This window comes from Silurus meridionalis, chromosome 6 (genome assembly GCF_014805685.1).
Source record: "Silurus meridionalis isolate SWU-2019-XX chromosome 6, ASM1480568v1, whole genome shotgun sequence".
Taxonomy (NCBI): Eukaryota; Metazoa; Chordata; class Actinopteri; order Siluriformes; family Siluridae; genus Silurus; species Silurus meridionalis.
Genome location: NC_060889.1, coordinates 28,697,473 through 28,769,561, shown reverse-complemented (window position 1 = coordinate 28,769,561; position 72,089 = coordinate 28,697,473). Strand labels below are relative to the sequence as shown.

Sequence of the window (72,089 nt, the reverse complement as noted above, 5' to 3'; positions counted from 1 at the left end):
ATGAACTGCTTTTTTCTGTTTGTGCAAAGCTAATGAGAATATCTCATTTCTGCTTGACCAACTGTTTATGACTCCAATTTCAAAAAAGGTTGGGACACTGTGGAAAATGTAAATAAAAACAGAATGCAATAATACGCAAATCGCAAACATATTTGTTTAAACCGAGGAAATGTACTATTTTAATAGAAAAAAAGATCAATTTCAATTTGATAGCTGACACAACAGTACATACTGTAATATCATCAAAAGGTTTTAAGAGTCTGGAGAAATCTCTAAGCGCGAAAATAATTAATCGATGCTCACGATGCTTTTAACCATTTGATATGTTTTTGGTTTGATTGTAAATAGAATACGGATTTATGAGATTTGCAAATCATTGCATTCTGTTTTATTTACGTTTTACACAGTGTCCCAAGAATTTTGGAATTGACTTTAATTGAATTTATACATGCCACACTACCCCACATTAATGAGATAATTGTATTAGAAGACAATTCCTGTACCGAGATGTTTCTCTGAACAAAAACCAAATTAGTAATAAAAAGGTTTAAACAATGGTTGGCATTTTATAAGTAAGTCTAAATGAACCTGGATTTGTTAAATCAAATCAAATCAATCAAATCAAATTTTATTTGCAGTGAAATGCTTTATACGACTGACCGGCATGAGGGAATAGGGTAGGGGAAGAAATAAAACAAGGGAAAAAGAAGGCAGATAAATAAAACCAATAAACTATGTAAAAAATATATATATATATATATATATATATATATATATATATATATATATATATATATATATATATATATGAAATATATATGACACAGGTATGCTTATGATACAGTAAACAGTAATCACATAAGGTGGTTGATGTGATTGTCTTTAAAGTGAACGTGTGCGGTATGGTGTGGTATAAAGTGCACTGTGCCGTGCAAGTCCACAGTTAAAGTGGCTGTCCAGGGTTTAAAGTGTTGTAGTGCGAGAAAAAAAAGAAAAAGAAAAATATATGCAGAAGTGTGAGGATGAAGAGAGAGTGACCAGCTTTTAGATCCAGTTTTTAGATCCTGGGTGTCTCTATTTAAGCTGTCTCTGTTAAAGCCTTTCTGTTCAATTTTTTATTCTAACAGTTTAAATAATCATGAGAGGTTGTAGATTAATTATATTATTCAACCCCTGTATTTTATACTTGTTCTTCTTGAACTCTTACCTGTTGAGTCCCACATCAAACTAAATCCTTCTCATAACAGTTATGGATATACAGATGGTCCCTGAGTTACAATGGTTCGACTTATGATTTTTCAAATTTACGATGGCGATAGTGATACGACAAAATTGTACAAATATTAAACATTTCCCACAACAGGCACAGGCAGCAGCGTACGATGTACAATATGTTGGATGCACAGCTGGGATGAGCGTAACTCTCGCCCAGTGAGATGCCCCACTCTCGCTAGCGTTTGATGGAGTAAAGTTGTCTCAGTGTGAGTGTGTATTTCTTTCTGTTTCAGAAACAGATTTAAACAGCAATTTTAGTAATAAAAGCTTCCAAGTCCAAGTCTTCCAAGTGCCCAAGTATGTCTCCTGCAGCTAGTGAAAAAATAAGAGGAAACCCATCAGTTTATAGCAGAAAATTATCTCCATCATAAGTAGAGGAATACCTGTACATATCCACCTAAACAGTCATGCTGAAGTACACACAATGTCCTAATCACACAAACACATCACTGAGCACATTAAGCACATTATAAACATATTTAAACCCCATCTCTCACTCTAATAAAGCAGGGCTTCACAAGGAGTGGACTCGAATCCATCCTGTCTCTCTAATGATGTACAGAAGTGGCTTGAGTATTGTCTGACAATCAGCAGAATAAAAAAGAGAAGTGGGAAGTGGTGGAGATAGACTTCTATTTCAGTGAACACAGACAGAGACACAGCCATCTGAACAGTTTCTGTTCTTTCATTTGTCATAGTAAAGTTTTTAAATTAAAATAGTGCAATGGTGCATGTTAAAGCCATGCGATTTTGTGTGTTCTTACAGACAGTCAAAAGCTCCCGAATAAGACAAAAACACAGGAAAACACAGGAAAAATTATATGACATGCATTTACGTCCATAATTGCAAAAGGCTAAAAAACGCTAATCCTGCATCTTAACATTTTCCAACAATGGCAGTAATATTCTGCACTTAAGAGAGCAGTGGAAAACAACAACAGACAGGACATACCACCCATACCCAACAGTGTGTTTTGTGCCTGTTTGTAAATATTATAGCATGCAAAATACTTCACTACAGATTGCCCTGAAGATAAGCGGTATGTACAGGGTCCTTCAGCTAGCTGGGGTGAAATGGCTTGTCCATGCACCTCCTACCAATTTTTGATTGACTTGATATGGAAAACTATCGTAGGAAACATTTCTGTTAAAAGTCGCTGGTTATACAAACTAACATCAGGTAAAGCTTAACAGACAGGATCACTGCAGTTGTCAATCTTTTTTTTGCATTCATTAAGCGTTCAGCATTGGGAATACCTACTTCCCAAATTCTGAGAGTTGCTGACAGTATGTGTCATTCTGAGAGATGCTGACTTCAGGGTGTTTAGTGCTGGGTTGCATAACAGAGGCTCTTCCTACACACCATTTGTTTTCCATGATAACTTGTCCATTCATTTTACATATCAGTAAAAAGGGGTTCATCTTGCCAGGTCAAGATGTCCATTTTTCCTTTCTCCTTATAAGGACACAAGCCCCTGTTTGTGCTATCTAAAGTCTGAGGAATACTAGGTCTTGAGGTCCTACCTGCTATATATAATATTGGTGCTCTTTAACAGTGTTGGCCAGACCACAGAAACAACAATAAATAAAATAAAAATAAAGACTGCTGAATATTTTATATTAAATCTTATGGAGGTTCAATTATCACTATTTTGTGCCACAGGGATGAGGCATCAGGTTTTTGTAAAGACAAAGACTCTCTCCCAGTTAGATAATTGGGATTGCAACCAAAATCATTTAGACAACTGAGCTCACACCTCCTCTACAAGACTATTATAAATGTGTCTTTTGTACCTTTCAGGGACTAGGTATTCAAAACTAAACCTACAACCACTCTAATTCCCCGCACAGTAAGGGTCCTACACTGAACCACCCCATTCTGTCTGAATGTTTTGTGGAGAACTATTTTAGATCAAATAATGAAGGGAGAGATCTAGAGTTGTCAGCACTTTGTTCACTTGTCATGGGAGTGGTTATGCAATGGAGTTGTCCTGAGATTGAACCACTTTGTCTGATTTGCAGTTTTATACATATACTCCGACTACTAATAATTTTTATCCAGCAAGCCAGTAATAATCCAAAAAGGAATTGCAGATCTACATTTAAAGACTTGTCTTGATGTAGTGCCAGAAAACCTTAACTTTGCATGATATTGTATCTCTAACTATAAAAAAAAAAAACGACTCCTTTCCCAATCTCATAAACACTTTTTCATGTGTCCCAAAAAATCTTGCAATTGAAACTAGTTTTTGCCATTGAAACTCTTGTTGAAATGCCAGTAATACATCTTAAGGTAGGGACACACCAAACCAATGCCGAAGAACTAGCTCGAAGGACTGTGGTGCGTCAGGCTAAAAAAGTTGCACTAGAACACATCGAACAGATTACAACTCTCCCTAACCCAAAAGTGACAGTAGTTTGAATTTGACATCCAAACAGGGAAGATTGTTAAACAAAGCTTGTTTAAGGTTTGGAAATTTGCTCTGATTTTGAAATCAAATCTTTTTGCAGATGAAGCTTATTAAACATAAGTTGGGGTTAGGCGTGTTGTGTAATCTACAGTATGTACGTATATTGTGCTTTACGTTTTACACGTGTTCATTCGCTAAGCTGAATAGCCATTCAGAGTTCTCTTTCTCAACAACAAGCTCCGCTACCAATTTGACATGCAGAATCGGCCGAAAAACATTTGACACCATCTGAATATTGCCTATGGTGGAACACATGAAAAAAACTAAACACGAACGACTCTCAAAAACCACCTGACATTGCCCCAACAGCTGACAGTTGGCTGATGGTCGACTGGGCGGTAGGTTCCTGTCATTAGTATGCAGTTAATTATAATCCATTTGTGATAATAAAATGGCCTAGCCGGGGATGGCTAACTTTCGAATACCCTGAGAATGCGAGGTGATGTCAAGCAGGTCTTCAACTGTTCAAAAGCTTGTTGGTATTGTGGTGATCAGTAAAAGCCTGTCCCTTTTTCACTACATTTACATTTGCGGCATTTAGCAGACGCCCTTCTCTGTTGCTTTGTGCTTTGAGTATCTAGCAATGAATAAATCTACACTGGTACACTAGATTACAAATTTAGGATAAATCAGACTACAACTCTTGATTTTTACAAAGCAAACTTGGAAAGTGCTAATTTAAGTGTTTCAGGAAGAGGTAGGTCTAAAGATAGCCAGGGACTCCGCTGTTCGGTGCCAGAACAGATAAAAAACATCCCTAAGCAGGACTCAACCCAGGGATCTCCACACTGTGAAGCATGAGCGCTACCACTGCCTCTCTATGCAATGCCCCAAAAATGTGTGAAGCACTAAAGTTGTGTAATCCTAAGGACAGGATCCATGGATACCCACCAGTAGCCACTGTTTAGGTTGACAAATATGGGTGCCCCAGAGAGTGATTTGAGGATCTCAGTAAGGTTTGGGAGGGGACAACCCTGAATCTGAGGCTTTTTTGTGGACTGGAACTATATTTTTACCCAGACAGAGAAGATTACTAACCATATTTCAGAATCTACTTAAACTGCTCTCTCACAACAGCTTGTTTGACCGTGGTTAAGTGCTAAGGTTGATGTTTGAACTGATAACAATTACAATAGATGATATTCCTCACACCTCCAACATTATACCAGTGGCCTTTCAAGAAGGCTGTTTGTGATGGGTCCTTTAGGCACCATGGCAGCAGTTGTGTGGCCGAGCGCCACCTTGTGAAAGGAAGGCAGAACTGGGAAAAACAGTGAGGGTCACACACCTGCACATGATTTGTATTTAAGTGTACTATCTTGCATTTACATTTACGGCATGTGGCAGACACAGTTATTCAGAGCGTCTTACAATTCTCATTTATACAACTGAGCAGTTGAGGGTGGTGGCAGTGGGATCAGAACTCTCAACCTTTTGACCAGAAATCCAATGTTTTAACAACTCGGCTAACACCTTCCAGTGAGCACTGAAATGCAATCAACTGCAGTGAGCAGTGAAAGGATAAAGGGGCATGGAATCAGAGCATTTCAGAGCAGAGATAGAAAGAGCATTCATGATAAAACTGCAAAAGACGAAGTCAGAAATAAAGAAGTAAGAAGCAAGAAATGAAATGAAAAGGACTGCCTCCTGCTGCCTCAATCCCCCCCTCAAAAGTTTTTGCACTAGTGTAGAGATGTTCGAGATTCAGAGAAGAAGGAATGGTAGACAGATGACAAGTTTCACTTCTTACAGAATAATTTTTCGCTTTTCTGCAATTTATTGCACATACATACACATGCGCCCAGACATATGCACATGCCGTGTACAGTTTTCTCTCTCACTGCTCTACTTTCATGTTCCTTTTATCCTCTTGTAATGTCTGGCACAGGTAATTTAGGTTTCAGGTCCCAGGCATTCCTTTTAACCCTTGACATCTGAATTTCAATCAAAGGATGAGCACCAAGGCTTACACTTTAATTGGGAGTTTGTATACCACAGTGTCATACCCACACCCCGGAAGACACGAAGCAGGACAAACTCTGACCTCTCCAGCTGACTTTAAAGCAGCAGTCAACTGATAACACAAGCCAGTCTCTATACCTTACACAGTACACACACACACACACACACACACACACACACACACACACACACACACACACACACCACACTGAAAGCCAGATAACCCCCTAGCCTCTCTGGTTGACTTAACAGGGACCCTCAAACCCATATAACAATTCACTCTCGAAACTCTGCCCTAGTACGTCTGTTTGTGACACACACACAGACACGCGTCTTCTTGGCCGGGGAGACCCAGAATTAATAAAAATAAATAATAAAAGATTATACTGTCTGTTCGGCATACGAACAGACCAAATAAGTGTAACGTTAATTCCATTACCGTCAATTTAACTTAATTTAAATATTTATGAGTGACTATAACCCGTTATAATTACTTATAAATATTACCTTTTTTTTGCGAGCTAAATTCACTACACTCTCATTCATTAATGGAAATCATGTGCAGGTGTTTGATCCTTACAACTCACTTCCCTCTTTTCACAAGCTGGTACTAAGCCACGCACCAACTCTCATACCTGCACATGCTTTAAGGACATTTTATAGTCATTTTAAAGTTGTAGCTGTTCTCCAGATGATTGTTAGTTATCACGAGTTTCTCTTTTGAGCGGCTTCAGAGCCAGCATGTAAAGTAAGGTTTTATGCTTTTAGGTATCCTTATGGCCATTTCATGCAAGGGGTCTGTGTCATCAGAGTCTTAAAAAAAGTAAAATGTTAGTTTGAAATGGTCACTTTTGACGGCTGGAACAAAGAGTCATTAGAGAAGTAAGAGAAAGTGGTGGAGTGGTAGTAGGTGGTGGGCCAGTAGGTGGTGGACCAGTTCCTGTGTCTTCAGCTCAAAGTAATTTCTGTCAAGCAGGTGGTACATTGATTGATTTCTGTGAGCAAGCTTTTCAGAAATCCATTGACCTCCAGCTGTAGCTGTTCCAAAAAGAAGAGTATCTTTGACACAAAAGATGCATCAGCTTTTTGGAGTTCCTTATAAAACAACCTGTTCAGCAGCAAGTTTAACTATGAGTCTCTTCTGAAAAGAAGCTGTTTTCTTCAGCTTCTTTTCACTAGGCCACTGTAGATGAGAGCCATATGCTTTCTGATTAGAATGAACTAGAAGGTGCATTAGTTGTGCTGTATCTAAATCTAAATCTAAAATGCATTACCTAGAAATGAATACTGGTTTGAATTAGCATTGTGTTTATCATCTTGTTCAAATATTTGGATAATTAAGACCATAATAAACAGGGAAAACTTGCACAGGCTTCATTGGATTAAAAAAATAGAATAAATTGAATGAACTTCATTCACTTCATTTACATGCTCCTTCATGCTGCACTAACAATTCATCAGAAAGCCAAAGGGTAATTTTACATAAAAATGATAGTGAAGTGTGTGTTTTAGCAGAATTAGTGAATGCTAATAAAGTGTGGGCAAAAGTTGAATGAATATAGGTCAGCTGCAGACAAAAACTCTTTGACCTCCTATCTCTACTGCTTATGCTTTATCTTCAACACTCTTTACTGCACACACACTGGTTTTTAAATTGGACCCTGCACATTTACCACATTTGTCCTTTTTTTTTTACCTTTCAGTCATTACTCACATCCCCTTTTGCTGAACACATATGGAAACCACAACTTTCAACATGTCTCCGTTTTCAGCCCTTAACCCTCTCAATGCCCTTGTGTGTATACAAGACTAGTGAGAATTATGTGCAATGTTACTGTAGATTATTAACCATTATCTCAGCAAGTCCGACTAATACTATCGTAATTTAAAGTCTTTATTAAAGACTGTTTACAGGAAACACTACCAGAGTCTGACCACACCAGATAAGCACGTTACAGCTTATCACAAACACAATATCTATCACTAGATTATCTAAACCCTGTGTATTCAATTGGCTCTACTTGTAGTTTTACCTGTTGAGCTCCCATAGTTAAATGGTAGTATTTACACATTAAATTAAACCCTTCATATAATAAATATAGATATGCTGCTCCACCTGAGCAGTCATGCTCAAGTCTACACAATGCCTTAATCACACTTCAAACTGCAAATAACAGTTGTTTTACCCTAACACTCATTTTAATTAAGACACAAAGACAACATTTACTCACAAAGCATCACTGCAAGTGGACTGAGCTTCATCTTGTCCTTCTAATAAGTGACAGAACAGTGGTGTGCTTTAAAGCCTTACCACTTCCTGTATACCCACAGAGCATGCTCTCTCTCTCTCTCTCTCTCTCTCTCTCTCTCACACAGTGTTACTGCCCACAGGAAACATCACAGCAGCAAAGCATATTACGACTCATCACAACCATGACTTCCATAAACCATATTTCCAAAAATATGAACATCATTTGATAATTTTCTTCTGGCAGTTAAATTGATCATGTGCAATTATCATAGAACAGCACATGACAACAGGACACAAAAATTCTTAGATTTCAACAATGCAAACTTTCTTACACTTATTAGATTAATGCAACCCCCTTACTCTTCTTGTACTCTTACCTAACAAACTGAGCTCCATCCTGTTCCTCTAATGATTTAACAGAAGTCTTTTGTCTCCTCTTTAGCCACCTCTGAGTGCTCATCAACTGTAACTCAACCCCAGCAAAACTAAATTGCTGGCCTCCTGTACATAAGACCCCTTAAGTGGTGGCACAGGACCCATGGGTTCTCACTAAATTGGAATCCCCTCCATATGTTTGTGGGGTGTCTGTGTGTGTGGGGGGGTGGGTGAGAGACTGGCTTGCGTTATTATTTTAATGCTGCATTAAAGTCGACTAGAGAGGTCAGGAATTAACCTGTTTTGTATCTTTGGTGCAGGGGTACAACACTGTGATACGAAACCCCCCAATAGAGGTATAACCCATGGTGCTTGTCCTTTGAGTGAACTGCAAATGTTAAAGGTTAAAACCTGGGACATGAAATCTAAAAAACACTAGCCAGACCCTACATATTCCCCCTTTTGGCGGGTGGAGTTCCTAATGAAGGGGAACATCATCAGCCAACAGCTATGAAGGTCGGCTGGTAGGTGGATCATGGTGGTCAGAAGGCAGGTAGATCATGGTGGTCTGGAAGCAGGTGGATCATGGTGGCCTAATGGCACTAGCTTCTAGCTTCTCTCAGCCCTTGGGTTCTCAGGCTGAGGGTTGAGCTTAGTAAAGTTTAGCATTGTCTTTGATTAAGTCCCACATCTCTGATGTTTTCGCTTGAAGGCACGGAGAAGAGCAGCAGTGCACCGGTTCATTGACCTTTTTACTCCATTGATTCTTTCAAACAGGAATAGGGTAAGGCCAAGGTTCAGTGCATACCTGATGGCTGTGGAGATGGAAAGCGCTGTCTAGGTGGTGGTCCAGGACAGGTAAAAGGGAAGTTGGTTGGTATTAGCAGTTGAAACTTGGAGGGCCGATTGGGGTGATGTTGATTGTTTAACACGGAGAGCCTTTTGTAGTTTTCTTTTTCCTCCTGCACCTCTCTGCCATTACCAGGTCCAGCTGACTGTGAACACATGCTGGGTCCTTCTGAGCCTCCTCAGCTTGGTTCCTTAGTGCTGATGATTCCTGTCCAAGGTTGGAGATGCTTGCTTTATCCCTCTTTGTAGCATTCAGGTTATCACAAAGCCATTCTGGGCTCAGATTCTGTAGGTCAATAGGAGCCTTGGGCAGAAGGGTACCAGTCATGGCATTCAACCAGATCTAGTTAATCCCAGTGGGCATCAGGACTGGATGGTCAGGACATGCTGGTCTCAAAGAGACAAAGACAGCACAAAAGGCCAATTCAAGTTCTACATTCATATTCTATGCCCAGTTTGACCTGATGGGTTCAGACAGCTAGCAGGGGATAGATCAGGCTGGCGGCATGATAACCTAATGGATCACCTAAAGATTTGGCTACCTTGAGTTGCTAAGCTTTCCTTGATAATTCCCAAGTTAGGTCTCACCCTCACACCAAAACCAAATAAAATGAGGACAAACAGATCAACTACTCACAACACGAATGTGATAGAGCAGGACGAGGCCTGTAACTGCTGTTACAGGTTTGGATGGATTTTTACATAAAAGGAAGCTCTGTCGGAGCTAGTTTGTGGGTTATTTGTCTTGTTTAAATGGCGGAAGCAGGCAAAAAAATGCATTGAAGGTTGAGGGTAAACCTAATGCTGTTTTGGGGTTTTGCCTGATGTTGACAATGCACAGAGACTGGACTTGTAGTACTCAGGGCATAGGTGTTTACATCCAGTCTCAGTCAGTGCCAGGGAAAAACCTGGATGGGTGGCTTCACTCGCGGTCATGCACGGCGGAGGCAACCTTCCTTCCCTGACCAAGTAAAGGAGAAGTGCTACAAAGGTTAACCCTAAATAGCCAAACACCTAATTGTAAATGTAATTTTACCCTCTGTTTAAAATGTATTTAAAATAAGTGAGAGGAGGAGGAGGGAAGAAAATAAGTGAGAGGATAGAGAAGAGAAAAATAAAAATAAATAAACAAATGAATAATCAAAATAGATAACAAAAGTAAAAATGAAAAAACCAGTTTATCAAAACAAAAACAAAAATTTAAGTAAAATAAAAAAACTAATAATATTAATAATAATAATAATAATGAGGATGATATTAAATTAAAATAATAATAATAAAAATTAAAACAAATGCAAACACACAAATACCAGGAGGCAGAGAGAGAGAGAGAGAGAGAGAGAGAGAGAGAGAGTGCCGACCTAGCTAAGGAGTTTACACACACTGAAGTTAGTCGTTAGAGGGAGGAAGTTTGCAAAAGTGCTACACTTAAACAGCCTGTCCCCTAGTGTTTATCTGAAAGTGTTGCGCCCTAAATTACTTCGATAGTGGTTGTGATTGATAATGTTTGGTGTAGGATTATTCTCGACCCTATGTATCGTGTGATGCTGTCTGAAACAGATTTTAAGGTTTGTGTCATTAGGCAGGATTTCTTTGCTGTTCCTACAGATAGATACCTCAGATAAGGTCTTTAGAAGACAGTACAAGGAACATCGCTCAAATCAATCTTTATCAAAATGAGAGACAATTTCTTAATTCCAAAAGATCCTTAGAGTTTGTGCCCTTAATGGCACAAAGTATGCTTTATATATTATAAGCTTTTATTAATTCTATAAATCTCCCTGGCCAAGAAAGACACGACCCCCATTACTTTATACTGTACAAATAATAGAGCATGTAGTGGGATCCAAAATATTGCAGGAACTTAATGTGAGCGGCATTTAAAAACAATCAATTATAACAAATACGGCATTTGATGATTGAGTCAAAAACAACATGGAACTAACTACACAAACATACAAAAAGGAAGAAAAAAAAGAAAAAGAAAAGAAACTAAAAGTATAGGTAAAAGGAAAAGAGAAGGAAAAAGAAGAAAGTGAGAGAAAGAAAGAAAATGAATGGCAAGCTTAACTTCAAAATAAACACAACCTAAACAAGAATCTTTAAGAAATTCAAATTCACCTTAAAAATAAGGGGCTCAAGTTTAATTACGCGTTTAGACTGGTTGGTAAAAAGATTACTTGCATTGGTTACTTTGTTGAACAAGAGACTGGATGCGGTAGACAATGGAAATTCTTGAAGAGTCCATTAGGAGAAAGTTAGAAGTTCTTCCATGTTCTCCTGAAGATCAGAGAAGGAGAAGTTCTTAAAGGTAAAGCTTGCCGGAAGATCCGCATCAAAGGGTTTGAGTCCCGTCTCGGAGAAGAGGTTCTAAGCGATGATTGGTGGGGTTCAGGACATTTTAAAGGTCCCTGAGCCACACCCATCTTTGGTGGAATGGCCAATGCCAGGCATCAACTTTTCGGAGGGAGAAACTTTCTTTGTTCGTGCATTTGTGGGGTGTGTGTGTGTGTGTGTGTGTGCCACACTCACACTTTGTGTCCTCCGGGGTGGTTGGTTTGTACTGTGTATAGGGTATAGAGACTGGCTTGCGTTATCATTTGAATGCTGCCCCCCCCAATAGGGGTGTAAACCATGGTGCTTGTCCTGTGAGTAAACTGCAAATGTTAAAGGTTAAAAGGAATACCTGAGACATGAAATCTATAAGACACTAGCCAGACCTTACAGCGGAATTGCATTTGTTTAGCTGATTTTCCTGGTCTCTCGTAGATACGGCATTGTTTTTATGATTTTTTTTGTTGGAATAATGGAATTTATTAATAAAATTATAATTATTAAATATAAAATGAAGTAAAAATGTTAATACTTTACAGTACATGTCCTCACTATAAATGTGATACAGTGAACTGTATTTCTACAAATTTACACAAAATTCATCTCGCTATATTCTTGCAAATGTTTTCAGGGTGTGTTTAAAGTGTGTGTGAGGATGATTTACAGCTTAAACAATAAAAGAAAAAGCATTTTTGCGGTGGCGTCCGTTTATCGTGTTTTTTTGTTTATCGCGGGTGGTTTTGGAATGTAACCACCGCGATAAACGGGGGATTACTGTAGAGGCACAAGTCAAAACCAGAACTGAACGTTTCCCCTCTTTTCTCTAAAATAGAATCCCCATTCATGATGTTATCGATGTGGAGGTGGGATCAAGACAGGCTTGGGCAGACTGGAAACTCTGGTTGGGAGTTGGACCTGCACACAACACAGCATACAAAAAGTACACACAACAGTGTGTATGCATTATTAACTTTGTATGCATTATCCAATTTAAGCAGGGCCTCCATTAATGGAATGGATAATGTGTGGAGTCTGTAGTGACTGAAGAGGGAGTTTAAGGTGGGTCACTGTATCGTGGTCAATTAAATACAACTTACAACAGAAAAATGGACAATTGGTAGCTCAGTGGATAAGATTTTAAACTTGGTAAATCCAAACACCAGCAACATTAAGCTACTATTGATGGTACTATTTAGCAAGACTCATAACCCTTAACTGCTCAGCTGTATGAAATAATTGTAAGTTGCTCTGGATAAGTGCATCTGCCAAATGCAATAGTTCTGTCAATACAAAAGGAGTTCCTGAGAAAGAAATTGTGCTACAACAGAGAATGTCTGGTGAGACAGAAACTGGAATGAATCATTGTTTTATGTGGATATTTTAATTCCTTGGCCAGAACTAAAAAACTTTTTTAATGTGTTTAATGTGTTTTGGAGATTTTCAGTCTTATGTTAATCCTGTACATCACTGTAGCTGTGTGTAGCCATACTGTAGGATCCAATGATCTACTTTTAGCAACAGAAACAAAGTACACATTGTCTTGGTTAAATGTTTATTATTTAGGCTTCGCAAATGTTTAAGTAGCAATACATGATCATATAAAATTATAAATGCCGCGATTTGAATTGGAACAGAAGAAGTTTGTTTACATGTACTTCATATATGTTATTGCAACCAGGTGAAAGTCAGTGAATGATGCATTTTATAAAAACACTCAAATTGCAAATCTCCTCACACTACAATTCAAGTTCACACGGATAAAAAAAAGGCAATTAAAATATATAAAATACACACTTTGAATCTGATCTGAACAATGCACACCAAGAGGATTATTGTAATGTTACATGAAATGTATTGAGGTTATAATGTGAAAAATCATTTAAGAATTTATGTTCAAAAGCGAAGCACAATCCTCACACACTGCATCAAACTATAAGCTTATTACTTTTTTACTTTCCTCTTTTCATTTATATTAAAGGAATATGCAAATTTTATCTCCATACTTTGCATTAGCAACATCTTCATTCTTTCGTTTCACAAAAATCAGGTCAGAACCAGTGTCTGTAAAATACTGTGATATAAACAGCGCAACAGCATTATTATAAAATCCTTAAAATAACTTTAAAGAAAACAAAAGAAACAAAAAATAGGCATTCTATCCTCTTTTTATGCTTGAACTTTGTTCACTCCTCTGTGACTGCACTCTCAGTTCTCTTCATCAGTTTCAGCTGTTAAAGAAAATAAAAAGGTAATTTCATTTCATACCAGCAAAGCAACAATTTGCATTTGACCACATCTGAAACATAGTATATATGAGGTTTGTTTAATGCTTAGTGCTTCAGGAAAAGATCAGCATTTATTCAGAAATCTTCAGTAATTGCAAAATGTAGATCAGAGATTCTCAATTATCAAAACCATTTTATTACCATGTCCTTTTTGTGCTATTAAAATGTGACCTTTTTATTTTAACCCTAAAATAGATTATCTCATGCCTGTCAGTAACCTCCTATACCACTGAACTTCAGAAATATTTCTGTTAAAATTTACCATATTTATCAAAGTCTGTCATATTAGTTAAAATATATTTTAAATAAAAATAATGTATCAAGAAATTCATTATTTTTTAAACAAGTTAAATGTAATTTTATGAGATGTTTTGTCACATGACTGACACGTGTACAAATTGGGACACTAAAGTGTATATAACTGTAAAGTGTATATAAAAACATATTTGCAAATCCTATAAACTCATATTTTAATAAAAACAAATGCTTTGATTCTGAATCTGAAGGGTAGAACTCAGGTTTAGGCAGGGCCATGTCTACCACTGAATAACAACAAATGAGACAATAAATGTTCTTTTATGAATAAAATATGAGTTTATGAGATTTGCAAATGTACATTTCACACAGTGTCTCAAATGTTTTAAAATTGGGGTTGTAGGTTCACCTTCAGAAATGCTGTGTTTTATATCCTTCTTTTTTAAATTCTACTGTAAATGCTCATGTTCTTTTGGCACTTTTTAAATGAATATTACTAATACTAATATGAAGTTTATCTGCTCATTATGTGAAATGTAGAGATGTACCATAAGAGTTCTTACCTCGAGCTCTGTAACATTTGACCAGCAGAATAATGGTGGTCAGCAGATATGGAGAGGCCGTCACTACACTACTGATGATCATAAGCACTGAGAATGGAGCTTCTACACATGATGAACCTGATACAGAATACAATAATAATTCATAACAATAATAATAAACTGTTTGCACTTTTTGGCTAAAATTGCAGTATAAATACATTTATTTTCACTCATAAATACACACAATAGCATGTAAACACACTTTATTCTGTAGACAAACTATATATATATATATATATATATATATATATATATATATATATATATTATAGCTTACATTATATAGAGACACTGAGTTCAAGTCATTGTCACAGTATATATGTTTTACATATTCATTTAAATGTATATGTAAATGGATTTCTCACATCTGACTGAGATCCAGCTTCTCGGTGACTCTCCTCTCTCTGGGTGTTTACAGTGGTAGAAACCTTCATCTGACTTTGAGACTTTATGGATGATCATCTCTCCTGTATTCTGGTTCTGGACAACTGATCCATCTTTATTGAAATCAGCTCGGAGGTTTGATGGATTTGTGTTACGATATAAACAGCGTAGAGTCAGAGGATGTCCCTCAGTCACAGGATGGACAGAACTCTCCAGAATCACATCACCATCTAGAACACAGGTTTTACACTATTGCTCAACTTCAGAATGAAACTCATTAGTGTGTTTTATGTTCTGTGTTATTGAGCTTAATCAAATCTTTTTAGATAAATGTAAAATGTAAGTTAAGTGTCTCTTGTCAAACAGTTCTCCCACTAGGAAACATAAACTAAGTTCTGAATTTTCTGTAATGAAACATTTCACTTTGCCTTTAACAGTAAACACACTACATGAAGACTCACCATGAACTGTGATGTTGACAGGATTACTGTTTTCTCCAGATTCAGACTCACACCAGTAAACTCCAGTGTAGGATGTGGAGAGGAAGCTAATGTTACATGTAGATCCTGTAACTGATCCCCACTGTGAACAATCTAACACTCCTTCACTGTCTGTGTATCGTCTCACTGTCCATCCAGTAGAGTTACTCTGGTCCTCACAGCTCAGTGAGAGAGAGTCATGAGTAAAGTGTTGAGTTCTGCTGGGACTGATGATCAGAGACACTGGAGGAGATTCACCTTACACACAAAATATTATAATTTACATGTATTATGGTTGTTTTCATTGTATAACATTTTAAAACCTAATTTAATTATATCTTGCTATTTGAATGAGAACAATCCTCTACCATATACAACTGCCTTCAACATTCTTCATTTAGGAGGGTGAATATGAGGATTTTTACCAACAATAATCACAGTTCTGATCCTCCATTTATTTCCCTGTTTAAAATATAGCTGTGTACATTTTTTATTATGCAGTATTTTATTTACATATCCATATTCAACACTTCAACACACAAGATTTGTTATTTTGTCCTCACCAGAGATCCATAGAGGCTGTTCATTGCTGTACCCTGTGTAAATAGCTGGTTCTCCTCTCTCTCCTCTACACACATAAACTCCTGTGTGATGAAGAGCAGAAGGACTGAGAGTGTAGGAGCCTCCAGATCCTCTGCTGCTGTCTGAGAGGAGCTTTGGTTTAAAATCTTCAGCAAGGAAATTAAAATGAAATTGTACATAAGGAACAGCTGTGTGCCAGCTGAATGTCCAGTCTGTAGAGGAGTCTGTAACCTCACAGCTTAGAGTCAATGAGTCTCCTTCAGTCAGCCAGTTCTGTGGAGATACACTCAGTACTGCCTGTGGTCTCTCTGTTATACAGGAAATACAAATGTATACTTTATCTTGCACTTTATTTACTTTATACACAACTGCCTTGCCATGTCCAAAAAAATTGTGTAAGGAGTACATGATAGTAAATACAGATATAAGACTTTAGACATGTTTTAATTCTTCTTGACATCACTGGTGGCCTATTTTATTAACCAAATAAGTGGAATTATTTGACTGTATCTCACATTTGACAGTGAATCTTTTCCTGATAAACGCACACTCAGCTGTTTTCACTGACATCTCACTATCAACTAATGACATTAAAAAAGTAATTTACATTTAACATTAATGTTCTTTTTTTTTTAACAAAACATATTAAATCCAGATTTCTCTAAAATCTTTAAAAGAGGATAGAAATAAATTGAAATACATTTATAGAAATATATTTTATATTTTGTATTTAAAATTTATATCCATTTTTGTAAATCTGCTTTCTGCTAATGTACATTTTTCTCGAAGCATTATACTAATACAAGTACATGCAATCGTACATATGAGCAGATAAGTATAAAAGATCACTATTATTATTTGATGTGAATTAAAAAAAAAAAATGTTTAAAGAAGCGCAGCTGATCCGAGATGCGCTGGGAGAAAAAGCGCATCCGGTACAGGATAGTGGAGTCCAAATGGAACGGAGCGCATAGAGTCATGCATGTAACAATGAACAAAAACAGACAAGGAGTGTGTGTGAACAAGGAGTTTATGTAGGAGCTGGGGATGAGTAATGAATGAGTCCCAGGTGTGTGTGTGTGATTAAGCCGGGAGCTCCAGGGAGAGCGGAGGCATGACAGCCACCGAAGGGGGGGTGGCAGGTGGATTCCTGACATACAGTTGTGTTTAAAATTATTCAACCCCCAATGCTGTAAATGGTTTTAGGGAATTTAGTGTACATTTGTAATTGTATTCAGAATGAAATCCTACAAGGACTTCTTAAAGAACCATATGCAACTAAAATGACATCAATTAGTTTTGTAATACAGTAGTAAATGTTTCTTTTGTGAATTCTTCATTGACATAATTATTCAACCCCTTAAAGACTACCACTCTGAAGAACAGAGGTTCAATGAAGTGTTTTCAATCAGGTATTGAAAACACCTGTGGATATCAGGGAGCAGCAATAAAGCCTAATAAGCACCAATTAGGCAGCTTTAAAATGACTGTGATACTCAGCTCCTTCTAGACATTTACTGGTGTGGTTACAAACATGGTGAGGTCAAGAGAATGGTCCAGGAAGACAAGAGAACAGGTGATTACTCTTCACAGGAAGGGCAATGGCTATAAGAAGATTGCAAAGATGTTAAACATACCAAGAGACACCATAGGAAGCATCATTTGCAAATTCAAGGCAAAGGGCACTGTTAAAACGCTACCTGGTCGTGGCAGAAAGAAGATGCTGACTTCGACTGCTGTGCGATACCTGAAGCGTAGAGTGGAGAAAAGTCCCCGTGTGACTGCTGAGGAACTGAGAAAAGATTTGTCCTCTACGGGTCCTCTACGGGTATCTTCGCCCATTCATCATGGGCAAAAGCCTCCAGTTCAGTCACATTCTTAGGCTTGCGCACTGCAACTGCTTTCTTTATGTCCCACCAGAGGTTCTCAATCGGATTTAAGTCTGGTGACTGCGATGGCCACTTCAAAATGTTCCAGCCTTTAATCTGCAACCATGCTCTAGTGGACTTGGAGGTATGCTTGGGATCATTGTCCTGTTGAAAGGTCCAACGTCTTCCAAGCCTCAGGTTTGTGACGGACTGCATCACATTGTCATCCAATATCTCCTGGTACTGAAGAGAATTCATGGTACCTTGCACACGCTGAAGCTTCCCAGTACCTGCAGAAGCAAAACAGCCCCAAAGCATGATTGACCCCCCGCCATGCTTCACAGTAGGCAAGGTGTTCTTTTCTTCATAGGCCTTGTTCTTCCTCCTCCAAACATAGCGTTGATCCATGGGCCCAAACAGTTCTAATTTTGTTTCATCAGTCCACAGAACACTATCCCAAAACTTCTGTGGTTTGTCCACATGACTTTTGGCATACTGCAGTCGACTCTTCTTATTCTTTGGGGACAGCAAGGGGGTGCGCCTGGGAGTTCTGGCATGGAGGCCTTCATTACGCAGGGTGCGCCGTATTGTCTGAGCAGAAACTTCAGTACCCACATCTGACAAATCTTTTCTCAGTTCCTCAGCAGTCACACGGGGACTTTTCTCCACTCTACGCTTCAGGTATCGCACAGCAGTCGAAGTCAGCATCTTCTTTCTGCCACGACCAGGTAGCGTTTCAACAGTGCCCTTTGCCTTGAATTTGCGAATGATGCTTCCTATGGTGTCTCTTGGTATGTTTAACATCTTTGCAATCTTCTTATAGCCATTGCCCTTCCTGTGAAGAGTAATCACCTGTTCTCTTGTCTTCCTGGACCATTCTCTTGACCTCACCATGTTTGTAACCACACCAGTAAATGTCTAGAAGGAGCTGAGTATCACAGTCATTTTAAAGCTGCCTAATTGGTGCTTATTAGGCTTTATTGCTGCTCCCTGATATCCACAGGTGTTTTCAATACCTGATTGAAAACACTTCATTGAACCTCTGTTCTTCAGAGTGGTAGTCTTTAAGGGGTTGAATAATTATGTCAATGAAGAATTCACAAAAGAAACATTTACTACTGTATTACAAAACTAATTGATGTCATTTTAGTTGCATATGGTTCTTTAAGAAGTCCTTGTAGGATTTCATTCTGAATACAATTACAAATGTACACTAAATTCCTAAAACCATTTACAGCATTGGGGTTGAATAATTTTGAACACAACTCTATATATATATATATATATATATATATATATATATATATATATATATATATATATATATATATATATATATATATATATATAATATAATATATACAGTAAACAAGATTAAATCATGAATATTTATTTATACATTCAGAAATAGAAATTCAGTAATAATGATTTTATTTAAATATCTTTAGTTTATGGTGTGTAATTGTTAGTGTTAAGATGTTTCTCACACTATCTCACACACATCCCTTTGTCTGTTCAGTGTCTATAGAATATTTACGATGTTAGTCTGTAAGGTAAACAGGTAGTCCTTATCTGGGCTCACACATCTCCGGCTAGTATATCCTCTTGTCTAAACAGGAAACAAATTTAGGACAGCCTTTTCTCTGTATTTGTGTATATATACGTTCTGCTGCCTGCAATAAACAGAAGAAGAAGAACATGCATTCTGTGTGCTGTGTATTTCTTCTTCCCTGATATCAGAAAGGCACCAGGGGCATATCAGGTCGTATGGAAAACCTCTCCAAGAATTATGTTTCGTTTGGGCATGATAAAAATCTAACAGTTTTAGTGTCAGAAGTGGGATACTTTCGGCAATACTCAAAAGGGAAATCACGCATTGAGGTAAGTTTTAAGATACTTCCTTGTTTGTGGGGATTGTCCCGTATGCCAGCCAATAGGGCTGCATATGTGTTCGTGTCTTGGTTATGCATTAATTGTTTAATTAATGATAATTTACTTTGGTGAGATGATTTTGTCGCGACATTGGTTTCCTCACCTTAGATGTAAGATGCAAGATTAGAAGACATTTTTTATGGGGTGTCTAATATAGGTGATATTGTCTGAAGTATCCAAAAGAATCCACGATAATTTACAAGCCCGAAAAAAATAGATAAATGAAAAATTAATTGTTTAAAACAAACAAACAAAAAAAAAAGTGAGAGAAAAGGAATTAAAGAAAAACGGACATTTTGAAAAGACTTAAAACTTTTTCAAAAGACTTCAATCTTGTTTTGGCTTTATAGTCTATTTTTTTCTCCTAACTTACAAAATCTGTGATCCAATTGGAGAGACTGAATTACTTTTTTTGTTTGAAGACTGCGATCCCCCTGGTGCCTAGCGCAGCTGTATTGTCTAAGTGTTATGTGTTGTGTGTGTATTGTCTGTGTGTTAAGTGTTGTGTGTCTGTTCTTTGCTCTTTATAAATAAGATGGGTCATGACATTTCTCGCTTATTGCCGGAAGAAAATCACAAAGATTGTATGTATAGGAATTGTGCCGGTTAATGAACTAATCCTTATTTAGACCATTTGGCATTATGGAGTGAAACTGTGTCACATCTAGATACTTTTTCCTAGAGATTTAGATGCTGCTAGAGGTTTCTACTATGCTCCAGGTTAAGTTAACCCGTTATGCTCTGCACTGCAACAGGAAGTGGTGCATTCCAGCCTCAGCACAAAACTCAAGGAGGAGGTCCTAGGAAAAAGGGGAAGTTCATCTATTAGGGAATGGATAGATTTCCAATTTCATGTCCTGTAACTCACCTTTTGCCTGTAGTGACACCGACTGGTACAAATTTTTATCATAGCTTTACAATAATTCCAAACTCGCCTTTAAACCTTTTAGGAAGAGATATGATGCACAAAATGGGAATGGAAATTCTGTTTTTTGAAACCAATGTTTCACTGTCTTTTTCTTCTGTCCTTATGCTCTCAACCGACAACCACATAGGTCCTGCCTGATGAACCAAATTTAGGTGAAGTTAACCCTAAATTATGGGCCTCTCTCGAAGATGAGGCAGGTTTAATCCAGGTAAAACCGTATCATGCACTCATAAAAACACACCATCTGATTTTTGTTAAACAATATCCATTGTCAAAAGAGAAGAATGTTGGCATTGCTCCAGTTATTGACAATTTATTGTCACAAGGTGTTTTGAATGAGACACATTCACCGTATAACACACCAATTAATCCTGTCTTGAAGGCAGATAAAAAATGCTGGAGGCTTACACAAGATTTACGTGAGATAAATAAATGAGTTATTCCGTTAGCTCCTTTGGTGCCCAATGTAGCTACCATTGTTAACTCTATACCAGCGACTCACAGATTTTTTACTGTGATTGATCTTTGTTCTGCTTTTTTCGGTGTCCCTATGGCCTCAGAGACGCAGACGCTTTTCGCATTTACCCATAGGAGATGTCAATTCACCTGGACCCGTCTTTGTCAGGGTTTCGTTGACTTTTCAGCCAAATTATACTAAACCTTTTCACCTTTATGTGTACAAACGTGGTGGTACGACTGCGGGGATCCTAGCCCAGGAACACGGTGACAGATATTGCCCTGTTGCGTATCTTTCCAAATCTTTAGACAACATAACACAAGGGTTGCCTTTGTGCTTGCGTGCAGTGGCTGCTGCGGCTCTGATGGTCCGGGATGCTGAGAAAATGGTGCTGTCACATCCTTTGATACTGTACACCTCACATCAGGTAACAGCTATTTTACACAACATATGACAGCACAACGTAGATCTGGTTATAAAACCACACTCTTGGCAACGGAAAACTTAACCATTAAGCCTCTTCTCAGCCGCATTCAGCTGTAGTAGCACTGCGTGATCTGCTAGACGATATTGACGTAGATGGTTTTGACGACATGATTGCCTTGAACATATTGAACAAGAGACCTCTTGTAGGCCCGATCTTTTAGATACGACCCTGGAAGAAGGGGATTGTCTATATGTAGATGTTCATGTTTAAAACCTTCTGATGATGTGTATTTATGTGGATATGCGGTTGTAAGATTACCTGATGTAATAGTTGAATCTAAATCATTACCATACACATCAGCATAAGCTGCAGAGTTGGTCGCACTTACAAGAGCATGTCAGTTGTCTGAAGGTAAAGTAGTGACTATATACACTGATTCTAAGTATGCTTATGGTGTTGTGCATGATTTTGCCAAAACATGGAAGCAAAGAGATTTTAAAACAGCTGATGGAAAGCCCATAGCACATTTTAAACTCATAGGCGACTTTTTAAAAGCTGTTCAACTCCCTGCCAAAGTGGCCATAGTTACACATATGCCACCTGTAGGAAATTTGAGATACATGTTGGTTATAGTTGACAGATTCAGTAAGTGGCCAGAAGCATTTGCATGTGCGACAGAGGATGCTAAAACGGTTGTCAAAATATTAACAAAAGAGATCATCTCTAGGTTTGGTATTTCTAGTGTGATTGAAAGTGATAACGGCACACCTTTTGCTTCGAAGGTAACACAACTTTTGGCTAAAAGCTTAGCAATTGATTGTTATTTTAATATTCCCTATCACCCACAGTCAGCTGGAGTGGTAGAGAGAACAAACAGAACCAGTAAGGAACGTGTTACTAAAGCCTGCATTGAAACAGGCTGAAATTGGACTGTTGTTCTCCTGGTAGTACTCACAGAAATGAGAATGACCCCATCTTCAACAAAACTAACCTTTTGAAAGTTTTATGTTCTAACCTTTCCCGACCCCATGGGTCAGGGAATGCACTGGCATTTCTTCTTTAGGTAACCTGGAAGTGATGGTGGACGACTACGTTTCTGCCCTGGTTGAGAAATTAAATTCTATCAGTGCTGATGTCTCACTAACTCTTCCTCTGCCCACAGATAAGCCAACACACCCTTTTGTGCCTAATCAGCAGGTCCTGATAAGAAGTCTGAAGCCTACCAAGGTCGTTGAGTCAAAGTATCTGGGTCCAGCGACTGTTCTAGCTGTAACCAGAACTGGAGTTCTGACTATTTATCAGCCACAGTGGATACACGCAAGCAGGATCAAAACAGCACCCACTTATTCTATGCACTAATTGGTCTGTTGGCCTAAGAAGCCAACCTAAGTGAGTATTCAGGGCTGAAACAGTTGAGAGCCCACGGAAAGATCCTTTCTTTATAGTAGAAAGGGGGCCACCTCCGGGGTGAAGATCTGACTCACTTGACTGTTTAGTTTAGCTCACCCTGATACCTGCTCTAGGTCTAAATTCTATAACTATATGTGCATAGTTGTAACTAGACTCCGAATTTTTCTTATTCTCTTGAACACATTATTCAGAGAGTAGACTGTTACATATACCTTATAATACTGCTAATAGACATATTGAACAAGCACTGAGAAATAATTGTCTCATGATGTCTTGGAGAACGTGAAACAACTGCTGAACAAAGTTTTTTTGAGAAGATTAAGAGTTTGTTTACGAGTGTTGAACACTATTTTGTTTTAGGATTGATTCTTGTATTGATTGTTGGAATTGTACTTTGTATGTTGCCATGTTTGATGACGATGGTAAGACAGGCCATAAAAGCCTCGATTGGATTGGTGATGATGAAGGATTATATGCATGTTGGGAAAGAATGAAATAGAATCTGTATGTTTTTGTTTGTCTTTATCTTTTCATTTGCAGTTTGTCATCAGTTCTGTTCCCAGGATGAACATCCTACGTTTTGGTGTGTGATGATAAATCATAAATGATTTAAAGTGGCCATTGTTAGTGTTAAGATGTTTCTCACACTATCTCACACACATCCCTTTGTCTGTGTCTATAGAATATTTACGATGTTAGTCTGTAAGGTAAACAGGGAGTCCTTATCTGAGCTCACACATCGCCAGCTAGTATATCCTCTTGTCTAAACAGGACAGCCTTTTCTCTGTATGTGTATATATACGTTCTGCTGCCTGCAATAAACAGAAGAAGAAAACATGCATTCTGTGTGCTGTGTATTTCTTCTTCCCTGATATCAGAAAGGCACCACGGGCATAGCAGGTCGTATGGAAAACCTCTCCAAGAATTATGTTCGTTTGGGCATGATAAAGATCTAACAGTAATATAATTACACATTTATTTACAGTACGTATATTCTGTGCGTTTTTTTGGTGTGTTTGGGTAAAATAACAATCCCAAAGCATTTACAACTTTCATAAATTACTGTGAGAATCCAGCTAAGTGTCTCTTTTTGATCAGTTCTCCAAATGTTTTAATTTAGAATTCTGAATATTCTGTAATCAAACTTAAACCTTTATCTCACTACATAAAGACTCACCATGAACTGTGATGTTGACAGGATTACTCTTTTCTCCAGATTCAGACTCACACCAGTAAACTCCAGTGTGGGCTGTGGAAAGGGAGTTGACCTCAATTGTAGATTCTGCAACTGAATCCCACAGGAAAAAATCTGTCTCACTGCCTGTGTATTGTCTCACTGTCCATACAGTAGATTTACTCTGGTCCTCACAGCTCAGTGAGAGAGAGTCCTCAATAAAGTGTTGAGTTCTGTTGGGACTAATGATCAGAGACACTGGAGGAGATTCACCTTAAACACAAAATGTTATAGTTCATGTATTATTATGGTTGTGTTTTCATTGCAACACATTCACAACAATCATTTAAATACACAGTACTGTTTGAATAAGATTAATCTTTTCACTGTCCTTAGGCCTTAAACATTCCTCAGTCAGAACGGTGAATATAGAGTTTTACACCAAAAATTAACACAGACTGTGATTCTCTACATTTAATATAAATGCTGTGTATTTTTTTTTTTGTTATTATATTGTAATTGTGCATCCACATTCAACACTCCAACACACAAGATTTGTTATTTTCTTCCTCACCATAGATCCATAGAGGCTGTGGTTTGCTGTACTCTGTGTGACTAGCAGGTTCTCCTCTCTCTCCTCTACATTTATAAACTCCTGTGTGATGAAGAGCAGCAGGACTGAGAGTGTAGGAGCCTCCAGATCCTCTGCTGCTGTCTGAGAGGAGCTTCACTTCAACAGATTGATAATCAAATCCACGGTAATGAACAACTGTGTGCCAGCTGAATGTCCAGTCTGTAGAAGAGTCTGTAACCGCACAGCTTAAAGTCACTGAGTCTCCTTCAGTCAGCCAGTTCTGTGGAGATACACTCAGTACTGCCTGTGGTCTCTCTGTTACACAGGAAATACAAATTTATACTTTATCTTGCACTTTATTTACTTTATACACAACTGCCTTGCCATGTCTAAAAAAAATATGTAATGAGTACATAGTAGTAAATACAGATATACAGTGGAACCCGGTTATCTCGACCTCGGTTACCTCGACAACCCTATTAAGTCGACGTTTTTGAAGTGGAACCGCCAAATTCTCGCTTTTTCTAAGCATTTTTTATCGGTTATGTCGACTTTTTTTATGTCGCCGAACCCTAATATCTCGAACACAAGGGTGGAAAAATTTGCCATTTAACGTCGGTTATCTCGGTGCAGCCGCAGAAGAACTCGCGGAAGTGGCGGAATAATCAAGTCTTACAGCTGCTACAGGTGTTGTATTGTATACTGGTGTTGGGCGTGGTGCAGAGGCGGAAGCCGGAGTAACTTTATTTAACAAAGGCAGAGCCAACACAAAATACCCGCGTAGATCGGGATAATCCGGCAAACGGCAGTCCAATAATAACATCAACGGTGTGTTATCGAGGAAGTGCGGCGCAGAGGAAGCGACGGGGAAGCGTTGAAAGTCCGAGGTGCGCTGGGGAAGGAAAACGCAGCTGTGGAGTGAGCGAGGAGTCCGGGAGGAGACGGTATGTAGCGGGTGCAGCATGAGCACATATACTGTAATAACGGACCCCGAGAGTGGGTAAGTGAGCGGTTAGTCTGAATGAGGCGTGGCGGGTGGATTCCTGACAACTGGTGAATCTCTGCTGTTAGTTAGTGCACATATGCCTTTTGCTGTTAAATGTTATGCGATGAACGGGAGGCGAAAGCCGCGCTTGGTGGCGCGGAACGTGTGATGACCATCCAAAAGCATAGAATGAACACCAGCAGGATCGGGGGAATCCGCGATGCGCTTTGGAAAGAAAACAGCAGCCGGTGAGAGAGCGCGGATGGGAAGACATGTACCGGGATACGCATGCGCAATAACAACGACCGCCGTGAACCAACATATACCAACAATAACGGACAGTGAGAGTGTGGAAGTTTAAATAGGAGCTGGTGATGATGATAAACAAGCACCATATGTGCGCGATTGAAGCGGAGCTTCAGAGAAAGCGGCCGAAAAGGCACCTGCCACGCTGAAGGGGGCCGAAGGGGGCGTGGCAGGTGGATTCATGACAGATAAACATGTACTGTATGTATTTTTATAGCATGCCTTCATCAAACAAATTGCGGCAACGCTGTTGTGTAAAAAAACCCTTCAAAAACACGCACATGCACATTCTCATTTATTAACGCACATCATGTACATAAAGAAATTTCAAGCACGTTAATATACTGCCGCCATTTTGATTTTCGTTTATCTCGATCATCGGTTATCTCGATGCTTTTTGGCGACCCCCTAGGACATCGACATAACCGGGTTCCACTGTAATACTAATTAAAGCAAATTGTTAGATAAGACTTTAGACATGTTTTAATTCTTCTTGACATCACTGGTGGCCAATCCTTTTACCAAATAAGTGGAATCATATGACTCTCTCACATTTGACAGTGAATCTTTTCCTGATAAACACACACTCAGCTGTTTTCACTGTGTCAGGAATCCACCAGCCACACCTTCACCTAACCCACCTATCACTCCAAGCAGTTCTCCTACTTACTAATCATCTACACCTGGCCCTCATCAGTTCTCACGCTACATGACCTCCGTTCCTCCACCAGCTCATTGTCCGTTCTACAGCTTAGGCTAAGAAACACTGTCGGACTACTCAAGCTACATTGTTTGGTTTTTCTTTGTTTACGGGATTCTGTGTGTTTAGTTGCAACTGTCTAGTCACAGCTTTCACCAGGGTTAGTTAACCTGGAGTTTTGTTGCGGTTTGCCGTTTTCTGCCTTGCCCTTTTGTTCTTCATTCTTCAAAAAACCTTTGTGGATTTCACTTCGGTTTCTGGCACATTCTTTCGCCTGACACACTGACATCTCACTATAAACTAATGACAAATACTTTTTAAATTAATGTAAATCATTCCTTTTTCAAATCAATCTTGAATTATAAGAGCACTAGTGTCTGCCACACAGATAAGACGTGCTTTCTTTTTAAACCTGGTTCCTCTTAAGAATTCTCCTTCATGGAATCTCCCAGAGTTTCTTTTTTCTGCACCACCATTGCTGGTTTAATCATTGAAAAAGTAATTTACATTTACCATTAATTTAGCTTTTTTTCAATAAAAAATTTAATCCAGATTTCTCTAAAATCTTTAAAAGAGGATAGAAATAAATTGAAATACATTTATAGAAATATTTTATATTTTGTATTTCAAATTTGTATTCATTTTTGTAAATCTGCTTTCTGCTAATGTCAGTTCTTCTCAAAGCATTATACTAATACAAGTACATGTATTCGTACAGATGAGCAGATAAGTATAAAAGATCACTATTAATATTTAATGTAAATTAAAAAAAAGTTGAATTATATACAGTAAAAGAGATTAATCATGAATATTTATTTATACATTCAGTAATAAAATTCTGTAATAATGATTTTATTTAAATATCTTTAGTTTATGGTGTGTATTATAATTACACATTTATTTACAGTATTATATACTGTGTCATTTGTTGGTGTGTTTGGGTAAAATAACAATCACAAAACCTTCACAACTTTCATAAACTTACTGTGATAATCCAGCTAAGTGTCTCTTTTTGATCAGTTATCCAAATGTTTTAATTCTGAATATTCTGTAATCAAACTTGAAACTTTTCCTCACTACATGAAGACTCACCATGAACTGTGAGGTTGACAGGATTACTGTTTTCTCCAGATTCAGACTCACACCAGTAAACTCCAGTTTGGTCTGAGGAGAGGGAGTTAACTTCCATTGTAGATTCTGTAAATAAATACCACAGGAAAAAATCAAACACTTCTTTACTGTCTGTGTATTGTCTCACTGTCCATCCAGTAGAGTTACTCTGGTCCTCACAGCTCAGAGTGAGAGAGTCATCAGTAAAGTGTTGAGTTCTGTTGGGACTGATGATCAGAGACACTGGAGGAGATTCACCTTAAACACAAAATGTTATAGTTCATGTGTTATTATGGTTGTGTTTCATTGCATAAATTGTAGTGAACACATTTACAACCCTCATTTATTTAAACAGTACTATTTGAATAAGAAAAATCCTTTACCTGTCCCACTCAAGAGGGTGAAAATAGAGTTTTACACCAAACATTTACACAGCTGTGATTCTCTACTTTTAAAATAAATGCTATGTATTTTATTTATTTATTATATTATATGTTTGCATCTATATTCAACACTTCAACACACAAGATTTGTTATTTTTTCCTCACCAGTGATCCATAGAGGCTGTTCATTGCTGTACCCTGTGTAAATGGCTGGTTCTTCTCTCTCTCCTCTGCACACATAAACTCCTGTGTGTTTAAGAGCAACAGGACTGAGAGTGTAGGAGCCTCCAGATCCTCTGCTGCTGTCTGAGAGGTGCTTCGGTTTAAACTCTTCATCAAAAAAATAAGAATAAAATTGATTCTGTCTATCAACTGTGTACCAGCTGAATGTCCAGTCTGTATAGGAGTCTGTAACCTCACAGCTTAGAGTCACTGAGTCTCCTTCAGTCAGCCAGTTCTGTGGAGATACACTTAGTACTGGCTTTGGTGTCTCTGTTACACAAGAAATACAAAAATTATATTTAATTCTGTATTTTATTTACTTGATACACAATTTTGTCATGTCAGAAACATCATGTAAGGTGTAAAAAAAAAAAGTACAAAAATACTAATTATAAATTAAAAACCTAATTAGGCTCAGTCATTAGATAAGTAATTTGAAATGTATTAATTCCTCGTCTTTTTAAACCTAAAAACAAGAGATATTTCTATTTTTTAGAATTACTGCCATATTTACCTTTTTAAAGAGATGTAAAAAAACTAAATATAATGGCTGCAACAGGTCTTAAAAAAGTTGGGGCCGGGCAACATAAGGCTGGAAATAGTAAGTGTTTTTAAAAGAAGAAATAAATAAAATTTATGGCTCATTAACTATTGGGGTATAAATATATGATTGGGTATAAATATTGTATCTTAGAGAGGCAGAACCTTTTACTATTAAAGATGTGGGACAATTTTAGAATAATTCAGAAGGCATGCGTAAACATGATCCGGAAATGCCACTAACCTTTCTGGACCAAAGCTCGTTTAAAATGTACTGGGGAAAGTGGAAAACTTTTTTGTGTTTAGATTAATTTGAATTTATTATAGAAACATGTACACCACATCTTCTGTACTAAAGAAGAGAGGGACCATTTGGCTTGTTATCAGTGCTCAGTACAAAAAGCCACATCTCTGATGGCATGGAAGTGCATTAGAGTCTGTGGAATTGGCAGCATGCACATTTAGAAAAGCTCCATCAATGCTGAATGGTATGTACTGGTTTTAGAGTAACAAATGGTTACATCCAGAAAACATATTTTTCAGAGATGGCCATTCATATTTGAGCAAGACAATTAAAGACACACAAAACAGCAAGACAGTTGTGTTTTGTGTATTTTTCGATCTTCCACCACCCCTTGTGTTTTGTCTCTGGCTCTGCTGCCATACTATAGGTGGAGTCACCTGTCAATCATAATCAAATGGAATATGGATTTATGAGATTTGCAAATCATTGCATTCTGGTTTTTATTTAAATTTTGCACATAGTCCCAACTTATTTGGAATTGGGGTTGTAATAAAAAAGAAATACATGTAAAAAATAAATATCCGTATGTAATCACCTTCAGTATGTGCCATTTGTATAAGTGAAATCAGCACTAAAAGAGAAGAGAAACAGTGAACATAAAAACATGGAAAAGTTTTAGTAATTGAGGCAGACTTAACATATACACAAAAGCCTCGGTGAATTGAATGAGTTACTTTTTAAACAAAAGACACACAAAGCAGTATACACACATAAATAACCTCCAAAGTAAATACCACTGTGACTGGGAAGACACATACACATGAGGACCAATAATAAGATGGAATGAGACATTACATGAATGAAAATGTATACACATGTGGCTATGACAACTGACCATAGAATGAGCCAGTCATATAAGGGAGTTGTGCTGTTGCACCCCTTGCATGAGCATAGGGGCAGGCCATGCCATGTCCTCCTGGCATGAGCTAATCATTGAAGACGTCCAACGCTACCACCCATGGTGAAGGCTTGTTTCTGGCATAATCTTGGCTTGAGGTGCCTCTTTGGAGACCTCAAACCCATTAAAGAGTAATGGCACAAGTCAGCTGTCACACGCAAGTGCAAAATCAAGTGGAAAAAAAATCCTTCTTTTTCTTATCTACACCTTGTGAAATGTACATATTCCCTCCAATATCTCCTCCTTAACAATTTTCGTTCTCCAGTAATCTTAAGAGGTCTTGCAAACTCCTTCTTTTTTCATAGTTTACATATCTTTGCATACCCCAAACACCTTGGCTTCAATAAACTTTAGTTTAAACATCTAAGTTCTTTAGTCTTAACACCACAGCTCTTTTTCTAAAGTTGCTTTCCACTTTTTCAACATTGTGTTGTGTTTTGAAATGTCTCTTGTACATCTTACCAAAGTTTATTTTCCTCCTTTATATGGGTTTACTTATTGTTTTATTGCATGAAGCTCACAAAATTTGGAGTACTAGATGCTCATTATATATTCTTGCTTAAAGTGAAGGTTATATTCTGCTGTACCGGTGCATCTCAATAAATTAGAATATCATTTAAAAAGTTTATATATTTCAAGTATTTATTTCTTTTCATTTTGATGATTATGGCTTACATCTAATGAAAACCCAAAATTCAGTATCTCAAAAAATTAGAATATTGTAAAAAAGTTCAATATTGGAGACTAGTGGAGTCACACTCTAATCAGCTAATTATCTCAAAACAACTGCAAAGGTTTCCTGAGTCTTTAAGTGGTGTCTCAGTCTGGTTCGGCTACAGAATCATGGGGGAAGACTTCTGACTTGACAATCTGACAGACGATCATTGACACCCTGCACATGGACGGTAAGACACAAATGGTCATCGCTAAAGAAGCTGCTGTTCACAGAGTGTCATATCCAAGCACATTAATGGAAAGTTGAAAAGAAGGAAATAATGTGGTAGAAAAAGGTGAAACAAAGCCCATTCAAGAATTTTGGGAGATTCACAAAGAGCTGACTGCAGCTGGAGTCAGTGGTTCAAGAGCCACCATGCACAGACATATCCATGGGCTACAACTGACTCATTCCTTGTGTCAAGCCACTCCTGAACCAGAGACAATGTCAGAGGTGTCTTGCCTGGGCAAAGGACAAAAAGGACTGGACTGTTGCTCAGTGGGCCAAAGTCATCTTTTCAGATAAAATATTTTGTATTTCATTTAGAAATGAAGGTCCCAGAGTCTGGAAAAAAAGAGGCACAGAATCCAAACTGCATGAGGTCCAGTGTAAAGTTTGCACAGTCAGTGGTGGTTTGGGGAGTCGTGTCATCTGCTGATGTTGGTCAACTGTGTTATATCAGGTCCAAGGTCAGCACAGCCATCACCAGGATGTTTTAGAGCACTACATGCTTCCCTCTGCTGACCAGCTTTATGAAGAGATGATCATTTCAATTTCCAACAGGACTTGGCACCTGCCCACACTGCCAAATGTTTTAAGGAGCTTGGTATCCATGTGCTTTATTGGCCAGCAAACTCACCCGACCTAAACCCCATGGAGAATCTATGGGGTATTGTAAAGAGGAAGATATGAGACAACAGACCCAACAACGTAGAAGAGCTGAAGGCCTCTATCAGAGAAACCTGGGCTTCGATAACATGTCAGCAGCATCAAAGACTGATCGCCTCCATGCCACGTTGCTGCAGTAATTGATGCAAAGAGAGCCCCGACCGAGTATTGAGGTCTGTACATGTTCATACTTTTCAGTAGTCCAACATTTCTGTGTAAAAAATCTTTTCTTTTTTATAGATCTTAAGTAATATTTTAATGTATATATCAAGGTGTAAAAAAAAAAAGTACAAAAATACTAATTATAAATTAAAAACCTAATTAGGCTCAGTCATTAGATAAGTAATTTGAAATGTATTAATTCCTCGTCTTTTTAAACCTAAAAACAAGAGATATTTCTATTTTTTAGAATTACTGCCATATTTACCTTTTTAAAGAGATGTAAAAAAACTAAATATAATGGCTGCAACAGGTCTTAAAAAAGTTGGGGCCGGGCAACATAAGGCTGGAAATAGTAAGTGTTTTTAAAAGAAGAAATAAATAAAATTTATGGCTCATTAACTATTGGGGTATAAATATATGATTGGGTATAAATATTGTATCTTAGAGAGGCAGAACCTTTTACTATTAAAGATGTGGGACAATTTTAGAATAATTCAGAAGGCATGCGTAAACATGATCCGGAAATGCCACTAACCTTTCTGGACCAAAGCTCGTTTAAAATGTACTGGGGAAAGTGGAAAACTTTTTTGTGTTTAGATTAATTTGAATTTATTATAGAAACATGTACACCACATCTTCTGTACTAAAGAAGAGAGGGACCATTTGGCTTGTTATCAGTGCTCAGTACAAAAAGCCACATCTCTGATGGCATGGAAGTGCATTAGAGTCTGTGGAATTGGCAGCATGCACATTTAGAAAAGCTCCATCAATGCTGAATGGTATGTACTGGTTTTAGAGTAACAAATGGTTACATCCAGAAAACATATTTTTCAGAGATGGCCATTCATATTTGAGCAAGACAATTAAAGACACACAAAACAGCAAGACAGTTGTGTTTTGTGTATTTTTCGATCTTCCACCACCCCTTGTGTTTTGTCTCTGGCTCTCTGCTGCCATACTATAGGTGGAGTCACCTGTCAATCATAATCAAATGGAATATGGATTTATGAGATTTGCAAATCATTGCATTCTGTTTTTATTTAAATTTTGCACATAGTCCCAACTTATTTGGAATTGGGGTTGTAATAAAAAAGAAATACATGTAAAAAATAAATATCCGGTATGTAATCACCTTCAGTATGTGCCATTTGTATAAGTGAAATCAGCACTAAAAGAGAAGAGAAACAGTGAACATAAAAACATGGAAAAGTTTTAGTAATTGAGGCAGACTTAACATATACACAAAAGCCTCGGTGAATTGAATGAGTTACTTTTTAAACAAAAGACACACAAAGCAGTATACACACATAAATAACCTCCAAAGTAAATACCACTGTGACTGGGAAGACACATACACATGAGGACCAATAATAAGATGGAATGAGACATTACATGAATGAAAATGTATACACATGTGGCTATGACAACTGACCATAGAATGAGCCAGTCATATAAGGGAGTTGTGCTGTTGCACCCCTTGCATGAGCATAGGGGCAGGCCATGCCATGTCCTCCTGGCATGAGCTAATCATTGAAGACGTCCAACGCTACCACCCATGGTGAAGGCTTGTTTCTGGCATAATCTTGGCTTGAGGTGCCTCTTTGGAGACCTCAAACCCATTAAAGAGTAATGGCACAAGTCAGCTGTCACACGCAAGTGCAAAATCAAGTGGAAAAAAAATCCTTCTTTTTCTTATCTACACCTTGTGAAATGTACATATTCCCTCCAATATCTCCTCCTTAACAATTTTCGTTCTCCAGTAATCTTAAGAGGTCTTGCAAACTCCTTCTTTTTTCATAGTTTACATATCTTTGCATACCCCAAACACCTTGGCTTCAATAAACTTTAGTTTAAACATCTAAGTTCTTTAGTCTTAACACCACAGCTCTTTTTCTAAAGTTGCTTTCCACTTTTTCAACATTGTGTTGTGTTTTGAAATGTCTCTTGTACATCTTACCAAAGTTTATTTTCCTCCTTTATATGGGTTTACTTATTGTTTTATTGCATGAAGCTCACAAAATTTGGAGTACTAGATGCTCATTATATATTCTTGCTTAAAGTGAAGGTTATATTCTGCTGTACGGTGCATCTCAATAAATTAGAATATCATTTAAAAAGTTTATATATTTCAAGTATTTATTTCTTTTCATTTTGATGATTATGGCTTACATCTAATGAAAACCCAAAATTCAGTATCTCAAAAAATTAGAATATTGTAAAAAAGTTCAATATTGGAGACTAGTGGAGTCACACTCTAATCAGCTAATTATCTCAAAACAACTGCAAAGGTTTCCTGAGCCTTTAAATGGTGTCTCAGTCTGGTTCGGCTACAGAATCATGGGGGAAGACTTCTGACTTGACAATCTGACAGACAATCATTGACACCCTGCACATGGACGGTAAGACACAAATGGTCATCGCTAAAGAAGCTGCTGTTCACAGAGTGTCATATCCAAGCACATTAATGGAAAGTTGAAAAGAAGGAAATAATGTGGTAGAAAAAGGTGAAACAAAGCCCATTCAAGAATTTGGGAGATTCACAAAGAGTGGACTGCAGCTGGAGTCAGTGGTTCAAGAGCCACCATGCACAGACATATCCATGGGCTACAACTGACTCATTCCTTGTGTCAAGCCACTCCTGAACCAGAGACAATGTCAGAGGTGTCTTGCCTGGGCAAAGGACAAAAGGACTGGACTGTTGCTCAGTGGGCCAAAGTCATCTTTTCAGATAAAATATTTTGTATTTCATTTAGAAATGAAGGTCCCAGAGTCTGGAAAAAAAGAGGCACAGAATCCAAACTGCATGAGGTCCAGTGTAAAGTTTGCACAGTCAGTGGTGGTTTGGGGAGTCGTGTCATCTGCTGATGTTGGTCAACTGTGTTATATCAGGTCCAAGGTCAGCACAGCCATCACCAGGATGTTTTAGAGCACTACATGCTTCCCTCTGCTGACCAGCTTTATGAAGAGATGATCATTTAAATTTCCAACAGGACTTGGCACCTGCCCACACTGCCAAATGTTTTAAGGAGCTTGGTATCCATGTGCTTTATTGGCCAGCAAACTCACCCGACCTAAACCCCATGGAGAATCTATGGGGTATTGTAAAGAGGAAGATATGAGACAACAGACCCAACAACGTAGAAGAGCTGAAGGCCTCTATCAGAGAAACCTGGGCTTCGATAACATGTCAGCAGCATCACAGACTGATCGCCTCCATGCCACGCTACATTGCTGCAGTAATTGATGCAAAGAGAGCCCCGACCGAGTATTGAGGTCTGTACATGTTCATACTTTTCAGTAGTCCAACATTTCTGTGTAAAAAATCTTTTCTTTTTTATAGATCTTAAGTAATATTTTAATGTATTTTGAGTTTTTATTAGCTGTAAGCCATAATCATTAAAATTAAAAGAAATAAACACTTGAAATATATCAGTCTATGTGTGATGAATCAGTTTAATTTGAGTTTCACTTTTTGTTTTGAATTATTAAAATAAATCAACATTTTAATGATTTTACAATCTATTGAGATCACCTGTATATGTTTTTATGCATATTGCACATTTGGTAGTGGAGAATTCTGAGAGACTTCAGGTGGACTACCACTAAAAACAGTGTCTTGGAAGTCATGAAGGGCCTGATGAGGTGTTGGGCGAGCCTCCTTGGGGCTTTGTCAGGGGTGGGCACCCAGGTTTTCAGGTTGATGTGAAGAAATAAAGCAGAGTGGCGCCATCTCTAAAGCAGGGCTTTAAAGCAGAGCAACGTCCTCAGTGCCATCTGCATGGCTCGCAAGCAGAGGAGCACCATCTGCGGGATTCAGGATCAGAGCAACATGCTCAGTGGGGCTTGGAAGGCCTCGACTCCTTCTCCATTCCTCAAGCATCCACTGCATCGATGATCAGTGGAGAATGGTCACCCTGTGTTTTTCTAAAGTCAACAACCATCTCTTTAGTTTTGTCGACGTTCAGAGACAGGTTGTTGGCTCCACACCAGGCTTTTAACCGTTGCACCACCTCTCTGTATGCTGACTCGTCATTCTTGCTGATTAGACCCACCACGGTCGTGTCATCGGCGAACTTTATTATGTGATTCGAGCTGTGCGTTGCTACACAGTCGTGAGTCAGCAGAGTAAACAGCAGTGGACTGAGCAAACAGCCCTGAGGGGCTCCAGTGCTCAGTGTGGTGGTGCTGGAGATGCTGTTTCCGATCAGGACTGACTGAGGTCTCCCAGTCAGGAAGTCCAGGATCCAGTTACAGAGGGGGATGTTCAGGCCCATTATGCTCAAATTCTCAATCAGGTACTGAGCGACAATCGTGTTAAATGCTGAGCTGAAGTCTATGAACAGTATCCTTACATACGAGTCCTTGTTTTTCTAGGTGGTAGAGGGCCAGATAGAGGGTTGTGGAGATGGCATCGTCCGTGGAGCGGTTTGGACGATACGCGAACTGCATAGGGTTCAGTGTGGATGGAAGCTGGGTCTTGATGTGCCTCATGACGAGCCTCTCGAAGCACTTCATCACGATGGGTGTGAGTGCAATGGGACGATAGTCATTGAGGCAGGAGACAGTAGACTTCTTTGGCAAGGGAATAATGGTCTTTGTCTTGAGGCACGTAGGAACAGTGGCGCTGCTCAGGGAGATGTTGAAGATATCGGTGAAGACATCCGCTAGCTGTTGTGCACTTTCCCTGAGCAATCTGCCAGGAATGTTGTCTGGTCCAGCAGACTTCTGTGGGTTTAATCTGCATAGAGTTTTCCTCACTTCAGCTGTGGTTAGACAGAGCACCTGGTCACTGGAAGGAAGGGATGGTCTTCCTCGCCACCATGTTGTTCTGCACCTCGAACCGGGCGTAGACGTCGTTCAGGGTATCTGGGAGGGAGGCGTCACGGTCACAAGCAGGTGATGTTGTCTTGTAATTCGTGATCGCCTGGATGCCCTGCCACATGCGCCAGGTGTCTCCGCTGTCCCGGAAGTGGCCTTGAATTCTCTTGGCGTGTGCGCGCTTCACCTCTCTGATGGCACGGGACAGTTTGGCCCTTGCTGTTTTCAAGGCCGCCTTGTCCCCTGCTCTGAAGGCAGAGTGTCTTTGTTTCAGCAGCACACGCACCTTAGCGGTCATCTACGGCTTCTGGTTGGAGCGTGTAGTGATCTTGGAGATGGTCACATCATCAATGCACTTGCCGATGTAGCTGGTCACTGTTGACGTGTACTCCTCCAAGTTGATGAAATCGCCATTGGTTGCAGCTTCCCTGAACATGTCCCAGTCAGTGCATTCAAAACAGTCCTGGAGAGCAGACATGGATCCTGCTGGCCAGGTTCTCACTTGTTTTCGATCTGTTCTTGAACGCCTGCTGAGTGGTCTGTATACTGGGATCAGCATAACAGAGATGTGGTCTGATTACCTGAGGTGGGGGCGGGGCTTCGCCCGGTATGCGCCCCGGATGTTTGTGTAAACAACAACATCCAGCGTGTTTTCTCCTCTGGTTGCAAAGTCCACATTTTGATGAAATTTGGGAAGCACAGTTCTGAGATTTGCGTGATTAAAATCTCAGGCGACAATATGTATGTGTAATACGGGTGTGTGTTTTGAAGTTCGCTAATAGTCCCGTAGAGCACGCTGAGCGCTTCCTTAGCATTAGCGCTATGTGGTATGTACACTCCGAGCACAATAGCGGTGGTGAATTCCCGGGGTAAATAAAAAGGTCTTCATCTCACAACAATAAACTCCCGCAGCGATAAGCAGTAGGTAGAAACAAGGACAGAGTTCTTACACCATTCCATATTGAAGTAAACACACAGACCGCCGCCGCGAGTCTTATCACACAAAGCTGCATTTCTGTCGGCACGAAACACGGCTAGCCCGTCCAGCTGAATGGCGGTGTCCGGAACTCTGTCGCTCAGCCACGTCTCAGTAAACACAAAAACACAGCAGTGTCTGTACTTACGCTGAGTAGCTTGTTGGAGTCTGATGTAGTCTAATTTATTGTCCAGGGAGCAGACATTTGCCAGCAGAAGAGATAGTAGAGCTAGGGTTAGCTTTTAGCCTAGCATTAGCACCTGCTCGCTTTCTGCTTCCTTGCGGAGCGCTTTCGATTTCCCCTCCTCCGTCCATCCACCGCAGGCGAAGCCGAGGTCTGGAGGCCTGGTTCTCGGAGCATGCCGCGGTCGCGTAGCTTCTGCCGCAGGTCATCATTTATTGTGTTGTTTGGGTTATTTATGAGTCCTTTGAGGGTTTTGCAGTTGTACACCGGGGCACCGATTGCTCCGATGTCCATGTGTTGGGTAAGGCGGGCTACACTTTTCTGTAATCTGTACAGAAACGAAAGAAAGAATCTGCCTTGGGCACCAAGATACAAGATGGGAACAGTGGGTTTGCTCTATGCAGATGCTGTTTAATAGGTAAATGTTTATGAGATTATGAGTTATGTTCGTTCTACAGTCTTATACTGTCATTTTGTGGTTATAAAACTAGGAGCTACTGAGCAACTCATAAAATAGCTCAACATTTGTGATCATTATAGATCCAACACCAGCTTTTCCATGCCTTTAATGAGTCTTTAAACAATCAAGAAAGTCCAGTGTCCAAACTCCACATGAAGTGGGATCCAATTGGTGCTGGTACGTCTCTAGATTGTTCTTGATATTTGTGGGGTTGGCATCTACTTCTTTAAAGGTCCACAATCTTCATGAGGTGGGACGTGACTAGGGCTGGCACAACCTCAGGATGCCTCGGAATAGGTAGAGAAAGAGGGACAGTAGAGAGAAATTAGCGTAGCTGCTGTTCATGATATTAAGAAGCACAAGTTGATAATGTGTATTTGATCAGATGTATTGGAGCACAAGGTTATGATATGTGATGTATGTTATGTGTAGGCTTTACTAAAAAGATACGTTTATAATCTGCACTTAAACTGGGGTAGAGTGTGTCTGAACCACGAACACTGTCAGGAAGACTATTCCAAAATAGGAGGGTAATATGAGAATGTTCTACCACCTTAAGTGGACTTTGCTATTCTAGGAACTACTAGACGTCCCGAGTTTTGAGATCTCATGACTGATTGTATCATGTTAGAAGACTGGATAGATACATGGGAGCTAAACCATTTAGTGTTTTGTAAGTAAGTTGCAGTAGTTTGTAGTCGATTCGAAACTTAACAGGTAGCCAGTGTAGGGATGAGAAGATTGGGGTTATATGGTCATATTTCCTCAACCTTGTGAGAACTGGCTGCTGCATTCTGAACTAACTGTAGCTTGTTTATTAATGATGCAGGACAACCACCTAGTAATGCATTACAATAGTCCAGTCTGGAGGTCATGAATGCATGGACGAGCTTCTCTGCATCAGATATAAACAACTTGTTTCTTAGCTTAGCAATATTTCTAAGGTGGAAGAAGGCTGTTTTTGTGCATTAACCTGGATAGCTCTCCATTTAAGTCTACAAAATAGTAAGGAACAGATAGGTATGATTTAAACCAGCTTAATGCCAGTCTCTGAATGCCGATGTAATTTTGTAAGTGATCTAGGAGAAGATCATTATCTATAGTGTGGAATGCAGCACTAAGATCTAGTTAAACTAACAGAGAGAACTACCTAACAGTGCTCAGCTCTAGCAGCATTTATCACATGTCTGTAGTGGAGTATACTGTCTTTATATGGAATTCTATATAACTCCAATTTAGTTTTCCTCTATTTTCTTTACAGATTACGGGCTATTCTCTTGAGGGCATGTGTATGACTATTAAACCATGGCGCAGGGTGTTTTTTTCTCAAACCTTCTTTAACCGGATGGGGGCAACAGTGTCTAATGTGCTAGTGAGGATAGTGTCTATGTTGTTAGCCATTTCATCAAAATTGTTAGCATTTATGGGTGTTAAATTTAGATAAATCAGGATGCCATGCTGGAACGGGTTTGGGTTTCCAAGTTCAAGAGAACGCAAAATGATATTATTGCACATCTAAAGACGTTGTGTACAACTGAGTGAATCCAGCTTTGTGGTAACAGTTTGGAAAAGAACCACATATAGCTGGAAAGTTCATGTGATCCAATACTTTTGCAATGTTTGCAATTCTTTAATATCCATGAGAACAGTGTTCTTGTGATCAAAAGCTTAAACAATTAAGACACATTTTTAAAGCTTTCTTTTCTCATATGCACCCTTTGGTAAATATGAGAAATGAAAGCTGTGAAAATTAGTCACAGAGCAGTGAGTGTATAGGACTAACGAGAAGCATTTGTTTCTGCATTTTATTATAGCACATATAAAGACGTCCTTTACAATTGAATGCCTCAAGTTTTGTGATAACCGTTTGAAAAATAATCACATATAGCAGGTAAGTTAAGGTGACCAATACTTTTGGAAATGTAGAGTACATACAACAACCAGAATCTCAGTAAATGCTTGCTTCACAAACATAATAAATATATTATTAGAAAGCGCGAAATGTATATTTTCTGTTTATGTAATTCATATGAAAGTTAAAAGAGGTACAGTTTCTCCGGTATCACCTCATTAACCATCCGTGTGGAAACAAAGTGTCCTTATGATTTACGTAATATTAAAAACACCATAATTACTTTGACATTTACAAAAATATTTCATCTTCATGCATGTTGAGTTTGGTTTCACTAATAATAAACATACATTTGCATAAAGTGTACATGCTGATTAGAGTATTAAAACTTGCAAAGTATTACTTTAAAGTACATTAAGAACAGATAAAAATGTGTGATTAAGTTGCGATTAATCGTGAGTTAACTCATGACAATCGTGTGATTAATCACGGTTAAATATATTAATCGATTGACAACCCTAATTGTAATATGACATATGACAGTGTGACATCCAGTTACCAGCGTGACACTAAAACAGGTAGTAATAAAGACTACTTTTTACTGAATTACATGTCAGAGCCCAAAGTTCTTTACTTTAACTTGAGTAAAAAAGTGTAGTCAGAACTTCAACTTTTACCAGAGTCTTTAAAACATGAGTATCTGTTCTTCTATTTGAGTGAAGGATATGTGGACTTTTGCCACCTCTGGGCATAACATTATGACCACCTGCCTAATACTGTGTTGGTCCCCTTTTGATGTTAAAACAGTCATGACCCATCAAGCATCAACAGTATGAACTTCTTTAGCAGTTTGAGCTACAGGAGCTTGACTCCTCACAAGCATCAATGAGCCTCAGACTCCATGACCCTGTCGCCGGTTCACCCCTGTTCCTTCCTTGGAAAAGTTTTGATAGATACTGACCACTGCAGTCCATACAAGCTGCAGTTTTGGAGATGCTCGGACCCAGTCATCTAGCTGTCACAATTTGACCCTTATCAAACACTAAAATCATTATGCTTGCCCAATTTTCCCTGCTTATAACACATCAACTTTGAGGACAAAATGTTCTGGTGTGGCAAGTGTAATGGTGTCACACTAGTTTGTTGGAGTTATGATTGATCAGTGGTATCAGTGGTATTAAGGTGTGGGTTTTCTTTATTTATTTTTTAAATTTGTATTGGCGATTGCATGAGTGATGCACGGTCACGTCGTCACAGGTAGAATATGAAGTGCTTTCACGCAAGCTTTCACGTTTAAGCGCGAAGGTAGAGCTGAAGTCATTTCCTTGCGCCCTCTCTCTTTTGCCGAATGTGATAGCGATGAGAGGTATAATTTATCAGCTCTTTGGGAAAAAGTTTTAGAATAATAATAAATACTAATTGGTTAAGAAATTTTTGTGTTAAACATGATTATTTGTTAATGTTTCTCTTGATTTATGGTTAGTAATTCAATTGATAGATGTTATAATGTGTATAGTTAATTTTATAATTGTTTCGGGTAATGTCCGCCATTACACGAGCAACATCCTTTAGTTAAGTTGAGTTAAAAAAACATTTTCATTGCTATAAATTTGATTGATTAAAGATGCATTTTATTTTTAATGATCCATAAGAAGGTCCATGTATCTAATGTATTTTCTGTTACATAAATATACATTGAGAGAATATGTAATGATTGACAGGCATGGCCAGACCGGAGAATGTCCATTTATTATCTGATGGTGTCTGTTGTTTCAATACAGTGATGAGAGTGATAAGAGAACACAGAAGATGGAAGTAAACTATATGACGATTGTACCAACGTGTGGAGTCTTTTTATTTTAAAACGCACACAACGCAGAGCGAAAACACTACACAGGTGTTGCCTGATTAAATATATCCCCTCACTAACAGAGATAATAATGATGAGATAATCATTGTTATTTGCTTCACCGGTCATAATGTCTTAATATTAGTCCTGGTTGGTGTATGTACATGTGATAATTTGTTTGGTATTAGTGTGTATAAGATTGAACTTGCTCTATTGAGGTGTTTCTCTAAACAGACTAGAATTGTAACAAAAATGGCAGTATGGGTCATAAGTTTCCTCTGTACTATAAGTCCAACTTACAGTTGTGTTCAAAATTATTCAACCCCCAATGCTGTAAATGGTTTTAGGGAATTTAGTGTACATTTGTAATTGTATTCAGAATGAAATCCTACAAGCACTTCTTAAAGAACCATATGCAACTAAAATGACATCAATTAGTTTTGTAATACAGTAGTAAATGTTTCTTTTGTGAATTCTTCATTGACATAATTATTCAACCCCTTAAAGACTACCACTCTGAAGAACAGAGGTTCAATGAAGTGTTTTCAATCAGGTATTGAAAACACCTGTGGATATCAGGGAGCAGCAATAAAGCCTAATAAGCACCAATTAGGCAGCTTTAAAATGACTGTGATACTCAGCTCCTTCTAGACATTTACTGGTGTGGTTACAAACATGGTGAGGTCAAGAGAATGGTCCAGGAAGACAAGAGAACAGGTGATTACTCTTCACAGGAAGGGCAATGGCTATAAGAAGATTGCAAAGATGTTAAACATACCAAGAGACACCATAGGAAGCATCATTCGCAAATTCAAGGCAAAGGGCACTGTTGAAACGCTACCTGGTCGTGGCAGAAAGAAGATGCTGACTTCGACTGCTGTGCGCTACCTGAGCGTAGAGTGGAGAAAAGTCCCGTGTGACTGCTGAGGAACTGAGAAAAGATTTGTCAGATGTGGGTACTGAAGTTTCTGCTCAGACAATACGGCGCACCCTGCGTAATGAAGGCCTCCATGCCAGAACTCTCAGGCGCACCCCCTTGCTGTCCCCAAAGAATAAGAAGAGTCGACTGCAGTATGCCAAAAGTCATGTGGACAAACCACAGAAGTTTTGGGATAGTGTTCTGTGGACTGATGAAACAAAATTAGAACTGTTTGGGCCCATGGATCAACGCTATGTTTGGAGGAGGAAGAACAAGGCCTATGAAGAAAAGAACACCTTGCCTACTGTGAAGCATGGCGGGGGGTCAATCATGCTTTGGGGCTGTTTTGCTTCTGCAGGTACTGGGAAGCTTCAGCGTGTGCAAGGTACCATGAATTCTCTTCAGTACCAGGAGATATTGGATGACAATGTGATGCAGTCCGTCACAAACCTGAGGCTTGGAAGGCGTTGGACCTTTCAACAGGACAATGATCCCAAGCATACCTCCAAGTCCACTAGAGCATGGTTGCAGATTAAAGGCTGGAACATTTTGAAGTGGCCATCGCAGTCACCAGACTTAAATCCGATTGAGAACCTCTGGTGGGACTTAAAGAAAGCAGTTGCAGTGCGCAAGCCTAAGAATGTGACTGAACTGGAGGCTTTTGCCCATGATGAATGGGCGAAGATACCCGTAGATCGCTGCAAGACACTTGTGTCAAGCTATGCTTCACGTTTAAAAGCTGTTATAACTGTAAAGGATGTTGTACTAAGTACTAAGATTGAATGTCACTTGGGGGTTGAATAAAACTGATAATGATGTGAGCTCAGAAAAGACATTTGTGGGTTTTTCATTATAAATGTTATGTTATATTTGTCTGACCTACACGTGCCTCTTTGATTTAATTGTAAGCAGGATGACTGAATGATCATAATCAATGTCAAACCGACCAAAACAATCAATTTCAGTGGGGTTGAATAATTTTGAACACAACTGTAGGTGAGGAGACCTGGGGTGCATTCGCATTCATCCCAAAGGTGTTTAGTAGAAATGAGATCAGAGCTCTATAGCAGGCCACTAAAGATCTTCCTCTCCAAATCATGTAAACTACAGTTGTGTTCAAAATTATTCAACCCCCACTGAAATTGATTGTTTTGGTCGGTTTGACATTGATTATGATCATTCAGTCATCCTGCTTACAATTAAATCAAAGAGGCACGTGTAGGTCAGACAAAAATTAAACATAACATTTATAATGAAATAACCACAAATGTCTTTTCTGAGCTCACATCATTATCAGTTTTATTCAACCCCCAATTGACATTCAATCTTAGTACTTAGTACAACATCCTTTACAGTTATAACAGCTTTTAAACGTGAAGCATAGCTTGACACAAGTGTCTTGCAGCGATCTACGGGTATCTTCGCCCATTCATCATGGGCAAAAGCCTCCAGTTCAGTCACATTCTTAGGCTTGCACTGCAACTGCTTTCTTTAAGTCCCACCAGAGGTTCTCAATCGGATTTAAGTCTGGTGACTGCGATGGCCACTTCAAAATGTTCCAGCCTTTAATCTGCAACCATGCTCTAGTGGACTTGGAGGTATGCTTGGGATCATTGTCCTGTTGAAAGGTCCAACGCCTTCCAAGCCTCAGGTTTGTGACGGACTGCATCACATTGTCATCCAATATCTCCTGGTACTGAAGAGAATTCATGGTACCTTGCACACGCTGAAGCTTCCCAGTACCTGCAGAAGCAAAACAGCCCCAAAGCATGATTGACCCCCCGCCATGCTTCACAGTAGGCAAGGTGTTCTTTTCTTCATAGGCCTTGTTCTTCCTCCTCCAAACATAGCGTTGATCCATGGGCCCAAACAGTTCTAATTTTGTTTCATCAGTCCACAGAACACTATCCCAAAACTTCTGTGGTTTGTCCACATGACTTTTGGCATACTGCAGTCGACTCTTCTTATTCTTTGGGACAGCAAGGTGCGCCTGGGAGTTCTGGCATGGAGGCCTTCATTACGCAGGGTGCGCCGTATTGTCTGAGCAGAAACTTCAGTACCCACATCTGACAAATCTTTTCTCAGTTCCTCAGCAGTCACACGGGACTTTTCTCCACTCTACGCTCAGGTAGCGCACAGCAGTCGAAGTCAGCATCTTCTTTCTGCCACGACCAGGTAGCGTTTCAACAGTGCCCTTTGCCTTGAATTTGCGAATGATGCTTCCTATGGTGTCTCTTGGTATGTTTAACATCTTTGCAATCTTCTTATAGCCATTGCCCTTCCTGTGAAGAGTAATCACCTGTTCTCTTGTCTTCCTGGACCATTCTCTTGACCTCACCATGTTTGTAACCACACTAGTAAATGTCTAGAAGGAGCTGAGTATCACAGTCATTTTTAAGCTGCCTAATTGGTGCTTATTAGGCTTTATTGCTGCTCCATGATATCCACAGGTGTTTTCAATACCTGATTGAAAACACTTCATTGAACCTCTGTTCTTCAGAGTGGTAGTCTTTAAGGGGTTGAATAATTATGTCAATGAAGAATTCACAAAAGAAACATTTACTACTGTATTATAAAACTAATTGATGTCATTTTAGTTGCATATGGTTCTTTAAGAAGTCCTTGTAGGATTTCATTCTACTTACAATTACAAATGTACACTTAATTCCCTAAAACCATTTACAGCATTGGGGGTTGAATAATTTTGAACACAACTGTATATATTCAGGGAGTTCACTTTGTGCACAGGGGCATTGCCATGCTGGAACGGGTTTGGGTTTCCAAGTTCAAGTGAATGCAAAATCATATTATTGCACATCTAAAGACTTACTGTACAACTAAATGAATCCAGCTTTGTGGTAACAGTTTGGAAAAGAACCACATATAGCTGGAAAGTTCATGTGACTTTTGGAAATATAGTGGATGTGTGTGTATGTTGTGTTTGCAATTTTTTAATATCAATGGAAACAGTGTTCTTGTGATCAAAAGCTTAAACAGTTAAGACAAATTTTTACAGCTTTCTTTTCCCTTTGGTAAATATGAGAAATTAAAGCTGTGAAAATAAGTCACAGAGCAGTGAGTTTATAGGACTAACGAGAAGCATTTGTTTCTGCATTTTATTATAGCACATATAAAGATGTCCTTTACAATTGAATGCCTCATGTTTTGTGGTAACAGTTTGAAAAATAATCACATATAGCAGGTAAGTTCAGGTGACCCAATACTTTTGGAAATGTAGAGTAAATACAACAACCAGAATCTCAGTAAATGCTTGCTTCACAAACATAATAAATATATTATTAGAAAGCGCGAAATGTCTATTTTCTGGTTATGTAATTCAAATGAAAGTTAAAAGAGGTACAGTTTTTTCGGTATCACCTCATTAACCATCCGTGTGGAAACAAAGTGTCCTTATGATTTACGTAATTTAAAACACCATAATTACTTTAAGACATTTACAAAAATATTTTATCTTCATGCCTTATGTTAAGTTTGATTTCACTAATAATAAACATACATTTGCATAAAGTGTACATGCTGATTAGAGTATTAAAAACTTGCAAAGTATTACTTTAAGGTACATTAAGAACAGATAAAAATGTGTGATTAAGTTGCGATTAATCGTGAGTTAACTCATGACAATCGTGTGATTAATCACGGTTAAATATATTAATCGATTGACAACCCTAATTGTAATATGACATATGACAGTGTGACATCCAGTTACCAGCGTGACACTAAAACAGGTAGTAATAAAGACTACTTTTTACTGAATTACATGTCAGAGCCCAAAGTTCTTTACTTTAACTTGAGTAAAAAAGTGTAGTCAGAACTTCAACTTTTACCAAAGTCTTTAAAAAATGAGTATCTGTACTACTATTTAAGTGAATGATGTGTGGACTTTTGCCACCTCTGGGCGTAACATTATGACCACCTGCCTAATACGGTGTTGGTCCCCTTTTGTTGTCAAAACAGTCGTGACCCATCAAGCATCAACAGTATGAAATTCTTTGAGTTCTTTGAGCTACACAGTCAGTCAAGCTGACTGTTGGATCGGTCCACATGGACCAGCCTTCACTCCTCACGTGCATCAATAAGCCTCAGATGCCATGACCCTGTCGCCGGTTCACCACTGTTCCTTTTTTTGAACCAATTTTGATAGATACTGACCACTGCAGCCAATAAGAGCAGTTTTGGAGATGCTCTGACCCAGTCGTCTAGCCATCACAATTTCTCACTCTAACAAAGACACAAAGAACAATTTCACTAACGGAATATCACAGACAGAGGACAAAACTCCATCTTGTTCCTCTTATGACTGACTGACTAAGCAGTGGTCTTAAAGCATTTTCACTTCCTGTGTTCTCATGAAAAGAGAGAGAGAGAGAGAGAGAGAGAGAGAGATATGCACATATAAAATGTATTCAAAATGTGTTACAGACTTGGTAGATCCTCTTCAGTCATTGTCCAAATTAAAGCTGTATTAAGACTCAGACTGTAAGACTTACACACTTCCAAGCAACTCATATAGACTCTTGTGAGCTTGAATAGCTTATAATCAACTAGAATTTTATATTGTATACCAATATATTATATACTCGTGTAGAATTTTTTTCATTACATTTTTTCAACGGAACCAGGTAACATGGTGGAGCTGGTTTTGAGCAGGGTGTCTTTAGCAACAACTTTAACTTCTGTACAAGTTGGTACCTAGGTGCAGGTCTCTGGTGGTGGTCTGCAAGGTAGTTGTGATTGGTGGAATGAATCAGGGCAGTGAGGGCCCATTTCCAGGTGGCACAGAAACTACAAATGTTGTCCTCAGTGCTCGAATTGAGGGGGGCTTGGGGGATCCGGGCCCGGAGCTGTGGGTTATTCTGTCTGAAGAGGATGGAGAGGGCATATGGAAATATGCGACTGAAAGACTGGGGTTTTTATATGCTGTTGTCTAATAAAGAAATGAGCTGTGAATGAAACGCTGATGATTGGAACTGGATCATGACACTGATAAATGAAGAAAAATCTATCGCACACACTTTATCTCCAATACCCCAATTAAAGCACACACTCTGGCTTTTTCCTTTGTTAAAATGTTAAAATGTGGCAAGATGGTCTTCTAATTAAACAACAAAAAGTATCTTTGTTATATTATTGCACTATAGATGCAGTCATTAGTTTTAAGCCAGTTATCACACATTACCCCCTCCCCCTCCTTTTTCACAACTGCTCACACCAAACTCACAAAAGCATTCTAGCACTGAAACACTTTGAATAAAGATGGCATTAGTGTGTTTTAATGTGTACTTGTGGTACTGAGATGTTTACTTGCATAGATCAAAGAAGTAATAAAAAGAGAAATACAGTTCATTAGGCTTTTTTTTTTCCAGGAAGTCTAGTTGATGTTACTTTAAATTATACAATACATCCCAGTTTGATCAGGAACTGCCTTCATGGGGCATTTGTTCTGGAAATGCTTGGATTCCCACACCAGCATAGGCTTTATTCAACAACTTTGATGTTTGTAACACCAGCAACAGAGAGAACCGGCCCACACAAAGTTAAATCAGAATGTTTTTACCACTTACGTAGCATATATACAGACATTCTGCAAAGATGGGGAGAAAACAAAACACACAGGCAGAGAAAGGCAGGGGTGAGTTAAAAAAAAGCGTTTCACAGTCTCTAGACAGTTTCCTGAAACATGTGGTTTGTACTGCAACTTATTTTCTACATGTTTTCTTCACATGTGTCATTCTCATTTCCCTTTATCTAAGCAGAACTGGTTTAAAAATATCCAATTCATGTTAAGGTTCTGTGCTTGAAAAAAAGACACAGATGTCTAACAGCTAAAGACATTCAGTTATTGACACACATTCAGACTGCAAATAATCAACTTTATACCGCACCACTCACGATAACATAGACACAAAATATTTACTCCACTGCCTTCCCTCTCATTCATGCACATGTACTCTATCTTACTCCTACTGACTTTCATAGGCAGTATATACCATCTATACCATACCACATTTCCCTGTGTAGACTTGAAAGTTCCAAGCATAAACCTGCATTTTTTCAGGAAGTCTAGTTAATAATAACATTGTTTTGTTATCATCTTTCTGTTCTGTTAGTCTGACAAACAAAGAAACACATTGTCACACAAAGAAACATATCTACTCACAGAGCATCACCCGGAGCAAACTAATCTCCATCCTGTCCTTCTAATGACTGACTGACTAACTGACTGAGCAGAGGTGTAAAACCCTCAAAACTTCCTGTGTTCTCTCTTTCTCTCTCTCTCTCTCTCTCTCTCTCTCTGACACACACACAACTGATGACAGAGTCATTAGCAGTCAAGGTTGCTGAAGCTCATGCGATGAAACCACTGAAGCGGAGCATGGTCCGAACAGAGGGTGAAGGCCCGTCCCAACAGTTAGTACCGGAGGGTGAGGACCGCCCACTTGATGGCCAGACACTCCTTTTCAATGGTGCTGTGCCGGCTTTCCTGCACCAACAACTAATGCCTGATGTACAGCACCGGGAGCTCCTCCCTTTAAGGCCGCTGCCAGTCTTTGCTATATATGACTATGTTATCCAAATTATTGCCGTTATGAGGGCGGAGAATCCGATCCATGTGCCCGTTGAAACGTCGCTGGGGCCCCGAACAAACTAAACGAAAGAGTAACGAACTGGTGTAACTGCCAGTTGAATTTACTCTCTTCTGGTAAGGTAGGATTCTAACTTTGTATATCTATTTAACTCAGTTGATTCTAGAGTGTTGGTCTGTGCTTATTAGCTTGGTCAGGTGATTAATCAAGAGTAGTTTCAGTCTCACTTGAGGTGTGAATTGTGGGCAGGGCTTACTCACTTATATTGAAGGCGTAACCAGCTCAATCTTCAGTGTGCTTTAGCTCTATCTTGAATTTACTCTCTTCTGGTAAGGTAGGATTCTAACTTTGTATATCTATTTAACTCAGTTGATTCTAGAGTGTTGGTCTGTGCTTATTAGCTTGGTCAGGTGATTAATCAAGAGTAGTTTCAGTCTCACTTGAGGTGTGAATTGTGGGCAGGGCTTACTCACTTATATTGAAGGCGTAGTAGGTAGTAGGTAGTCCCCACAAGTAGGTAACCCCCTTAAAGTCAGTAACTCTTAGTGTTATTTAGAAAGTCCTATTTATACTATTTCTTACTTTAAAAACACATTGATCTCAAACTGGGAGATTAGTCATGTGCCTCAAACCCATCTCTGTAGTCATCTCTTACAGACACAGACGTTCCTATCCACAGAACAGATCTCACATCTTCAGTAACCTCATCTACCCTTCCCTGTTGTCTCAATCTCAAACAGCGGTGGTAGGTGGGCTCTGGAATTGTCAGTCTGCTGTAAGGAAAGCTGACTTCATCACAGGCTTGGCTTCCCACTACACATTTGACTTTCTGGCACTTACTGAGACCTGGATATCCCCACAGAACACTGCTACACCAGCTGCTCTGTCTTCTGCCTATGCTTTCTCTCATTCACCAAGAGAAACTGGTAGAGGTGGTGGTACAGGTCTACTTTTATCACGGAGATGGTGTTTCACACCTCTCCCTTTGTCTCATTTAACCATCTCTTCTTTTGAATTTCATGCAGTTTCAGTTACCTCTCCAATCAACCTTTTCATCATTGTTATCTACTGCCCTCCTGGTCCCCTTGGGGACTTCCTAGAAGAGATGGACACGCTCCTTAGTACTTTCCCCTCTGACGGCACCCCTCTGACAGTTCTTGGTGACTTCAACCTCCCATCCGACAAACTTCAGTCATCTTGCCTCTTGCCTTTTCTGAATACCTTCTCCTTGACATTTAACAGCTGCCCTCCAACACACAAGGGAGGAAATGTCCTGGACCTGGTTTTCACCCGTCCTACTCCAGCTACAGACATGACTGCCACTCCACTTCCAATCTCTGATCATCACCTGGTTTCCTTTTTAATCACTCTTCCTATTCAACCTAAAAATAATTTACATGTCTCTCTTATCCGTCCTAACCTTCACTCTATCTCCCCCTCCTCTGTAACTTCATGTACTCTTTCATCTCTTCCTGACCCCGTCTCCTTTTCCTCTGTACCCTTAGACGTTGCTACGGACTCCTTCCTCTCATCTCTTTCCTCAACCATGGACCTCCTTTGTCCCTTTACTACAAGACCCAAGAAGACTTCTTGTCCCACACCGTGGCTGTCAGAAGTTTTGCGCAGTAATCGACGAGAACTCCGATCTGCAGAGAGGAAGTGGAAAAATTACAGCTTGATGTAGACCTCTCATCTTACCGTGCACTCCTGACCAAATTTTCTTTGGAGGTGACTTCTGCCAAAACTGCCTTCTACAAGGAAAAGCTTGAGGCCTCTGCACAAGATCCTCGTAAGCTTCACAACATCTTCTCTTCTCTACTAAACCTCCCTGACTGCTAATGACTTTGCCTCCTTCTATGATGAGAAGATTAGGAAAATCTGCCAGACCTTCACTTCCTCTCCAACAATGATTACACAACACAGCCAACAATCCACTACGTCTCTGTCAAGCTTCTCAACCTTAACAGAAGATGAGATACTGCAAGTCATCCGATCCTGCAATCCCACCACCTGTCCTCTAGATCCAATCCCTTCAACTACGCTCCAGACCATCACGCAAGATCTCCTGCCCTTCATCTCCACAATCATCAATGGGTCATTAACATCTGGCTATGTACCAACTACCTTCAAGCAAGCAAGGGTCATTCCTATCTTGAAGAAACCGGCTCTGGATCCATCAGACATCAACAACTACAGACCGGTATCACTCCTTTCCTTTCTTTCTAAATCTCTGAACGCACTGTTTTAACCAACTGTCTGTCTATCTCTCACAGAACAACCTCCACGATCCGAACCAGTCTGGGTTCAAAGCGGCACATTCCACAGAGACGGCCCTATTGGCTGTTTCTGAGAAACTACATGCTGCTCGGTCAGCCAAGCTGTCATCTGTACTTATCTTTCTGGACCTTTCAGCAGCATTTGACACAGTCAACCACAAGACACTTTTGTCAACCCTCAAGAGCCTTGGTATCTGCGGAACAGCATGGGAATGGTTTGCTTCCTACCTGGAAGGTCGCTCATACCAGGTAACATGGAGGGGATCCACATCTGCCCCATGCAGACTCACCACTGGTGTCCCACAAGGCTCGGTACTTGGTCCCCTCCTTTTCTCCCTCTATACCCACTCCATTGGTGAAGTCATATCCTCACATGGGTTTTCTTATCACTGCTATGCAGATGACACTCAACTCATCTTTTCTTTCCCTCCATCAGATACCACAGCTTCAGCTCGGATCTCAGCATGCTTGTCAGACATATCTTTATGGATGAGGGCTCACCAACTTAAACTCAACCCCAGCAAAACAGAACTGCTGGTCATCCCAGGTGATTCATCTCCAGGTCAAGATCTACAAATAACACTTCATGACTCTCTGCTCTCCCTTCAGCCACTGCTCGTAACCTTGGGGTAACTATGGACAATGAACTGTCTTTTTCCCACATGTCGCTAATGTTGCTCGTTCTTGTCGATTTCTTCTCTATAACATCCGAAGGATTCGACCATTTCTGTCCATACAGGCTGCCCAGTTGCTTGTTCAGTCTCTTGTCATTTCAAGACTGGACTACTGCAACTCTCTGCTGGCAGGTCTTCCCCTGAACGCTATTCGTCCACTGCAAATGATCCAAAACGCAGCTGCACGACTTGTGTTCAATCAGCCCAAGTTTTCCCACACCACCCCACTGCTGCGCTCCTTCACTGGCTTCCAGTAGCTGCACGTATCAGATTCAAAACACTGATGCTTGCCTACAAGGCCAAAATGGACCAGCACCATCTTACCTCAGTGACCTCATCACATCTCGCACTGCACCACGCTGTCTGAGATCCTCCAGCACTGCTCGACTGGTACCACCTTCTCTCAGAATGAGAGGTAAGTACAATTCAAGGCTCTTCTCTGTTCTGGCACCAAAGTGGTGGAATGAACTTCCCCTAGATGTCCGTACAGCAGAGTCCCTGATTATCTTTAAGCGACGACTGAAGACCTACCTCTTCCTGAAATACCTAAATTAGCACTTTCCAAGTTTGTAGAATTCGAGTTATATTTATATTGAGTTTGTATTCTTGCGTACCAGTGTAGATTTATTCACTACTAGAGATTTAAAGCACGTTTGTACGTCGCTCTGGATAAGGGCGTCTGCTAAATGCCGCAAATGTAAATGTAAATGTGTAACTGAACGGAGTGGAAAAGCCAATTTTTCCCGTGACATTGGCATCAAGTGGATCTGCCAATATATCTTGGTCAAATCCAGCGTCGAATAAAAGTGAGCCGTGCCTAACCGATCAAGCAGCTCATCAATGCGGGGCATTGGATACGCGTTTAATTTAGACACCACGTTGACCTACAATAGTCTACACAGAAACAGACCGACCCGTCACTCTTGGGCACCAAGACCACCGGGCTTCTCCAATCAACGTGGGACTCCTTGACTACTCCCATGTCAAGCATTGCATGTAATTCCTCTAGAACCACGTTCTTTTTGTGTTCGGGCTGCCCTGTATCGGCGACTGCGCACCACGATACCGGGAGATGTCTCAATATGGTATTCTATGAGGTTTGTCTGCCCAGGTAGGGGAAAAATCACATCCGCAAACTCTTGTTGCAATTTCTTCACCTGTGCTCTCTGCAATGGTGAGAGGTGGTCTCCACAGAGGATCGAGGGAAATTCTGATGCAGCTTTTGGTCTTACCTCCCGTCCCAGCTCCTCCCTCTCAGGAAGCACTGTCACCAGAGACACAGGCACCACCTTCCTTCATGGTTTTTGGAGGTTCAGGTGGTACACCTGGAGCACATCACCCCTCTCTGTGCCTCGCACCTCATAGTCGACATCTCCCACCCGCCGTGTAACCACAAAAGGTCCTTGCCACTTTGCGAGTAATTTAGAGCTTGATGAGGACTTTATCCCCCGTTGAAAACTGTCGTAGCTGCGGGCCCCTATCATACAGCCGGGATTGCCATTCTTGAGCCTGTAGAAAATTCCCCAGGGTTAGTTTTCCTAATGTGTTTTGCTCTCAGGTCCAGAAAGTACTGAATTTCATTTTTACTACTCGAAGGTCCCTCCTCCCACTTTTCACTGAGGACATCAAGCACTCCATGCAGCTTATGGCCATATAGTAATTCAAAAGGGGGAAACCCTGTGGAGGCTTGCGGGACCTCTCGTACTGCAAATTACAGGGGCTTGAGCCTCTTATCCCAGTTCTGTGCATCCCCGTGTACGAACTTCCAAATCATGTTTTTGAGGGTGCAGTTGAAACGATCCACCAAGCCATCAGTTTGCAGATGGTAGACACTGGTGCGGATTGACTTAATCGCGTTACATAATCTACTGAAACTAATACAAAGCGATGTCCGCGTGCCGTCCACTCTAATGGCCTGACGAGGTCCATGCCAATTCTCTCAAAGGGGACCTCAATGAAGGGTAATGGGTGCAAAGGCGCTTTTGGGAAAGCTGGCAGATTCATCAGCTGACATTCCCGACATGCCGCACATTAACTACGCACATCGCCATGAATGCCAATAAAACCGTTCCATTAAGCAGTCTAAGGTTTCTGACCATCGGATTATGGTGAGCCGCATAAAATAGAGGTTTCCTGCAGCTCTTCGGGACCAACAACTGGTCCGTTTCCTCTCCTGTTTGAGTGTCCTGCATCACTCGATATAATTTATCTTAAATGGTGAAAGTATGGATAGGAAAGCGCGCTATCCGGCTGGACTCGCTGACCATCGATTACTCTAGGGCGGAGTCTGTCTGACGGGGAGCGGATGTTACCGGCACCGCATCCCCAGTCAACATAGCGCACATTTTACACTGCTTCACCTTGCCGCAGGACCCATCCACACACATTTCCCTTAGTAAACGAGAAAAAGCGGACCAATTCAGGAGGCAGGAAAGAAAGAGGGTGGAGCTCGCAGCTGAGCCATCGGCTTCAGGGGGAATCGGCCCCTGTTTTCGTTGTAGGGGAATGGGAGGAGAGGGGAAAGAAACAGGGGACAGGAGAGAGGGAAAGCCAGAAGTAGCGGCAGGGGATTCGCCCGCCCCTGCGTATGCCGCCAGGTGATTCTTTGCCAGCTGAATCGCCTTCTCCACCATTTCTGGCCTCTGGCACTGGTCGGGACGAAGTGATCCAGAACATCGTCCATGCTCCGGTTCTTTTCCTCAGCCATCACCGGCATGCGTTGTGGAGCTGCTGGGCAAACGCAAACGGTCAGCTGACCTCGAAGTGTCAGTGTGCGGAATCCCTGCCGGTGCTGCTCTGGGGCCTGTCTCACTCGCAGGAGGATCACCCACTTCAGGACATCGTACTCCAGTATGCGATCAGCCAGCGAGTTGGGCTTTCCCGGAAAGTAGCGGCGCAGGCGAAGGGCTCACTCCGAGCCTGTCCACTTCCCGCCTACGGTCACGCACTTGAATAGCTACAGGAAGGCCTCGACATTGTCCTGCAAGCCCATCTTATTCAGCGGGATGGTAGGCGTAGGGTTCGGGAATGCCGCCCGGTCCTCTGCCTATGCTCGGGCCACTTCCTGGAACCGCTGTTCCTGCTCGGCACACACCTGGAAGAGGGCTTGGTGTTGGGTTTGTTGGGGCTCGGCAAGCAACTTCACTAGCCCTGCCAACGGTGATGATTCCATATTTTCGTCCTGCGTTCTGTCCTGGGTTTCGGCACCACTGAAGGGAGAGCGTATGGTTTGGGGAAAGGAATGCCATGACGGCACAGGACAGGTTCAGAATCAACAAAATCCTTTATTTTTATGTTCACTTTGTGCTCAGTGTCTCAGTCATTCATTCTCCAGGACACACACACACAAATCCTTACACTCCTCCTTAAATGCTCCCTCTGATCACTGCAAGAGAGAGAACACTCATTAGTCAGAATTCCCTTCAGGTGAGTCATTCCCGTGTCTACCTGCTTCCGGCCTCACACTCCATTCACAAACCGGCGCTCGGCTCTGCCCCCGCTGCCACAATGACAATAACCCTAAGCCCACAGTCAAGACAACAAAATGGGCTTATTGACAACTCTGTGAATATCCTTGAGTGGTCCAGACTGAGCCCTGACTCTGAAAGAGTTAAAAGTGTTCAGCTTAAGAGGATTTGCCATGAAGGAAGACAGAAAATCCACTTATCTACAGTAGATGTACAAAGCTTGTAGAATCATGGGTAAAAGGTCTAAATCATTGTGATTATTTATTTACATATTTTATTTATTTATTTTTTTTTATGTACAAACTGAGATTTCTGAGTGTACATTATGAGTGTACTGACTGTGAAGAAATAAGAAAAAAAAAACTTATTTAAACAATTGTAGTTTCAGGCTGCAACATACAATTTAAAAAAGTAAAAGGGGGTCTGAATACTCTCTGAATACACTGTACATAAATGAGGCATGCAATTAGAATGCGCATAACTCATGCCTGTTAAAAAACTTTTTAAAACATACTACTGAAAAACAACTGTTTCCATGCATTGTGTTTGGCGATGAGCCAAACTGGCAGTGACTCTCATATTTGGTGAGAGAGACAGAACCACAGTGTAATAATGCTTGGTAAACTTGCATGACACACATACACAGCATTAACTGTGATGAAGGAAAATCTGCAAATACAGGGTTTTTTTGTAAATGTGACCCTCGTGTTATTTAAACATTTGCCTGTCTATCATGTCTTCTTTCATGGACTCATGCACCAGGGTTCTTCAGTGCTGTTCAAACCCAGGATGTTGGAAGATTTAAAAACCATCATGGAAGCCTCCTGAGGCAGTGTGAGTATTGACAAGCACGGAGTCGCAAGTCAAAGGCAGATCCATACAAAACAAGCATTAAGAGCACACCTGTTGCTGATAAGACTATTCAGTACACCCTCTTTCAGTGTCTGGCAATGAAAATAAAAGGAGATAGATACAAACTTTGGGAGAGAAGCGGGCAGAGTTGACGACAGACATGGTGACGTGAGGGAAAGAGGAGGATGCTGAGTGAAGACATGCTGATCCGAGTTTGGGCGCAGGTTTCTGGGTCGGCGTCAAGGGAAGATGGGCAGGACTGAGAGAGTGTGTGTTTCCCCTGGCCTGAAGTCAAGTGAAAGAAATCACCTGGGAAAGAGTGGAAAATAAATTAAAAAAACTCTCTCTGGATTACCTGTCATCTCTTTCTTTCAACCCAAAACCAGTTGGTCTCTTACACTTCCCCACTAGAAAATTGTCAAATCCATTATTTACCTTAAGCAACACCAAGTGTTACTCATTGCTCCTCAGGTACACATTGACACTGTCAAAGCAAAGTGGCTCTAGAAACCTCTGGCAGGAACTTAGAAATTTAACAGATTATAATTGAAAATTAACATCTACACTTACTTTACAGATGCAGTTCAATGCTTATGGAACTAGCAGTGCTAATAGGGCAATTATTATTGTGCTATTAGTGCTTATTCTGTTATTAGCATGAATTGCTGAATGCTGAATGAAAATTGGGAGTGCAACGGGACCAGGTGGCATCACAAAGTTATTAAAACCTGCACTGGCCAGTTGCGGAAATAAGCACACATGTTTACAGATATAATCAACCTCCCCCTGAATGGGAATGTATTATTCAGCCAGATAGATCACTTTATTATATATATATATATATATATATATATATATATATATATATATATATATATATATATATATATATATATATACACATATAAGTACATAATACAGATGCACTGGGACACATCATCAGTGATGTATCCTGGGGTCATTGGGTGTTTCGTCCAGGCGACCTAGCCGGGGTTGATCAGACTCCGGCCTGTGTCCCAGTAGCAATTGGGTTCTGCCCTCTTAATACAAAGCCATTTAGTGGCTATCTCTGTGGCTTCAGTTGCGGTTCTAATTGCCTTCCTCTTTGCCTCCCCAGTAATTCCTAGTAAAGTGAGCACTTTGCAGAGTGAATGCCCTGCAAAACCTCTACAGCCCACCTCCAATGGTTCACAATGAGTTTTCCAGCCCTGCCTTCTACACTCTTCAGCTAACTCTTGGTATTAGCCCGCTTCCTCTCTTTGGCCTCTTCCATGCGCTCTTCCCAGGGCACAGTCTTCTTCTTCTTTTGGCTGCTCCCATTAGAGGTCGCCACAGCGGATCATCTGTCTCCATACCACCCTGTCCTCTACATCTGCCTCTTTCACACCAACTACCTTTATGTCTTCCCTCACCACATCCATGAACCTCCTCCTTGGCCTTCCTCTTTTCCTCCTACCTGGTGGCTCCATCCTAAGCATTCTTTTACCAATATAATTCATGTCCCTCCTCTGCACATGTCCAAACCATCTCAATCTCGCCTCCCTCACCTTGTCACCAAAACATCCTACCTGCGCTGTCCCTCTAATAAACTAATTTCTAATTTTGTCCATCCTCGTCACTCCCAACGAAAACCTTAACATCTTCAGTTCTGCTACCTCCAGCTCCACCTCCTGTCTTTTACTCAATGCCACTGTCTTGTATGTAATCCATACAACATCGCAGGTCTCACCACAGTCCTATAAACTTTCCCATTCTTGCAGATACCCTACTATCACAAATCACTCCTGTCACTCTTCTCCACCCACTCCACCCTGCCTGCACTCTTTTCTTTACTTCTCTAACACACTCTCCATTACTTTGCACTGTTGACCCCAGGTACCTGAACTCCTCCACCTTCTCCAGCTCTTCTCCCTGCAACCGCACCACTCCACTGCCCTCCCTCTCATTCACACACATGTACTCTGTCTTACTCCTACTGACCTTCATTCCCCTTTTTCCAGCGCATATCTCCACCTCTCCAGGCTCTTCTCAACCTGCTCCCTACTCTCACCGCACAGTGAGCTCCAATAAAATCAGTTGCTTGGTGGAATCTGAGATAATCATGAAGTCTGGACGAAGTTGTGTAGACGTTATTCTGGTAGGGATCTTCAGCCATTTATCTAGATCTATATATACTGTGTATATATATATATATATATATATATATATATATATATATATATATATATATATATATATATATATATATTGTAGTGCCTCGCTCGCGTGCTGGGATGAACACACACACACCAGAGATCTGAATGTCAAAGAAAAAATCACAGGGGGTTTTATTTATAGTTTTACAGGAGTGCCGGAGGAAAGAAGAAGTGAAATTTTGCATAAGACAGCGAATTTAGTCCTTAATGCCGTGCCGCTGGAGCTTCTGACGTAGCGCCGCCCCAAATTGCCATTGTTCGCGGCCACGACCCGTCCGGGGAAAGCTGAGACCCAAACCTGTCTGTGCGAATGGGTGCTCGGTGTCCTCAGCACGTAGAGGACTTTACACAGTCGTCGGAAGAGAATCGGCATATTCGCGGCCACTCCGCCCTGCTGCCATGTGCTCTGCAGCTTCCCACAACACGGGTGCTGATATGGCGCTGTCCATCCAGCACCTCTCTGGTTGTCGTGTTCGGAGCGCTTGCCTGCGATGTGATGCCGCCTTCACAGTACCCCCCCCTTGAGCTCCGAACCTTCTGCCAGCAAAGATCGAGCCCAGAGACTGTGCCTTCGTGAGAGAGCGTCTGCATTGCCGTTCATGGTTCCAGCCCGGTGCCGTACCTGGAATGAGAAGTCTTGGATCGACAAAAACCAGCGGGTTACTCTGGCATTAGAATTTTTTGCTCTCACCATCCATTGCAGAGGAGCATGGTCCGTTACCAGGGTAAACTGTCGGCCCTCTAGGTAGTAGCGCAGTTCTTCAACCGCCCATTTGATGGCCAGGGCTTCCCGCTCTACCACAGCGTACCTTTGTTCCGCTGGCATCAGTTTCCTGCTGACATACAGCACTGGGTGTTCTTCCCCATTGAAGCTCTGTGAGAGGACAGCGCCCAGACCGGTCTCCGACGCATCTGTGTGGACCACGAACGGCAAACTAAAGTCAGGGTTTTGCAGCACCGGCTCGCTGGTCAGTGCCGTCTTAAGCGCCTGAAACGCCTGCTCCGTCCTCTTTGACCACTGGACCCCCTCGGGCTGTCCCTTCTTTGTAAGATCTGAGAGGGGGGATGCTATGGAGGAGAAGTTAGGCACAAACCTCCTATAATAGCTCGCCAACACTAAGAAAGCACGTACCTGTTTCTTCGATGTGGGGCGGGGGTATGCCTTCACTGCCTCTATCTTCTTCTCTTGCGGTTTTAAAAGGCCCCTGCCAATACGGTATCCCAGATACTGTGCTTCGGTCAGCCCCAAGTGGCATTTCCGCGGGTTTGCCGTCAGTCCGGTCTTCCTGAGCTCTCTCAGCACTTCACGTAGATGGTGGAGATGGTCTGCCCACGTTCTAGAATGCACGACTACGTCGTCCAGGTAGGCAGCTGCGAAGTGCTGATGAGGCCGTAGGACTATATCCATGAGTCTCTGGAAGGTAGCTGGTGCTCCATGGAGGCCAAATGGGAGGACTCAGTACTGCCAGTGACCGTTAGCCGTGCTGAAAGCCATTTTAGCCCTGGCCTCCGGGGCCAGCGCTACCTGCCAGTACCCTTTTCGTCAGGTCCAAATTGGAAATAAATCTGGGCCTTCCCAGCCATTCCACGAGGTCGTCCACTCTGGGTAGCGGGTAGCTGTTGAACTCCGAGACCTGGTTAAGCTTACGGAAGTCGTTGCAGAGCCTTAAGCTCCCATCCGGCTTTGGCACCACCACTATGGGGCTAGACCACGGACTGGCCGAGTGCTCGATTATACCATCTAGCAGCATCTTCTCCACCTCCTCTTCAATAGCCCGGCGGCGGGCCTTTGGGACCCTGTAGGGACGTTGACGAATTATCACCCCCAGTGGTGTTTTAATTTCGTGCTGCACCAGGTGGGTCATACCAGGAGTCGCAGAGAACACATCCGAAAACTGGCCCGCCAGTTCTGTCAGGTTCTGCTGTTGCGCCGGCATTAGCTCCTCCCCTGCCGACCAAGGCCCACTCGAGCGGATCTGTGGGGGATATGCAGAGGGCTGACACCACCGGGTTAGTCCCAACCCATTTTTTCAACAGATTAACATGATAGAGTTGAATATCTTTTCTCTTACCCGGCTGTTGCAGGCGGTAGTTCACTGGACCGACTTTCTCAAGGACTGTGAACGGGCCCTGCCACCGGGCTAAAAACTTGCAGGTCGAAGTCGGAACCAACAGGAGGACCCGATCGCCCGGGTTAAATTCCCTCTGTTGAGCCGGTCGGTTGTATACTCTCCGATGCTCAGCCTGCGCCTGTTCCATATGCTCCTTCACTATTGGGGTCCACCTTCTGTATGTGCTCCTGCATTTCCTGGACATACTCAACCAGCGACCGATATGGCGAGGGTTGCTCCTCCCACGCCTCTTTGGCCACGTCCAACAGCCCCCGAGGTCTTCTACCAAACAGGAGCTCAAACTGTGTAAACCCCGTTGATGCTTGTCTCCCTTACAGCAAACAATACATATGGGAGCAGGAGGTCCCAGTTTCTCCCCTGCTCGTCTACCACCCGTCGGAGCATTCGCTTCAGTGTCTGATTAAAACGCTCTCCCAGCCCGTCCGTCTGTGGGTGGTACACTGATGTCCTGACGTGTTTTACCTGCAACAACCGACAAAGATCCGCCATTAATTTAGAGACAAACGGTGTACCTTGGTCTGTAAGCAGATCCTTCGGGATTCCCACTCTGCTGAAAAAGAGCATCAGCTCCTGGTCGTGGCCTTTCTCAGCGGGACTGCTTCGGGGTAACACGTGGCGTAGTCCACCATGACGAGGATATACTCGTGACCTCTTGCGGATTTCGGAAGTGGCCCCACCAGGTCCATGCCGAGCCTTTCAAGGGAACCCTGATGATCGGGAGTGGTATAAGGGGGGCTGGGGGCGGCTTGGTGGGTGAGGTGTGTTGACACGTGGGGCAGCCCTGACAGAAGCGACGTACCTCCGCCTCCATGCCCGTCCAATGGAACCTGTCCCTTATCTTTTCCAGCGTGTTCCTTGGCCCCAAATGTCCACCCAACGGGTGCGTGTGAGCTAGGTGCATCACAGAGCCCGTCTTTGTTTTCGGGAGCACCAACAGGTCACAGTCCCCGACCCGTCCCCGACGTTCCATGTGGTAGTACAGGAGCCCGTTTTTCACCGTGAAGTACAAGTGGGGCAGCGGCTGGCCATTATCACCCCCCACCTGTACCACTTGGTTCCAGCAATATTTAAGGCTGTCGTCTTTCCTTTGTTCCAGCCCGAAGTTGCCCTCACGGGAGGCCTGGTGACACACATTGAAAAGAGGATTATCACCATCAACACCAGACTCACCCTCTGCACCAGTGTCCTGCGTTTCTTGCTCGTGAGCCATCAGTGCCGTATGGGTCCGTTTCCCCGACCTACGCAGCAGTTTCCGGTCCCCACCACGTCTCGACGTCCTGCGAGCGATCGCCTGCTGTCTCTGGAACCCCGGCCAGTCCCTGCCCAAGAGCAGGGGCACAGGTAGATTAGGAACCAAACCAATTACAAGCGGCCACTCACCTCCACCATTCGCCACACGGACTCTGACGGTGGGCACCTCATGCACGTCTCCGTGCACACACGCAACTGGTATAGATCCCATTCTCTTGGTCCCCCTGGCTATGACTGAGGGCCTGGCCAGTGTGACGTTACTGCCAGAGTCTAGCAGCGCCTCTGTGATTCTACCATCCAGTTTCACACTGAGGGTCGGCGACCGGGGCTGTGTAGTCGCATGCATGGTGCAGCCGGCCAGCCATGGTTTTCTGAACTGGGCCGCCAGCCCCGCACCTGGATCGGAGGGCATGGGTTCATCTTTTGGAGGAAACACTCCGGTGTCAGCCCTGCTGGCCCTCCGTTCCTGCCGGTCGCTGTTCCATTCTCGGCGCGAATGAACTTGCCGTGGCTGGTAGCGCCCTGCATTTCCCTCCAGGCTCAATGTGGACAGCGCGCACTCCAATGCTGGGGTTTTCCGGATCTCGCATCCCCTCAGCCTTCCGTTCCTCGGGGGGCAATGCTCTTATGAACTTATCAATGGCCACCCTTTCCACGATTTCGCCGGCAGTTTTCCTTTCCGGTTGGAGCCACCTATTTGTAATCCATATCAGATTTTCCATTTGGGTCCTCGGAGCAATGTAGGGTTTGTACCCCCACTTATGGAAGTCCGCTGCGGCACTTCTCAGTGACAGTCCATAACGGCCCAGTATTTCTTCCTTTAGCAAATCATAGTTGTCCGCCGATTCTACTGGGAGGCTGTAGTAAGCCAGTTGGGCATCCCCCGTGCGGTAGGGCGCTACGAGCCACGCCCACGCACGTTTCGGCCATCCTTCGTGTACTGCAGTGCACTCAAAAGTATGTAGAAATGTTTGTGGGTCGTCTTTCGCAGTCATTTTGGCAAGTAGGCGTTCCGCCTCCTGAGCCGAGCTGAAGACGGGATTTCTGTCCTCTGCATGCTTTTTCCGTATTTCCAGGAGTTCTTGAGTAACTACATGGACTCCTTTTGCCAACTCCTGCACGACTGTCTGTTGCTGAAGGTTTGATTCCAACAGGTGTTTCAAAACAGGATCCATGGTGTGTGACGGGGCGGAGATTTCACGTTTCCGTGTTCAAAGACCCGCGTTCTCCACCAATGTAGCGCCTCGCTCGCGTGCTGGGATGAACACACACACACCAGAGAGCTGAATGTCAAAGAAAAAATCACAGTGGGTTTTATTTATAGTTTTACAGGAGTGCCGGAGGAAAGAAGAAGTGGAATTTTGCATAAGACTGCGAATTTAGTCCTTAATGCCGTGCCGCTGGAGCTTCCGACGTAGCGCCGCCCCAAATTGCCATTGTTCGCGGCCACGACCCGTCCGGGGAAAGCTGAGACCCAAACCTGTCTGTGCGAGTGGGTGCTCGGTGTCCTCGGCACGTAGAGGACTTTACACAGTCGTCGGAAGAGAATCGGCGTATTCGCGGCTGTAGCTCGCGCTGCTCTCGTCGCTGTCGCTGCTTCCTGTCAAGAAAAAAAGGAGACAAATCTTTCGTTAGTTGGAAGCCAACCATCTCCCCTGTGTGCTCCTTAGTGGATCCTTTTATATCCCCCCTTCTCCTTGATGAGCATGGGGAGGTAGCGTTCTCGTCATGAGCTTCCAGCCGTGCCTCGTTATGCCACTCCGCCCCGCTGCCATGTGCTCTGCAGCTTCCACAACACGGGTGCTGATATGGCGCTGTCCATCCAGCACCCCTCTGGTTGTCGTGTTTGGAGCGCTTGCCTGTGATGTGATTCCGCCTTCACTATATATATATATATATATATATATATATATATATATATATATATATATATATATATATATATATATATATATATATATAATATTTTATTATTATTTATTATTATTTTTTAATTCTCTGCAGTTATATTCTATTTTATTATATATTTTATTCTATTTCTTTATTCTATTTTCATGATTAATTTTGAATTCTTTATTATTTTTATGAACTGGATGAACTGTTTTTTCTCAGAATAGCTGGCACTCATTTTCTTGCAGTTGTATCTGGTAAAGCTAATGATTAGAGACATTGGGTCCAAAATGATCTCAACCAATAATTTTACTTTAAATGGGAAAGAAACCTGGTTTGCTGGCTTTACACTGGGCATAGAAGGTGACTGCCCAGTGGGCAATCTTTGGTAAACAAAACTGGTGCTGCAAGATGAACCGAACGTGGGGTAAAGTCGCCCGATGACCAGACCCCATAAAGCCTGTTGGTCATCATATTGAATGGTTTTAGATATTACTGTAAAGAAGAAGAATACAACTAATTAACCCAAATTTCTGTGTTTAAATCCTAAATCTGTGATATTTCGTTAAATTAAGTACAATCAACCAAATGCAAATAAATGAGTTGAATAAACAACTGTTTATATTTGAGTAACTTTATACTTTTGTCCATTTTTAATCAACATCCTCTTTATTATTGCAGACAAAAAAATACAGTATTATTCCTTTTCCCTTTGGATAGAAGGTGTCAGCTAAACATTATTACAAAAGCATTATTAATATTTATATTATTAAAGCAATCAGAATTAATATAACAACTGACATATGGTAAAGGAATATATCGAAAAAATATATTGAAAAGGTAAAGCAAAAAATATATACAATTATGTTCTATTAAATAAGTGTGTAAAAATAAACAACAAGCAATAATGAAAAATTTGCTGCAAACACACTACATTCATTTCTTTGTATATCTGTATTATACTAAAATTGCAGCAGGCAGTGATCTGCTATATCAGGATATACACAATGACCTTAACTAAGATATGAGTTTAAATGTCATAAGAACAATTTAGAAGTAAACGTAGAATGAATATTCAACATATTTAGACGGAATAAGAATGTGGGTAATGAGCTTTGTTTTTGATGAGCTAAGGACTAGCTGAAACTAGATTATATATGCAACAGTTGCAGTTCACCTGTCAACAGTCCATTCTACAACCTCTAAAGGCATTTCAAACTAATTGTTAAATCTGAAACCCAATAGAAAGATTAACAGAACATTATGTAATTAATTTATTCTTTCATCTTGTATAGCTGTGCTACTGAATTTGCCAAAAACTTATTTCACTGTTGCTGTACAGAAGTAATGTCATCCTCCATACCCAGTGGTCCCCATGTGTCTTATTCACAGACTTGGATACATGTCTCACTGCAGGGAGAAAAAGAGATTCCTTCTGATTCTTCAACCCCATTTCCAGAAATGTTGGGACACTATAAAATGTAAAAGAATACAGAATGCACTGATTTGCAAATCTCATAAACTCATTTATCCAGAACAAAAACAAAAAAACATATCAAAAGTTAAAGCTGAGGGAATTGAACAAAAAATGTCATTTTCAATTTTATGTCTGCAACACAACAATATCAAAAATGTGGACAACTAAAGTCTGGAAAAAAATGTGTTATTTTGCAACTAATTCAGGTCAGTATATTATTGGGTATAAACAGTGTATCTTAGAGTGGCAGAGTTTGACCAATCTGTGAAAGACTTCCACAAACTGTAGAACAATTTACATCTTGCACAGCATTCATACAAACGTTTTTGGATTAAAGATTATATAATTTGCTTTTAGACGTTAAGGTACATAAACTATTTATTTACTACTTCTGAGAAATAAATATTTATGGCATTTGGTAGATGCCATAACAACACATCACACTTTTCGTGCTACGGCACATTATACACTGGACTTGCACAGCACAGTGCACTTTACATTTCATATTTTCTTTTTCATATTTATTTCATATTTTTATATTCTTATTTTTATACCACACCATTCCGCACAAAGACACTTTACACCACACCTTACTGCACACGGACACTCATGGACAATCAAAAACCATGCCTAACTTGTTTACTGTTGTTTACTGCTTAACTGCACACTGCCATAAACATTTTTTGTGTATGTGTATATATATGTATATATGTATATGTATGTATATATATATACATATATATTTATATATCTTTATATCTTTATTTATCTGATTCTTTTTCTTGTTATTATATTTTTCTTTAAAATTTTGTTATTATATTTATAATTTTTATTCTCTTTTTTACCCCATTTTATTCCCTCATGCCGGACCGTCGTTAAAAGCATTTCACTGCATGTCGTACCCTGTATGTATGTGTATGTGACAAATAAAATTTGATTTGATTTGATTTGATTTGCCCTTATCCAGTGTACTTCAAGGATTAATGCAGTTGAGGGTTAAAGACCTTACTAAAGTAACCAGAAGTGGCAAATTCCGATCAGAAGTCCAACATCTTTAGCACTAAGCTATCACTTCTCCAACATTAAATGATCTCAAAGCCTTTTCCCTGATTATGGCATTTATTAGATTGCTTTGATTATGGCATGCATACAAACCATAGACCTGAACAACTAAAGCAACACCAGATGATAAAACTGTTATTGCAGGTGGTACAGTAGTCACTCGGCATGATGGTTACATCATTTTATCCACCTCTCCTTTTACCCTGATGCTTCCATTACTCTGGAACAACATACATCTGGACTCATCAGACTGCAAGACATTTTTCTCTCGCACCACAGTCCAGTCTCAGAGTCCAGTTGCTCCCGAACAAACTTCTCAATGAGGTCATTTTTACTCTAGTGGTTAAAAGATGAACTGCAAAACATCATTCAAGATTTCAATGTTTTGTAGTTCACCTCATAACCACTAGAGCAGAAATGCTACCCAATACATATTTCTTATTATAATATAATATAAATATTTCATATTTCAATTTGTTGTAATCAGTTGTACCTTCATGTTAACCTTCAGCTCTGAGTAAAGAGTGTCAGCATCACCACTGGCTTTTTCTAAAAAGAACATAATTTGAATTAATCTCAAGAAGAAAAGAAAAACAATCCATCTCATTAGTTATATCTGTACCTTTTTTTCTCACAGATTTTTTCTTTGTTATAAGTTCTATTTCATCATAAGTCACATCACCACAACTGGATTCAGCATCAACATCTGCAGAGAAAACACCATCACGATGTTTACCAGCTTATAACACATTGATAAAGTCTCTATTGTTGTTTCTTTAGTAGCAGTAATTTCATTGCTTTCAGCATGGAGCAGTTTTTCAGGGTGGTGATGATAAATGTAATAAATGACTGTGTATACTGGAGTCTGCCCCACAAGTTGTGTATATAAATTGTTGTGGCATTAAAAAAACACTACCATTCTTCTTTTTCTTCATGACCTGTGCATAAGTCACATCGATGCTCTCAGCTGTTTCACCTGAGCACAGGGCAGAGTGTTAATCATTATTAAACACTTCTCTTCTTTAATATCTAGTATTAATCTACTGTATAATTAAGCTTCTGAATGGTGTGGAAATGCTTGATATAATCTACCCGTTCCACTCGTATCCCCCTGATCCACAGTGGCATAAATATTAACACTTCCTACAGAAAATAGAATGAAGAAAAAAGAAAATCAGAAAATATATAAAAATATGTTTACTGACCATGTGTAGAAAAAACATTTACAGAGACAGAGTCTGACCAGCCTGAAGTGGTGTGTCCCCTGACTGAGAGTCTTCAGCTCCTGACTGGCTTTGATTCTGCTCCAATGTTTGATTGGTTTTCTGCTTTTCTATAGAGGGAGAAAGAGTCTACATCTAAATAGGGTATAAATAGTAATGAAACACGATCGTCTAGAACTATAATTATAAACTTCAGATTTAAACAACATCTAAACAATGAGGAATAGTTACAAATATAAACTACGTATAAAATGCTAATAAATACTAATATTAGATTGGGATTTATGTTGTTAGGATTAAAGTACACCTACTTTAATTTATTAATAAATTAAAGTACACCTACTTTTATTTATTATCAACATAATCACCATATGTAATCTAGACTCAGCGCATATTAATTTAAAGTTTTATCAAGGTAATAGTTTCATATAAATCAATGTGATTTATTGTCTTTTATATACTCAAAGTAAGCATTACATTCTATTCTATTCTATCTTAATAAAACAATAATCAGACCTTTCTTTATTTTACAGCACCACAGCAGGATCATTACGATAAATAAAATGATGAACAAAAAAGCCAAACTCAGTCCAATAACCATAACGACTGTACCAGTTCTGGATCCAGGACCTGAGATTTAGGAAGGAAAGAGAGCAAAATGTAAAGACAAAACTGTGTTTTTAGGAGCAAATCAAATGAAAAAAAAATTATTTCTCACGTCTGACTGAGACCCAGATAGTCATTGAATTTCCTCTCTTTGAGTATTTACAGCTGTAAAAACCTTCATCTGACTTTGACACTGTATGGATGATCATCTCTACTGTAGTCTGGTTCTGGACGACTAATCGACCTTTATAGAAATCTGATCGGAGATTTGAGGAATTTGTGTTGCGAATTAAACAGCGTAGAGTCAGAGGATGTCCCTCAGGCACAGGATGGACAGGACTCTCCAGGATCACATCACCTTCTAGAAGTGAGAATTTGCAGACTGTTTAGTTTCAATGTGAAAGTCATCAGTTTGTTTGTGTTCTGTGCTGTTAAACTTTATGAAAACACGTTTGATAAAGAATAATATTTGAGCTGTGTTACATCCTCATTCAGCAGTTTATTTGTTCTACCAAAACTGATTCAGCTCAGGAGTGAAATGTAACTGTTCCAGTCTCTTGCTATTTTCAGGAAACATTAAAATTACAAAACTTTCAGAACTTTTATAACAGAGACAAAACAGTTAAGTGCATCTTGTCAAACAATTATCCCATTTAGAAACCCAGAGTTCTGAATATTCTGTAATTAAACCTTTCCCTGGTTTCCTTTAACAATAATCAAAGAACATAACGACTCACCATGAACTGTGATGTTGACAGGATTAATGTTTTCCCCAGTTTCTGACTCACACCAGTAAACTCCAGTGTCTGATGTGAAGAGGAAGCTGATGTTAAATGTAGACCCTAAACTTAATTCCCCATTGTGAACAATTTGCCAGTTTCATTTTTTGCATGTATCGTCTCACTGTCCATCTTTTTGAAGAGTGACTCTGGTCCTCACAGCTCAGTGAGAGAGAGTGATTAGAAAAGTGTTGAGATCTGTTGGGACTGATGATCAGAGATACTGGAGGAGATTCACCTTAAACACAGAATATTATAATTCATATGCATTATTAGAATTGTGTTTTCATGGCATAAATTGCAGTGAACACATTTACACCATCTTTAATTAAACAGTGCTATATGAATAAGAATAATCCTCTACCACTGCTCAGGGCTCTTCAACTGCTTTTAACATTCATCACTGAGGAGGGTGAATATAAAGATATTTACACTAAACATTAACACAGCTCAGATTCTTTATTTACAGTATTAATGTTGTGGATTTCTTTTTACTCATGCATCTACATTTAACACTCTCACACCAGTGTTGTTATGTGACCTTACCAGTGATCCATAGTGGCTTGAGATTGCTGTTCTTTGTGGAAAATGCTGGGTTTCCTCTCTCTCCTCTGCACCTATAAAGTCCTGTGTGATTTAGAACAACATGACTAAGAGTGTAGGAACCTCCAGATCCTCTGTTGCTGTCTGAGAGGAGCAGCAGCTTGTACTTGATGTGACTGTCATTGACTTTACATGGAACAACTTTGTGAAAGCTGAATGTCCAGTCTGAAAAGGAATCTTTAACCTTACAGCTTAGAGTCACTGAGTCTCCTTCAGTCAGCCAGTTCTTTGAAGATACACTCAGTAATGGTTGTGGTTTCTCTGTTGTACAGGAAATACAAGATACAATTATATATACATATATACATATATTTTTTATAATTAAAACTGTAATATAATTATTAACAGCCTTTGTTTCAATGTTGTGGTAAAAGAAGTTTAAAAAAAATGCTTATGTTCACAAATTATGTTCTTATGACCTGGTTAAAATCCTGGTGTTACCACAGACTCACCTTAAACATTCAGTGTAACAGCATCACTGAGCTCTAAAGGCTGAGAGTCATTTTTTTCTCCTCTGCAGGTGTAGTTACCAGTGGAGGTGTTTTTAACAGAGTTGATATGGATCTCTGGCGTTGTGCTGTTTTTATAGACTTTATTATCCTTCATCCAGTTGTATGTCCACTCAGTGTCTCCTCCTTCATGAATGTCACATTTGAGCATAACATTTTCTCCTTTGTACACTTGTTTATCAGGTCGAATGGACAACACAGCTTTCTGTGTCCCTACGATTAATAAATATAATTATTATCAATAAACACAAAAAGTTTACTATTTATTTAAGTAAGGACGGATACAGCACAAGACAGAGGTTTTTGCCCTACAGGTATAGAACATCCTTTAAGTTAGTGTTCAGGATTCAGAGACAGTCTCAGTATTTAAATCTAAGTTAAAGGTCATGTGGTCTTGCTGAAGTCCCTGTTTGTAATATTAACCATTTCTGGCTTTCAAAACTGCCTGCTGCATTCTGATGACCCACTTGAAGTTGCTTTCACCTGAAAATCATATGCAGCTGCAGAGGATGGCTCCACAGACACTCTAAATTCAACTGTGAATTATATTTTTTGGTCACCCTAAATACTGTACATGCTATAACCAGTTTAGTTCATAGAGTATCATAAAATTTTAGACTCTCAAGTTTGAACAGTTGATAACTTCATTAAATAAATTATAGTTTAATTCTCACTACAGGGTGCCATTAGTCATGTTTTTAATGCTCTCTGTTGTATGCTGTTAGAAGAGTAATGATTTCTAATAACACAATTCTATGTGAATGAATCTGGTTTCTCGTTGCAACAGTGTGTCAGAATCCAAATTGAGTTCAAATTGAATATGAGATTAACTGATATGAGAGAAATATCCTGAAAGCAACTGAAATAGAAAATTCTGCATAGTAATGTGCAAATATCTTCCTGCTCAGCTCCAATCTAAATCAGAGACATATACTTTACATTTATTTATTTTGTGTAACTACAATACATAATATATAACCATATTCACCTTCAGCATGGGGCATTGTTATGAGTACAATCAGCACTGAAAGAACAGAAACAGAGAACATGATTCAGTGTATAATTAAAACCAGTCGATATTTAAGAAAACTGTTTTGTGGTCAAAATAAATCTACATTTGAAATTCTTTTTGGCCACTATGAAAGCCATACTCATTTCCAGACTAGAGAGGAGAGGAATTAGTTCAAATGCCTGCATTTCTGATGTTATAATGTGCACATTAGAGCATATGGAATGGGCAGCATACACATCTGGGACGACACCAAAATGCAATCTAGATGGCATCTTTCTTCAGGGAAGGCCTTGCATATTTAAGCAAGACAATGCTAAACTGCATACTGCAT

General features: G+C 40.4%; 3 protein-coding genes across 8 annotated transcripts in view; all 3 read right to left on the bottom strand.

Annotated features, from left to right (window-relative positions):
* LOC124387370 (Fc receptor-like protein 5) overlaps positions 1-8,013 on the bottom strand; it is a 21,177-nt gene extending 13,164 nt beyond the window's left edge. For all 5 annotated transcript variants that reach the window (XR_006926144.1, XM_046851693.1, XM_046851696.1 and 2 more), the window contains exon 1: positions 7,940-8,013. Coding sequence is in view for 4 of the 5 variants with exons in the window: in XM_046851693.1 (XP_046707649.1) it covers positions 7,940-7,970 (31 nt within the window). In the remaining variant the exon portion in view is untranslated. The remainder of the gene's footprint in view (positions 1-7,939) is intronic.
* A 5,048-nt stretch (positions 8,014-13,061) lies between these two features.
* On the bottom strand, positions 13,062-61,978 carry LOC124387351 (Fc receptor-like protein 5). 2 transcript variants are annotated; one of them, XM_046851661.1, is made up of 13 exons: positions 61,859-61,978; positions 57,146-57,328; positions 33,220-33,255; positions 29,960-29,995; positions 28,524-28,850; positions 27,958-28,233; positions 24,875-25,189; positions 24,304-24,573; positions 16,086-16,412; positions 15,505-15,780; positions 15,025-15,273; positions 14,621-14,737; positions 13,062-13,745 (listed from the first exon to the last, which is right to left on the bottom strand). In XM_046851661.1, exons 1-13 carry the CDS (start codon positions 61,908-61,910, stop codon positions 13,723-13,725), a joined length of 2,487 nt encoding a protein of 828 aa, XP_046707617.1. In that variant the 5' UTR covers positions 61,911-61,978; the 3' UTR covers positions 13,062-13,722. The 2 variants fall into 2 exon arrangements, with proteins under 2 accessions (XP_046707617.1, XP_046707618.1); XM_046851662.1 differs by lacking the exons at positions 29,960-29,995; positions 57,146-57,328; positions 61,859-61,978 and adding an exon at positions 49,324-49,343.
* Positions 61,979-69,377: 7,399 nt separating this feature from the next.
* Positions 69,378-72,089, bottom strand: part of LOC124387544 (B-cell receptor CD22-like) — a 3,566-nt gene continuing 854 nt past the window's right edge. The window contains 5 exon segments of the mRNA XM_046851956.1: positions 69,378-69,415; positions 69,593-69,713; positions 69,715-69,872; positions 70,181-70,498; positions 70,768-70,959. Of these exon segments, the coding sequence (XP_046707912.1) occupies positions 69,378-69,415; positions 69,593-69,713; positions 69,715-69,872; positions 70,181-70,498; positions 70,768-70,959 (827 nt within the window).

Coding starts and splice junctions, on each gene's coding strand:
- LOC124387351 (XM_046851661.1), bottom strand. CDS start 61,910: ATGCTCTTTTTCAGCAGAGTGGGAATCCCGAAGGATCTGCTTACAGAC. Junction 29,996..33,219: donor ACAAATGGCACATACTGAAG/GTGATTACATAC, acceptor CTTCTCTTTTAG/TGCTGATTTCACTTATACAA. Junction 15,274..15,504: donor TGTCAACATCACAGTTCATG/GTGAGTCTTCAT, acceptor CCTGTGTTCTAG/ATGGTGATGTGATTCTGGAG.